The sequence below is a fragment of the Castor canadensis genome, chromosome 14 (genome assembly GCF_047511655.1).
Source record: "Castor canadensis chromosome 14, mCasCan1.hap1v2, whole genome shotgun sequence".
Classification (NCBI taxonomy): Eukaryota; Metazoa; Chordata; class Mammalia; order Rodentia; family Castoridae; genus Castor; species Castor canadensis.
Window position 1 is genome coordinate 102,509,874 of NC_133399.1, and position 71,236 is coordinate 102,581,109.

The 71,236-nt window shown below is 46.8% G+C and overlaps 1 protein-coding gene across 7 annotated transcripts; it reads left to right on the plus strand.

Moving 5' to 3' along the window:
• Positions 1 to 9,673: 9,673 nt before the first annotated feature.
• Slc25a37 (solute carrier family 25 member 37) lies at positions 9,674 to 48,579 on the plus strand. Of its 7 annotated transcripts, none has more exons than XM_020177893.2 (4): positions 9,674 to 10,012; positions 40,462 to 40,690; positions 42,774 to 42,830; positions 45,325 to 48,579. In XM_020177893.2, exons 1-4 carry the CDS (start codon positions 9,800 to 9,802, stop codon positions 45,843 to 45,845), a joined length of 1,020 nt encoding a protein of 339 aa, XP_020033482.2. In that variant the 5' UTR covers positions 9,674 to 9,799; the 3' UTR covers positions 45,846 to 48,579. The 7 variants fall into 7 exon arrangements, with proteins under 7 accessions (XP_020033482.2, XP_073911281.1, XP_073911282.1 ...); XM_074055180.1 differs by lacking the exon at positions 9,674 to 10,012 and adding an exon at positions 17,909 to 18,498; XM_074055181.1 differs by lacking the exon at positions 9,674 to 10,012 and adding an exon at positions 38,280 to 39,228.
• The last annotated feature ends 22,657 nt before the right edge of the window (positions 48,580 to 71,236 follow it).

Genomic DNA, 71,236 nt, shown 5'->3' on the forward strand with positions numbered 1-71,236 from the left:
GTAGTCTTCCTAGCAATGTGTCTTCTAAGAGGTTAAGTCTGCCTTCCATGACTTTTTAAATAGTTGATTAAACAAACAATAAAAAGGTTGAAGCTGGGCATGGTGTCACACATCTGTAATTCCAGCACTTGGGAGGTGGCAGAAGTATTGGTAGTTCAAGACTAGCTTAGGCTACATAGCAAAATCCTGTCTGAGAAAAACAAACAAACAAAAAATTGAATTGAGCCTGATCAAGTGCAGAGTCCTGTGTCACACTTTCCCTGCCTGTTGATAGTGTCACCATTAATCAACTTTCTTAGGGTACAGATATACACAGATCCAATCATCATATAGTACATGTACTGAATTTCTCCATCTTACTCCTTAATAACAGCCCTAAGGAGTAAATGAGATAAGATATGTAAAAGTGCTAGAGACTTATCAAGAGTTCACAAGTTGCCTCTATTTGTATGACCTGGTCACCAGCTTGTGGGAGTAGGGACTAAGTGAGTATGCTGCTGTCTTGGAATGGATGGTTGATTAAAGGAGAGGGGGACACCCAGCAAGGCAGAAAGAAGGCCCCCTGCATTTCCACCTGTCTAAATGGCTACACTGTAACATCTTCTGGCTTGGGCATGTTTTGTCTCTTGATTGAAACATGGTTATTTGTAGCAAAGTGATCAATTTTGAGACACTGCTATTACAATTGCAATGATATTCATGGATGTGACCAAATGGCTAATTGGTCTATATATTGAAATTAATTCTATTAAATTTGATTTTATATACTTGCAGTTATTAAAATATTTTGATTTTTGGAAGAGACACTTCAAAAACAGAATTAACTGCTGGTTAAGGAACAGATTTTAGGTGAACATAATCATGCTGTGAAAAATATCCATCCCTACAGTAACGGCTCATAAATATTTGCCAAATGCCGAGGGGGAAATTGGCAGTTTTTTGAATAGGCAACATATAGGTTCCTAAATGCACAGATGCATATTTCACAAACATGTTACATGTAATATATTGTATTAATATATAACATAACACATGGATAATGGCACTATGATATATGTCAGGTGACTTCTCTTTTAATTCTGTAATGTAAGAATTCCCCTGATCATTTTCTAATTGAGAAAGTAGGCTTAAATGAAAGTACTGTTTCCCAAGACCCAGAACTAAGTAGTAAGGTGTAAGTCAGGAGTGTTGACTTCGAAACTCTCCTTTTCTTCCCTGCTCTGCTTCCTCCTCAGTAGACTCAACAAATGTTGACTGTATTTTTTCCTCCAAAATATATAAATATTTCTAGGTCTACAGTTATATACTCACTTGTGTCATGTATGTTATTAAAAGTATAGAAGTCGTAGGAAAAAAGTATAAAACTCATAGGTGTCCACTCAATGAATCTCTACACAGTGAACACCTGGATAAACAACATCAGGTAAGAAATAGAACACCACTGGGATCCTGAAAGGTCCCTGGTGCTTGCCCACCACCACAAAGAAATCTTACGTATCTACTGATTCCTAACTCTAGCAGTTTACTTTGTCTGGTTGTGAACTTTATTTTAAAAGATTCACATGGAGTCTCCTGTTCTGCCTCTGGCTATCTTTGCTCAACATGGAGTTTGTGATATTTATTCACGTTGTTGTCTACAGATGGGTGCCATCATTTTTATTACTGCATAGTATTGAACTGTGTGAACATACTACAGATTTACTTCTCCATTTGGCTATTAATGGGCATTTGGATTGTTTCCAGTTTGGGACACTTGTGAATTGTGGTGCCATGAGCTGTTTTTGTCCACATCTTTGGTGCACAAAAGATTTGATTCTGTAAGGAGTTTATCAGGAGTAGAATTACTGGATCATAGGTTATGTGACTTCAGTTTTAGAAGACTTTCTTCCAAGTTGGCTGTATCAATAAAGATTACAAGTGCTGGTTATGTTCACCAAATGTCCTGATTTCTGATAAATACTCTTGTGTAGGCAGATTTCTTGGGGAAAACTGCTACATAGTATTTGGCTACCTGTACAAACTTTGTGGGTTACCATGTTTGGGCTAAATTGAGGAGGATGCATGTATTACATTAAGAGGGACTGGGGACTGACAAAGCTGAAATAGAACTTCACAGTTTGTAGGGGATGTGACTCAAGTGGTAGAGTGCGTGCCTAGCAAGTGTGAGGCCCTGGGTTCAATTCCCAGTACCATAAAAAAAGAATCTCACAGTTTGTGTGTGGTTGGTGCTTTTATTTCAGGGACAGTTATCACCCAGCCCATTCCACCACAGTCCAAGCAGGGGCCTCAGATTTGGGGTTCCATCCCCAACACAGGTCAGTCAGTCTGGATACCTCACAGGGCGGCACCCTCCATTTCTGAAGGGACTGTGGGGATGCACAACCAAGGGGTTATCCCGGTTTAACCCTTCTTTTCCCTCATCTGCAAGACTGCTGCTGCTAACTCAGACCTGTTTTTTCAGGAGGTGACAGGGCACCTTGCATGTCTTTCAACTTGTAAATGCAGAATTGCTCTGCAATTCTAACAGTAGCTCAAACTGAGGTCCAGATGTGACTGAAAGTCAGGAGAGGAATGCAACACATACCTGGATGCTATCGGCAGAGAAACAATCATGAAACCCACATGGAAAATCGTAGAGGCTGGTGTTCCAGCCCACCAATGAACTGAGTCTCACAAGGGCAGCTCTTAGAAGCAATAAGTATGCATTTGCTTAATCCTGGTCTGTCTACAAATCATTTGGGTTTTTTTTTTTCGGCTTTTATGCCACATCCTCTCCATTCTTCTGAAGAATCACTTCTTTGCCAGGTAGTCTATCTGAGGCACTGGAAGTAGGGTGCACATGGTGTCTGAGGATTGTGGTTAATTAACTCTAATTAATGATATGGAGATCTCTGTGTAAAACTACTTGGGGAACCTTGCCAATGCGGCCATGTGCTAATGTGCTGGGTCAAGGAAATTTGGCCATTGTGGGGAATTGAGAACTATTGATTTTTACAGAGCAGGCATCCAAGATATGACTAATGACAACAATAGAGGACTCTTATCAGCTTCAGAGTTTATATCAAAGGTGAGAGAGTAAAAGAGTTTGAATGACACACCCAAGGCTTTAACCCAGTTCCTTTTGTGTCCTTGGACATTAGTTACGATCTCTTTTGTTGGTCTGTAAGATTGGACTTGCTGAGTACGTCATGTTCTAGGTCTTTCCTAGTTCCCCAGTTTTGTAACTCCATGTTATTCTACGAAGTTAGTATCCTATTTCTTTGTCTTCTCCTCTCCTCCCCTCTCCTCTTCTTCCCTCTCCTCCCCTTTCTTCTCCTTCCCTCTCCTCCCTTCCCCTCTTCTGTCCTCCCCTCCCCTCCCCTCTCTTTCTTTCCACAGGTTCTCATTATACCCCAGGCTGGCCTCAAACCCATGATCCTCCTGTCTCAGCCTCCTGCAATTATAGGCATGCACCACCACATCCAGTTAGCATTTGTGATATATATTTTGGAAGAAAAGAATGTGTCACTTCTTTTTTGTTTCTCCACAAACTGTGTTCATAACCTCCAGATCTGAGTTGGAACATGTTTTTTCTTTAAATTTCTTGGAAATCATGAATGTCTGCAATACTTTAATGCTATTTATATGGGAATATGGAGTTCTTTTACAAAGAACCTCTTAAGCATTTAATAATACTTACTGAGTGCTTACTCTGGGTATGTCCTCAAGGCACTTGGTGTGCAGCAGGAGTGTAGGACATGATTACCAGAACTGGAATATGGAACAGAAGCTCATGGGAGCTGTGAGAGAGCGGGGCCGAGCCCCAGGTTTCGTCTCCGTTCTGAGACATCAGAGAAGGTTCTTGGAAGGTGAGCCACTGAATCATTGAATGACAAGTGCCATTTCAACAGGTGGAGACATGGCGTGCCTGCCCTCTGAAGAGGATGTAAGGAGAGCAAAGGGTGATAGATTTAGGGAGATGGTTTTGGTGATGGCTAGCAAGGGCTGGCTAGAATTAGAGTGATCCTATGTCTTGGCTTTCCCAGGACAGTCTCAGTTTATACCTTCTGTCTTGAAGTAATTATTACCCATGCCATTCTTCATTCTCAAAAAGTGTTCTGGTTTGGATGATCGATTCTATAGTCACTCTAGCTCTAAGGGATGCTGTAGCAGTGGGCAAGTCCATACATGGCTACTGAGATGGAGAGGCAGTAAAAGAGAGTCAGGAAGAACTAAGCTGGCTAGCTGGTTGGCTGGCCAACCATACAGGGGAAAATGGCATTAGAAGGATTTGGTGATTGTAAGGAAAGATTATATAGTCTTAGGTTAGAAAGAGCTGGAGGGAGCCTGACCATGTCTGAGTTCAACCCCAGATCACAGTCTCACAGATTAAGAGACGAGGGTAAGAAATACTAATCAGGAGAAGAACCCAGGCCTCTTGGAAACCCTTGCCTCCCCTTCACTGAACTGAGTTGAGTTGTGCCCCCTTAAAATTCATGTCCACCCAGAACCTGTGAGTGTGACCTTATTTGGAAACAGGGTCTTTGCAGATGTCATCAAGTTCAGATGAGATCTAATTGGATTAGGGTAGGCCCTAAATCCAGTATGGCAGGTGTCCTTATAAAAGAAGAGAGAAATTTGGACAGATGCAGAGACACACAGAGAGATTGCCACATAGGGAGGCAGGTGTTGGAGTGATGAGTCCACAAGCCAAAAAATGTCAAGGGTTGCTGGGAGCCACTGAGGAGTTGGAGGAAGCAAAGAAGTCCCCTCTGTGACAGTTTTCAGTGACAGCATGACCTTGCTGTCACCTTTAGATTTCTAGCCTCCAGAACTGTGAGACAATACATTTCTGTCATTCTGCACTATCCAATGTGTGGTATTTTGTGACAGTGGCCCCAGGACAGGTACACACTTTCTGAGTTCTAGGTGGAGCATAATACTCAGCTGGAGGTGTCTGGGAGGCTCATGAACCCATAGGACTGGAACACAGAGGAGAGAGCAAGATGCAAAACACAGCTGGGGTTAGTAACTGGGATATGGGGATGGGAGATAGGACTACAGGGAAGGGAGGAAAGGAGCTCCAAGGACAGAGGGTGGAGAGGAAGGAGAGGAAGAGACAGCAGGTCAGCAGGATAAAAGAGCAGAACTTTTCTGGAGGAATTCCAGAGGAGGTGAGGTCCTGTGTTTTGCACCGGGAGCTGCAGGGGCTGACTTGGCATTGAGGTAATTGGTGACCTTTGCAAGAATGCCTGAAGAGAATTGCAGGAGTGAGAAGTCATTGGGGAAAGAGGCAAGAAATAAAAGGCAGGAAGATGACTCTTCCATGGACTTCAAGGTAGAGGAGAGAAACCAGGCAATAGTTCAGGGGCAGAAGGGTTTTATTAGGTGAAGGAGGCACCAGGTATACTTGCGGAAATAGTCAAGGAGAAGGAAATCTTGCAGATGTCAGCTGATGTGATGGGTGGCCAATGGATGGCTCACAGCCCACCCATGCAAACGTGCGCACAGGGTATGCCCCAACCAGAATTGACCCAATGCTTTGCCTCTCCTGGGCCCCAGCTCTAAAGTGAGAAGGAGGGCCACAATAGTGCAGAGACAGTGTCCCCAACATGAGGAGAAGGAAACTGGTATCCTCAGGTCATGGAGTATGGGACAGGTGTCCCCAGGAGACGAGCAAGGAGACCATCTCACAGCAGTCGGACCCAGAGGACATCACATGGTACGATTACTAGTGGACTCAAGCAGTGGGGTAATGAGCAGGGACAGGCTCTTGGGAGGTAGAGCAGGTCAACACCCCTCTCTCTCAACCTGCTGATGGAACCCCAGCTTGGACCCCTGCTTTGTCACCACCTTATATAAAAGGAAGCCTGGGAAAGTGAGGCAGCTCTTTGTTCTTTGCCCTGATGGCTTTCTCCCACCTCTTCTTTATCCGACTTGGGGTTCTGGCTAGCTTTTGTCTCCATTTCCTTTGTCTGTTAGGGAGGTTACACCTGAGTATGAGTCACAGATAGTTTTAGAAACAGTACTGTCCTTGGGAAAAGGACTCAAATTACAGGGTCATGCATGTGCAGGAGTGAGGGACTGTGTGTGTGTCCAAAGGCCCTCAGGGTTGTCTCAGCAACTCAAATTTAACCAGCATTGTGGATGATGGTCCACTGTAAAAACAAAGACTGAAAGCACTGCCAATCACCCTGGGCCCACACTCTCTGGTGTCCTGGGAGACACAATATCAGTCATGCTTGTTCCACGGCAAGGGGCCTTCTCTCTGGTACATGGCAGAAGAGTGCAGGGGTAGGGTGGTAATGTGGTCTGTGCTATGTGGGCGGGCAGGCAGATAGCATGGCTAGACTAATCATTGTGATAAAAGATTCTGGAGAAAGCCTGGACCTCTTCCCTCTGCACCCTGACTTTGTCCTCTTTCCTCCTAACACCTCCACTTCACCATTGGTTTTCATTTACAGTCTATTTTTTTTCTATATTTCTTTCTGCATATTAAGTATCTGTGACCATGGTCTACAAAAGAAGAAGCATGCTAACCAAATGGACCAGAACCCCACAGTCAGTAAATGATGGAGCCAGCAGCCAGTAAGCCCAAGTCAGGTGCTCTACACCCTACAGGCTTGACAGCTTCCTCTTACTAAGCAGGGCTTGGCTTCCAGTTGGCCTAGAGCAGTGTGATGACACTGTCAGGACTTAACGTTCAGGAACTTTATGCAAGACTGGTGGAAGCAGCAAGTCATTCTGAGTCTCTTGGTCTGCCCCATGGGAGAGAGCAAAAGAGCCTCTCTTTTGCTCCTGGGTCCCTGGGCTCTTGCCTTTTAAAGAAAGAGCTGCTTCCTCTGTGCTGGGTGGGGCCAAAGTAGTGGGCAATGGTGTCTGGGATGCTGCTCTTCTCCCAATGGGCCTTCCACAGAGCTGGAAGCAGGACTGGCTGCTGACAGGAGTGATTCCTCCATCACCATTACTGTGCCCTTCTGCTGCTATGCACAGTGCTGTTGGGAGGGTGAGGATCAGAATCTAGGCTTGGCCTCCAAGGATTACTCTCAGATCCACAGGGCCAAGCCGGTTTCCTAAGGGAATAACTACCTCTCAGAAGGCCACCAGCTAAAGCTACAGGGCAGGGACCTGGGGGCTGGCACCCCATTGTCATCAAGGCCTCTCAAAAGCCATGAATCTGGTGGCCAGACACTGCAGTGCTGCTGCAAAAGGGAAGCCACTGTTGCTCCTGAGCAGAAAATGTTAGAGTAGCCTCTGTTTGCTTCTGCCTTCCAGTTCCTGTCAGTTCATTTATTGGCAGAATATCATTCACGTCTAGACCCCTCAAGAGAGTCTGAGAAATGTGGCTTTGAATACTCTGCAGTACAACAAGGAGTGTAAGATAAATGCTGAGTGCCCAATCTATCACATATAGGGAGACAGAAAAAATACTTAAGGCTGGGCACAATGGCTCACGCCTGTAATTCCAGCTACTCAGGAGGTGGAGATGGGAAGGATTGCACCTTGAGGCCAGCCCAGGTAAAAGTTAGTGAGATTCCATCTGAATAAGCAAGTTGGGCATGGTAGTGAGCACCTGTGATCCAGCTACTCAAGAGGCATAAGTAGGAGATCAGTCCAGTCCAACTGGGCAAAACCCAACTAAAATAACTAAATCAAAAAGGGCTGGGAGCAAGGCTAAAGTGGAAGAGCACCTCTTAGCAAGTGTGAGGCCCTGAGTTCAAACTCCAGCACTACTAAAAAGAAAAAAAAAAGTACTGAATACTTGTTTCAAAAATTTGCAGTTGGTTCTGACTTAACATTAAATGAAGTTAAAAGAAAACGACCTTATGTCTTTGAAGACTGTGAGGAACTTTGCTCAAAATTCTCTTAACCATCCAGAAGGAGAATTCTTTCCATCAGTATCACTGTTGCAAAGTTCAGAGGGTTACCTAACCATTAGGAGGTGGGGTATATAGCCTAAAAAGAATTATTTTTCTTTATAAATTGTAGAAATAATACAAGAATAAACCTCTGGCACCATCACAGACATCATTTTTCTTCCCATGCATATTTTTATTTTTTTGTGAAGTAACGGCTACAGGATTTTGTTTTGCCTTTTCACCTAAAATCACATGAAGCATTTCCTATGTTATTGTATAACCGAACAGCTGTCTTTCATGACTGCATACTATTTCTCTAATAAACGTCATCATTTACTTAGCTAGTCCCCTCTGGTTGAATATTTAGGTTGTTTCTAATTATTTACTACTATAAAAAATGCTTTGGAAACGGTTTCATGATTATTCAGACTTTTGTGGAGGACTCCCAGAAGCAGGATGAGCGGTTCATAGGCACCGGTTAAAGGGCTTCTATTTTTAAATGAGTATCGACAACTTCTGATCAACATTTCTTAAATATCCCCTTTGACAAAAGTAGAGTAATGTTTCTCTAGCCATCACTAAACACTGAGCTTGTTCCTATCACATCCCCTTAGCACTCATCTTGGGAGCTACTATGGGCAGCTACCAAAAATGGGAAAATGGTGCCCTTAGCCTTGGCGTCTCTGTTGACCTCTATTGATGAGCACTTGACTGTGTCTCAAATCCTTAAGAGCTGCGGGGAATATGGTGACCTGAACCTTGGCAAGCACAGCATCTCAGGGTCTCCTCCACCCTTGCATATCTCAGTGTCCAGCCTTCGTGCCCAAAAGCCCTGTCCAGATAAGGCAGGGAGGCCCCTGGGCTGTAAAAGTTGATTAACTCCACTCCTCCTCAGCCCTGGAACATGTAGATGGAGACTCCTATAAGCAGATCTCTCCCCTACTTTTTGATTTCTTCCATTTCCCCCAGATGGAGCAAGGCAATATTAACAAAGTGCGGGGTACAGTTTATCAAGGAGCCAGTAGGGATGACTTCACCAGTTGAGACCCGAGTTTTAAAAGACAGGCGGATGTAAGTTGCAAGATTTTACTCAATCTCTTGGTACTCCTGCTGAGCCTAGGTCTCTAAAGACCTTCCAAACTCAAAAAAAAAAAAAAAAAAAAAAAAAAAGTCTGGTGAAGGGGTACCTGTCTTGGGCCGTCCAGGGAACAGAGGAATACACTTAGCTCTTCACTGTATGTCTTCAGTAACAGCAACCACTTCGAATAATGGGGTTCTCCCCAGCAAGGCCCACTGGAACGGAACCCTGAGTTTTAACTCGCTCCCCTTCGTGGTACGTGCCCTTGTGACGCATGACAGGTGGACTTACTGATACCGAGGAGTGTCCTCAGTTCTAGAACTCCTCTCCCACGACCACTCCCCTGTCCAACAACGTTAACTGACATGCCCAGTAATTCCCCTGCTCCCCTTCTGCCTCAGGAATGCCAGAGCTTGCTGAGCAACACCATTTGCAAAACCACGGGGTCTGGGGGCGGATTTCCCCCGAGCCCCTGTTCCCGATGTCTCTCCAGCTCTGGGCACAACCTTCCTGCTGACCCTCCCCAGGGACCGTCCCCCTGCCCGCCCCTTGCTGACCAGCACCACCCTTGGCTAGTACAACTTCCCGGGACACCCCAACGTCTACTCTCGCCCCCGTCCGGTTGCTTGGAAATGTGCACAGGGCGGTGACGTCACACAGGGAGGCGGGTGCCCGCGGCCCCGCGCACCAATGGCGCGGCCGCGACCGGCCTCTTCTTTTCCAGCGATTGGTGCCTCGGGCCCCTAGGCTCCGCCCCAGCCCGCCATGGCGTCAGCCGCCGCGGCCCCCGGGAGGTGGTTCCCACTTTAAGAAGTGAAGTTTTCCGCCCCCTCCCCCTTCCTGCCCACCTCCTGCAGCCTCCCGCGCCCTGCGGGGCTGGCGCATGGAGCTACGCAGCGGCGGCGTGGGGAGCCGGGCTGTGGGGCGAAGGATGGATGGGGGGGACTGCCGAGATGGCGGCGGCGGCTGCAAGGACGCCGGGTCGGAGGACTACGAGAACCTGCCGCCCAGCGCCTCCGTATCCACCCACATGACAGCCGGAGCGATGGCAGGGATCCTGGAGCACTCGATCATGTACCCGGTGGACTCGGTGAAGGTGAGGCGCGGGGACACTTTGGGGAAGGAGCCAGCAGAGCAGGAGCTCGCGTGCGTGCGTGCGTGCGTTTGCATCCCGTGCACAGCACCTCAAAACCACGCTGTCCCCGGGCGCCCGTGGGCTGGCCGGGGTCTCTCCCCGGGCTCCAGGGAGCGCACTGCTCAGCTTCTTCCGCCGCGCGCGGGGTCCCCAGGGGCTCCCGCCGACCCCGCGAGGGAGCCGCAGCCGGCGCCCCGCAACGCGCGTGCCCGGTCCCGGAGGACAAGTGGCGAGCGCCTCTGGCCCCCGTGGTGGCGACGACGGGACTCCAGGAGAGGTGGTCGTTGTGGCTTTGCACAGCCGGGACCGCGCAGACGATGCGCGGTGGCCCAGGCCGCCCACACGTGCGCGGTTTCCGAGGGAGGTCGCGGCGGGGAAACACTAACCACTGGTGGAGAAGAAACGTGGTCCCCGCTGGGTCGCGCGCCCTCTGGCCCCAGCGTGTGCCTGTTGCTTCTTCGATTGTTTGGGGGACAAGCCGGTGACAGGGGTACTGGTTCGGGAACGTCCTCTCAGTGCCTCTGAGCAACTAAGAGACAGTGAGACCCACAATGACGTTTGACTTCTTTTGCTTGCTGGGAAGTGGGCAGACAGTCAGGGAGAGCTGGTTCTGTACCGCTCTGGATTGTGTAACAGGCAGCTAGTATGTCCTGGTCACTTCCCCAGGTATTTTACTTGCATTTTTGCAAAGAGGCAGTTTCAGCAGGTAGCATTTGCCCGTCAGACTGAGAGCTGCCTGTGCAGACACCTAATGGCTCCGGGATAGAGAGAAGCAGAAAGTAACACTACGACTGACTGTTACACATTGCACTTTCCTAGGCATAATTCACGCATGAAGCAATTCTGGGAGTTAACAGATGAAGAAACCAAGGTGCAGAGGTGAACTGATTACTTTGCCCTGACTAATGACCACTTGAGTCTTCTGGCTGCAGCTCTACGGTGCTTTGGGGGAACTTGGGAACACCTCAGGTGGCCTTGCAATGCAGGCCCCACCAGCAACTGCTGTGTCTTATTGCTGATGCACCCCACCTCCACCCCCCCACAGGAGCAGGTGTGAAGACCAGAATGTCTAACTTGCAGGGTTTTCTGAGAGCTAGCAATTGGCAGCTGGACAGGCCAAGTCCAGTGAGAACAGGCACAGGCGGGCATTCTTAGAAAGGCAAGGCCTGTCTTCCAATTTGCTGCAGGGCCTGAGTCATCGCTTTTCTATCCCTCCAGTGTCCCAGTGTGGAATTGGAAGAATGACCATTGTTTGTCACAGTCACTAAGGAGATGGGGAAGACCTTGTTTCTCAGGTTTTCAAAACTCTTCCAGGGAAGACATAGGACAGACCCCCAGGTGGCACTGGTACAGGAAAGAACCCTTTACATGCAGTAAAATTTTCCAGATTTGAAACTCAGCCTTGGGTTGAGTCTGGGGAAAGTTAGGAGTGGGAAGCTCCCAACCCATTGGTGTCACGGAGATGAACACTCCATCAAAGAAACCCTACCACCTCTGAGGCCTGTAGCCTCTGTGCCATGAGTTCTGAGCATCATCTTGGCTTATTTGTAGGGTTAGAAATAATTAGTGATGCCTTTAGAATTCCCTTTGACGCTTGAGGTTTTTATCTGCCATGTTTGTATGCTCTGGGTTTAGTTTTCCTTGCCCCTCCTTCTGCCCGACACGTTGGTATGTTTTGATTTCAGAACTCACATGTGTGCTTAGTATTTCTTTCCCTAACAGTTCTACCTATAGACTAGAGAGCATGGTATGTATGATGGAAGGAGCTGTTCTGACTGTCACAGAGAAATCATTCATGTTTTGGGGCTTGTTTGCAAAATGAGGGCTTGGGTTAGCTACTCAGTAAGTTCTTCCAGTTCTGGGAGTCTGACTCTAATCCCTAGGTACTCTGCTATTCTTAAGTGTGCAGGGTTGGTTGTATAACTCCTTTTGTTTCCCCTGCAGCTTTCTTGGGAGGAGATCAAGGATTTTTCTTTCTAGTTTTGAACAGAGACGGAAGGCATAGAGGGAGTTAAAGGGCACAAGCAAAGCTTGCATGAACCCACAGCTGACCTGGCAGCTAGTGCCAAGGTCAACCCAGATCAGCATTGATATCTGTGCCTAGCATGAGGTGGCAGGGATGCCTCTGTGCCTCAGTCATGGAAATGCTTCCCTCTTAAATATTTTGAATGATGATAACCGTGAGTAATTGAGTCAGGAGACCTGGGTTGGGTTGCCAGCCTTGCCCCTAACTTGCTTCCGGGCTTAGGCACTGTTCTATGCCTTAGTTTTGTCACTGGTCAAATGGGCTCTGTGCACCAGTTTAGTCTTTCTCCACATCTTTAACCCTCCTTCCCTTTCTATGAACACATAACTCCTTTGTCCTTTTATGTTACTTGAAATTTCAAAATAATTATTACAACTGAGATCAAATCCATGTAAATCGTAGTTTGGAAGGAGAAAAAGTTTTCTTTGATTTTTAAAAGGCATGCATTTTTCACTTTGATGTTGTACTTGTTAATGAGTGTTGAGTCAGCCTGCTTTTTCCAGTTTTTCTATCCTAGGAGGTGTGGACTGGGAAACCCAGGGCTGGTACCTTTCAACCCTGAGCCAGCTGGACTCCTTGGTTTTTATGTACAGAAAGGCAGCCTCACTGATGCTTAAAGTTAAAATAGTGAAGTTGCTTTTTCACGGGGTCCCTGTCACCTCCCAGTGTTGCTTTAATGGCTGGAACTTTTCAAACTGTGGGTCATGACCGCATTAGTGGGCACAGATTGGTCAGAGTACAAAATATGAGCAGGCATGGCCTGCAGTGTGGAGTGAAGCTGTTTGTTGAAATTCTGTTTGGGTCGTACGTGTGTTCCACAGGTGGCAGTGTGAAATTTCCCTCTGGCTGGAGGTTATGGTCAAAGGCACATGAATACCATTGAATCTGAGGATCCATAATGTTTGGTGTCCCAGCAGGCAAACATTGAGATGATTAAATGGCTATTTGGAAGACTTGAGGCAAGTTTTTGGCTCCTTCCTGTGTCTTCCTCTTTCCCTTGGCTCTCCACGAGATGAGTGCTCATTCATCTGTGCAGGACCAGGTTACTGGGACCTTTGGCCATCCCCAGGGCTACAGTGAACAGCAAAGGGAAACCAAGGCAGGGAGCACAGGGTCTGTCTTTGCAGGGCTCTTGTCCAGCAGTGGCCATGACCTGCTCCTCTCCAGCCTGGGCTTGTCAGGAGCCTCTAACTGGTGTTCCAAAGTGGCAAATAGTGTAGTGGCCTAGACCAGCACTTGGGGTGGAAGCGAGAACCCCACGTCTGGTCAGGAGTGCTCAAGACTGTGGGGAGCATGCCAGGTGGGTGGAGGAGGAAATTCCAACCAGATTAGGCACAGCATCTTAGACCACACGGAGTCTGCAGTGGTGAGAGCAGGAGCAAGAGGAAACAGGAAAGATTTGAAGTGCGGGAACTTCCGGTGACCCTTTCACAGCCCTTCTTCAGCGTGGCTTGTCCGGGAAGCCCTGCCCTAGCTTTCCCAGGCCAGACCCTCTTACCAGCTGGTGCAGAAGGAGCACGTGTGCTGCAAGTTCACAGCATTTGCTGTGGGTGAACCTCCTGGACGCCCATGGGGGCAGACCTTGTGTACATCCAGAGCTTGCCCTGCTGAACCCCATGCAGCCCTGGGCGAGTTTGCTCCTGGGGCTTTGGCCTTGGACATGGCTGACTAATTGGAAGGGTGCTGGGGTGCAGGCAGCTGCCAGAGTCCCCGCCTTCCACCTCAGTGCTTGGGAACAAAGTACAGTACAGGTGCCACCATTCAGCTTCAAGAGGGCATGGAATCCCAGATGTTCTCCATTCCCTGTCTTCTCTCCTTCGAGTCTCAATCTTCCCTTCTTTTCTCTTCCTCTTCACTGGGTGCTTTTTTTTTTGGAAGGTGGGAATGAGGAAAAAGGGGACATTCTTAGCCCACAGTCCTCACTTCCTCATGATGATGTCTGTATCTGCACCCCATCTCAGAGTTGTCACTTGGCCCACACAGGTCCTTTCTCCTGTCCAGAAATGGGGGAGGGACAGGTTGGGGCACAAGGGCTAGAGGGTGATGCCCAGGACTACAGTAGCAGAGGGAGCCCCATCTTTTAAAAAAAATTAAATTAATTTTTCTAATTGACACATAAACCTTAGCTTTTTAACAGGGAGCCACATTTAGGGTTTACTCGAGGGATTTAATTAACTGCACTGCTTAGATCACACAGGTATGTGAATGCACACAGGAGCTGGAGACATACTGTGTGTTGGGGGTGGGGGTGTGCTCCCAAACCTTTTCCTGCCTTGATTTGGGCATGTCTTCACCATCTGTAAGCACCTTGTTGAAGAGGGCTTTTGTCCCATTTGCTCTTTGGAGCAGAACCTTGTGGACCTGAGCACCCTAGTGGTCCCGACTCATGTCCAGTCTTTCTCTCTCCCCGTCCCTCCCCCTCCCTCCCTCTCCCTCCTGCCCTCCCAGGGCCTTGTTCATGCTAGGCCGTTGTACTATACTTAGTTACATCCCAGTCCCCAATCTCTTCATTCTTCACACCCTCGAGATCAGTGGCGTTTATGTTCATGGTGCCTCATCCTACACCAGAGCCCTCCTGCCTCTGAAGTCTTCAATTCAGATGTTTCATTATCTGAATCCATTTACATCTCTGTAGGCAGCTTCTCTGCCTTAGCTTGTTCCGACACTGGGCTTGTGTTGACCTTGATCTATCCACCGGGGGACAGCTAGTCCTCAAGGAGCAGTTAGCATCCCGCAGGCCCTCAGCTCTGCTGACCATCCTCACTAGGGTCTCATGAGCATTTGTCTGCCACACTGTCTGCTTCAGGCTGCCTTCTTGCTCCTCAGCCCTCCTGCCCTCCATGGATCCAGCCTCAGTATGGCATCTCGCTTCCTAGTTCATAGAGAAACCAGGATGGGAAACTCATCTTATGGTCACCGTCCTTCCAAGCTCTTGCCTTCTACCCCCATTGTAAGAGAACAGTTGTCCCTAAGGTGAGTCAGTGATGGTGGGGAAGGAAGACACACCTGGATTTGAGTCCTGGCTCTATATCTGGGCCACTCAGGTCTCTTCTCTGCAAAGTGGAAACATTAACACCAGGGCCTACCTTGCAGGGTTGTTGAGAGAATTAAATGAGGCAATGTATGTAAAGCTCTTGCTGCACTACTTGGTGAGGAAGTTCTCAATAAACAGTGGTGGCTCAGAAGGGTATCATTTTTGTCACCTCTCTCTTGGGTGACCTAGTTCCAGTGTTGTTAGTCTCCCCCCATTGTCTCCTTCACAGAAGCATTTCTATAGGTTCAAGCCTGTCTCTTCATCTTAAATACATGAGCTCACCCCAGATGGCTCACCTGGACCCCCCATCCCCTGAGCTCTGCCCTCACATTTCTTCCTGAAGGCAGACAAATTCTTGTTGCTCCTTTTATCAAGGGACTGTTGACACAAGGCCTCTGCTTCCTTACCTGTCGTCTACTACCCCTGACTTTTGCACCCACTACTCCTAAAACCTGGAGAACACTGTTACTGATCTCCTTGTTAATCCTCCAGAGGAGCTGGTCCCTCTCCTTGCCACCCTCCATTTCCTGTTGTGGGTCTGGCTTCTCCACAGCTCCCTGGGCCACCTGGGCCTCAGAATTCTCCCCTCCATCTTCTTGTCTCCCCAGCACATGGCTCAGTTTCCATCTGTGTCCTGATAACTCTCAGATCCATATCTCCAGTCCAGGCTCTCAGGAGCTGAATCTCCAGTTGCCTGGACACATGTCACCTTGGCCACTTCACAGCCTGGACTTAGCATGGACATCCTGCCTTTCTGCCTAGGCCCTTGCCCTTGCACCTTGGTCTCACCTTCCACTTTTCCCCAGCCACTGTCCCGGATCCATGGAAGACCTGTCCACTTCTGAGTCTGTAGCATCTCTTGAACTTGTTTCCTTCACCCTTCCTACTACCTTGGTTCAGGGGTCTTGGATTTGTCCTTTTCCTTGGGCTACCCTGCCACCCCCCCACTCACCCCCCTGCCCTGCCGCCCCATATACACACAAGTGAGTATGTCCTGCTTTGTTTTTCTCTGCAGGTTTATTCTCTTCAAAAGCACACCACTGTAGGCTTATATATATTCACTTGTTTTTAAATAGTTGCAGCGTTATTTCTATTGCTAATGGCATCTCTTTCTTCATTAGAATGTCACCTCTCAGTGGTCAGGGTGTTTGCTGTTTTGTTCCATGCAATCCCATTGCCAGGAACAGTATCCAGCACATAGTGGGTGCTCACTAAGCATTTGGTGTGTAAACCCTGCAGTTCATTCTGCAAGTCATTCGTCACTGCTCCTGTTCTCCCGGCCTCAAAGCCCCTCCAGCTTGCTTGTAGCCTTCACTTTCCCTATCTGAAATCAGGAAGAGTAGCAGCGTCCTGTTTTACAGCCTGCCTGGGGCCTTGGGTTAGACCACAGTGCCAGGTTTGCAGGGATCATGTTTAACATAGGAAGCTTCCTGCAGGGGCCTGGATCTTGGAATTTATTATCCAACTGGAGTCCTGCCATGGAGGTATGGAAAATCTAGCCCACCCCCCAGCAGAGCCTGCTGGGATTGGGTGTGGAGGGGGTAGGGGGTGGGAAGGGTAGAAGGGGAGGCAGGGTGAGGAGCAGCCCCATCTTTCTGCAGTTCACTTCTGGTGGTCTCTGTCTTCCACATTCAGCTTGACCTGCTTGTGCCTGGTTTGCATGGAGCCTGAGACACTTTCCCCTTCCAGAATTCTTCTGACTCTCCCTTCCCCAAGTGTGGGGCATAAAGTATTCTGGGAATGTTGATTAAATGAGTGAAAACATGGCTGTTATGAAGAAAACCCAACTAAATTAAAAAAAAAAAAACAGAGCCAAAAAACCCCTAAATATTAAAACCCGCTCTCAAATAAATGCTAGTTTTTCTTTTGTCTTGTTTTGCATTGTTTTTAATCTGTAATGTATCTTGGCCACAAAAAAGACCACCTCAGCTCTTTGTCTGTTTTTTTTTTTTTTTTTTTCTTTTTTGTGGTAGGACTCAGTGGGCCACAGCTCTGCTCTGATGAGGCTGTTCCCTACCAAGCCACTTGTTTCACTGCATATTTACCTAGCACCCTCTTTGCCAGGCTCTAGGATAAGAATACCAGGCTACAAAAATAAGAATTCCTAGCCCCCATTTCCAAAGCAAGCACGATCCCTGTAGTTAGACCCTGAGTTGAGGCAAGAGCGTTGGCTTCCATTGAGGAAATGTGCGATAGCCCGCTCTTATCCTTGGGGCTACGTTGGTTCCGAGGCGTCGTGTGGATGCCTGGAAGCATAGATGGTGGTGAAGTCCATACACAAACTGTCTTCTTCTGATGCATAATACCTATGATAAAATGTAATTTGTAAATTAGGCACAGTAAGAGAGGAACAGTAATAACCAATAGTAAAATAGAGCAATTGTAACAATACACTGTAATAAAACTTATGACTTACTTCTGGCATTTTCCGTGTGATGTTTTCTGTTCACATTGACTCCATGTCACTGAAGCCACAGAAAGCCACATTGTGAATGAGGGGGGGACCATACTTGTTCTTGGGCTAAACCAACAAGATCGGGGTGTCTAGATGCTGGAGTGGGCTGCTGTCCTAAAGGCTGGAGCTTTCAGGGTAGGGTCGCATGGCTTCTTTGCCAGGTCTCTTGAATGGGTTCCTTCTGCTGCAGGAGACGGTGATCCCCAGTTGCCGTCTCCCCTTCCTGCCCATCCTCCCCTCTGCTCCTTTTATGGTTGTTAGTCCTTCTGGAGGCTCACCTTGGCTCACAGAGGAGCCTTTGGAAATGTCCTCCTCCCTTCTCATACCAGACGGGCCACAAGGGCTGTCGTCTAGTCACTGAGGTGTCATGGCTTCACATTCATGCTTTCTCTCTGCAGAGAAAACAAAATGTGTTGAAATAGGGAGAAATCCCAGCCAGGGTCTGGTTGAAGCAAGAGTTACATAACAGGTTTAGGAAATGGCTGGACTCTTTGGGTCAAGCCGAGGATGGCAGCCTGTGTCACTGAGAGAACGTCTGTGTGTGCTGAGGCCTGGATCCATCAGGCACGGTTAGCCAGAGACTCAGAGGCTCTAGGACCCTGAGATCTGGCTGGCCACACAGTCTGTGGCACCCACTGCTGCTAGTGGAAGCCCTGACCCCATGTTTTATAACAGCCTTTTTGTTCCTTGGGTGTGACCAGGAAGGGCACATTTGAGATGTTGCTGAGGGCAGTGGCTTAGAAGGGGTGTGTGTATTTGCTGGTGTCGAGGCCACCAAACCAGGGGACAGCTTTGTGTATTTAAATCTTGGTCTTGCCATCAGCCAGCTTGGGAACTTTGGGCAAGACTTTTCTCTGAACTGGTTTTCTCCACACGAAACTACATGAATTTCATGCCTTACAGATGATATGGACAGGTGTTGGGAAGCCTAGGTGAGATCACTTTTGTGAATGGCTTTTGTTAAACTTAACATGTTCAACTAATGACAGGTTGTGTTGGAGGCAGTATGTTTAATAATGGTAGCTGTTCGGTTTGACAGCACGGGCTCTGGAGCCAGACTGCTAGGAGTGGTGCCTGAAACCTCCCTGTGCCTTATTTTTCTCATCTATGAAATGGGGCTGGCAGTTCCCACCTCAGCAGGAAAGTGAGAATAGTTGAGAATGATGCACCTGACGGGCAGACACATGGTGAATACTCATTTAATACCAGCTTCTGTATTATTTCTAAAAGTATTATTACTATGATGCCTGGATGTGTTTGTCTGTTGCTGCTGTGATTATACATTGCTGTATTTTTGTGATGTTTTAACCTCTACTCTGTCATTTGACTCCCTCCTTTGAAGGCAAGAAAAAAGCACATATTATTTCTAATTACAAAACTGAGCTTTTCTGAAAGCCCTGAATTTAGGCCTTTTTTCTGCTATACTGGAGCTGGGGTGGGAGCAATGAGGAAGGGCAGAAGGCAAGAGCAGGCAGGTGGAGTATGGGGCACAGGCACAGCTGTTAATGATGGGGCACCCTGGGTTCTGGGACATGCACAAAAGGACTGAGATTTTTGATGGAGCCCAACTGTGTTCCCAGGAAGGAGGAACTAGAGGCCCAGGAAAACAAGCAGGAAATCATAGCACCCTGAAAGCACAGCCCTATATGTAGGAGTTCTTCAGTCAAAGCCTCCAGTAAGGAGGGCCGAGGGAATGATAACAAATGGTGTGGCCATAGCTCCGGCCACATTGGTTTTGGGCTCCAGCTGACTTCTTTCTCTGGAACAGATTGCAGCTTCTGTGGCTCCTTCTCATTTCAACAGGGAGTTGAAGTTGCATTCCATGTGGAGACTTGAATTCTGGCTGGACTGAGATTCCTCTCCAGGTCACAGTGTAAGAGTGACATCTGAGGAAGACCACTGGGACGTGATGAGTTCCTTGCACCCCTGAGGACTGCAGTTGTCTCATCTGAGATAGGGAAGAGTAGTAGTGTCTGTCCTGCCTACCTGCAGGTCCCTGAACCGCACCTGGAAAGATAATGTGTCCAGGTTTGCAGGGAGCTGCGCCTTAAAAGGTGCAAACTGTATGCAGATACTCGGTCCCCATATTTACTATCAGGGTGAGATCCCGTTAAAGAGATCCCGTTAAAGGTCAGCTCATCGTAATGGAAAATCCAGGCTCCCCTTCCTGCAGAGCTAAGGATTCCCTGCAGCAGTGGCCATGGGTGCTTGACCTCTCTTAACTCAGTGTCTCCCATCTGTTGGCTGAAGACACAGGTAGCCATCTGTTGCAGCTGCCTCTGCACCTGGGGACCAAGTAAGAGCACTAAGGAGAGCAGCAGTGTGTCCAGGGCTGAAGTGGGGGTACCTTGAGGGATTATCATCTTACATGCTCACTCTTATTTTTTGAGATCTGTCCCCTTTGCGTGTGGGGACATCATGGGGAGGGGCCCAAGGAGAATAGAGACATTGGCCTGCTCTTTCCCACTGTGCTCCCCTGCCTCTGTTTCCTGAGCCTGCTTGCTTTTCTCTGTGGATGCAGGTGCCTCTGTCTTGGGGTCTCCCTGTTCCCCTTTTCCCATGGTGCTCTGAGATATTTGCTGACGCTTTAACCTTGCCCAGGACCTGGTGTTGGAGTAGAAGGTAGAGGGTGCCTGCCAGTTGACCAGGCCACAAGACTTGCCTAAACAGCCTCTGATTCACGCCTCTTCCTGGGTACGTGGTGCTCCCTGCCCTAACTTGGGCAAAAGGATCATGGGTGTTCCCATGCAGTTGGGAGCCTGGATTAAAGTTGCTGGGTGACTGATTAGCTCCAAGGACTTATACCCAAGAGGCAGCAGGGCCTCTTCAAAGGAGAGGAGACACTGCCCATGCATGTGTACAGGCCTGAATGTGGAGGTTGGACCAGGTGTGTCCTTAGTCACCAGCCGTGTGGTTTGATGGTTGATGGCTGGCTGGCCTGTGCTGCCTTGCTGATTTCTACTCATGCCCCCATCCGGGGAGATTCCAGAGGCATTTGTGAAGATATTATTCGGCCATCACTGAGTGGCTGTGCTTATTATGCAGTGAGGACCCAGGGGCTGTGGGGAGGCAAGAGGCTGGACGCAGCCCAGGTCTCCCCTCATGTGGTCCTGTGGCTGGGAGGACAGACTTATCAATGAATCATTCCTCTAAGAGTGACAAACTGTTCTCAGACCTGGAACCTGTGGGGAGGGCAGGAAAGGCAGTAATAATCTCAGGTTGGTCTAGGCCCATTGGAGACAGGGGTCTAGAACAAAAGCTGTACAATTCTCTGTCCCTGAGGATGTCACAGGGACAGAGTGGATGTATCTACAAGATGCCTGGTCATCTTTAGGACTCCTTGATGTTTTGCTTTGGGAGACTTGCCCTGAGCCCTGCTAAGGAATCTGTCTTGGTTGGGCCCCTCTCTTCTTCCTCCCCCTCCTCCTCCCCCCTCCTCCTCCCTCTCTCCCTCCTCCTTCCCCTCCTTCTCCTCCCTGTTTTGTATCTTTCATTCTCTTTTAGGATCGCCTAGTGGCTTGTGGGCCAGCCAGCCTGCTTCTTGGTGGGGACTTTCACTGCAGTGAAGAGCAGAGGAGGGCGGACACAAAGGGAGGATGGGCTGTCATATCAAAGGCATTTCGGCTCATAATTGGTCCGTAATTAATGGTGGCATGAATGGCACATGTCAGCTGGAGCAGCAGTCAGATTAGCGGCTGAAAATTCAGCACGGTCATATGTGCAGGTATAGGGTTTGCCTGGTGACCTTTACTCACTCAGGTCATGACTTACAGAGTGAAGAAACACTTGAGGGAAACAGTGTAGGTGACAAAGGGTGCCTTCCAAAGGACAGAGACTATTCTGAAGCCACATAGCCTGGGGCCCGTTCTTGGAGTTTAGATTTGTGTGTGGTTCCTTGTCATTTGGAAGGTAACAGTGTCACTGGACACATTTGCCTGTCCTCTCTTTCCTGTTAGCCTTCTCTGAGAGCATGGTGCCTCAGAGAAGTAAGTGCTGAGGGCAGCATCACTGGACTCCATCAAGGGCCTGAGCGGAGCGCATGAAGCCTTTCCTCCTCAGGTGACATCAGCCCAGGATTACACAGAAGTTCCTGGATCACACTGCTTCTGGAAACAGTCCTGTTTCTCCAAAAGGACAGCCTAGTGTCATGGGCACAGATCTGCGGCCCTAACTCCCCACGGCTTGGGTATTCCTGTGCTCTTGGAGCCTCCTGGCACAGAAGCCTTTGTTCCTTGGTCTGGGTTTGCTGGGTGCTTGGAATGGAGAACATTGCCTGTGTTTAGGCACTGAGCAGTTAGTTACCCAGAAGAAATGAGAGCAGCAAAGATTTGGTGTGGTGAAGAGGAGCTGAAGAAAGGGCCTTGTGCAAGGGGAGGTTTGTCTGAAAGCATTGAAACCTAAAGTATCTGCAAGACTAGAGATCTTTTAATGAAATGGTGCTTCCAACATTCCTTGCTTTCCAACCTTGATTTCTCAGACAACACCTAAGTCTTTGTGCACATGTGTTTACACAGGCCAGGATGGATGAAGTGTTTGGTTAACTTGCTTCCAGAATGCTGTTAGAGCTTTAAGAATATGGGCTCAGATATTCTTATAGATGTGTTGTAGAAATGACATAATAATCAAGAATGTGCTTGCAAGCTGGAACGACACTTAGTTACTTCTTTGCGTCCAACAGCATCTATTGATTTTTGGAAGGAGGTGGAGAAACTGAAACTGCAATCTGAGGTGTGTATCACTATGACTAGCTGCTGTGGTCCGTTCCTTTTATCCTTGGAGTCCGTACTCTTCCCTCACGGGCTTCGGAGATGGGCCCTGGTGACGCTGTGCTTGACCTTAAATGAGAATCCTTGTTTTCAGCCTCTCTTCAAGGATCTTTGTATTTTCTGTCAAAGCAATCGTAAGAAAGTTCCTGAAATTCTCTTTCAGTTCTGTAAACCGAAAGTCACCACAAAGCAGGGCTTTCACTAGAAGCTGCTGTAAATTGAAAACAGATTTCTGATCTCGGAGCAGCCACAATTAAGGGACCAGGAAGCTCTTGGAAGCCTTTTTCCCTGAACCATTGACCTGCATTTGCGTTGTGGTGGAGTGTAGGGGACAAAAGGTAGAGAAACCAGGCCAAATAGCATAGACACACATATACTTGAATTTTAGAGTGAATTGTAATTAACTTGAGTTAACTAGGGGCTCCCTGACCCTGTGGTCTGAGCTTGTCTGAGTCTCGGGACTTACCTGTGACAGTATTGGCAGTATTGGACTAAAAACTCAGTTATCTCATGGGAAGTTTCCAGTTCTAAAATTGCCACTCCTTATTCCACAGGACAGTATCACTTTGGGTGCTGTTTGGACTTTGGGTGTAAAGTATTCATTGACACACACGCATGGCACTTGTGCTTTGAGAAGGAACCCTTACAATGGGTTCTAGAGAGGAGCCAGCTGCCCATGTCCTCTTGGGGACCCTGCTTGTCCCTGAATTCCAGACTGCCTGCCTAGAAATGATAGTTTATGTAATCTACTTGAAGTCACCAGCAATAATGCTTTCAGGCTGCAGCCCTTTCATTCGGGCAATTCCAGAAATGCTGCATGGCTACAGCCCCACCCTGAACCAAGGGGAGAGTGTGGCAGATGCTTCTGGAAGGCTCTGTTTATAGCTCTCTGACTCCTTCCTGCTGGGACCTTTCATAAGTTCGCCACCAGGAAGCTGAGTCATCTAGGGGTCAGCCGGCATGGCCAAAGGTCACCCAGTGCTGCCAGCAGCCCTGGTTGGGTTGGCCTGGCATTTCAGTGGACAGTGTGGGAGCAGTGGATTGGGAAACCTGGGAGGGTCCCTACAGCGTCTTCTCACAATGGGGGTTGTGCTCCCTGGAGATTTCACAGTGAGATACTATTTCCTGCTTCACTCACTTCATTTCTTACCTCCCTTCCTGAATCTAAAGGCCAAGGTCAGGACCAAACAGAAGCACAGCATGAGGGCTAAATGACTCCTTGTACCCTGTGTTGGAGGCTCTGCCTGGACTCCTCATCCTAGGCTCATCTTCTCCTACCCAGCAGGTCCAGGGACACCAGTCCACTCAGGACCTCGTCCACATCCCCCTTCCACCCCTGTGCCCAAGCCCAGGTCTTTCTCCCACGATTTGCCCTCGCCTGTCCCAGCCTCACGTCTCCACTTTGATGTCACTTCCAGAACTCCTCCCAAGTCTAAATTAGGTCCCCTTCGTCTGCCCTCATATAGCACTTCCTACTTCTGCTTGGTGACCACCAGAGTTTGGAATTTTTTTGTTTTATTTTATTTGTTTTTGCGGTACTGGGGTTTGAACTCGGAGTTTTGCACTTGTTAGGCACTCTACCACTTGAACCATGCCTCCATCCCTTTTTTTGCTCTGGTTATTTTAGTGATAGGATCTCGATTTCTCCCAGGCTGGCCTGGACCTCAACTTTCCTCCTGTTTTAGGCTTCCTGCTGTCATTAGGATGACAGGTGCATGCCACCATGCTCAGCTCATTTCCGTTGGGATAGGGTCTCACAAGGCCCTGGCTGGCCTGGCAATGTGATCCTCCCGATCTCAGCCTCCCATGTAGCTTGGGATGACAGACATGCACCTTGCTCCCAGCTATTGGTTGAGATAAGGGTCTCTTTAACTTCTTTTAAGAAGTGGCTGGGTTTGAGCCACAGTACTTCCAATCTCAGCCTCCCAAGTAGTTGAATTATTGGTGTGAGCTGTCAGCACTGGACTTGGGAAATTTTATTTGCATGATTTTTGTGTTCTTTTTTCACCCATACTAGATTATAAACACATCACCTGCCTTCCTCATCCAGCCCAGAGCATAGACATAGGTTGTGGGGGAGGAGCTTGCCATTTTACCTGTCCAGGTACTTCCTCTCACCCCCTCCCCATCTCCTTTCCTCACTTCTGGGAATCCTTCTATCAGGTTAGGGAGAGAGCTTTGTTGAGTTCTTTGTTTCTGGGAAAGGCTTTAGCCATTCCCTTTACCATCTAGGAAAACTTAAAAATGACTTCCCCAAAAGCTTAGGAAACAATTTGTACAATGTTATCTAGCTTAAATTTAGCAGATGGGTCCCGGATGTTGAGTTGTCTTCTCCCTTTGGTGTCTTTGAACACAGAGCCTGGGGGTTCTGATGTGTCCTCACCTTTCTTTGTCATTGTCTAACATGAAAGATGGAAGTTTTGTGAAGAAGGCAGGAGACCTGGTCCCCTGGAGCTGAGACCAGCCCAACTACACATACATCATGATTCTGTATCATGGAGATAATTTGATAGTAGTGTTTGTGGGGAATCTGTGAAATTTACCCTGGAAACAGGCTTGTGGCACCCCCTGACTCTGGGGCCCAGCTTTGATGGGGCTTACACCTGCCGCAGCTTCCCTGTGGGCTGGGCCCCAGGTGGTGGCCAGGTACTTTTTACCTGGGGACCAGATCCCCAACAAGCAAATAAAATTGGAGAGGGCTTAGGCTCCTGCTCTGTGCTTGCCTGGGAGTGAACCCTAGCTCGCCTCTGGCTGTGTTTTAGCGAAGCACAGCTGATGATGGAGAATCGTGACACTGCCCTTCACGGGTCTCTCCAACGCTCAGGGGAGACAGACACACAGGCGCATCACCTGATGTAATTATACCTAGAGGAATGATTAAGCGGAGGCTGGCGACAGGGCTGCTTTGAAACTCCTTTTTTCTGTGGATAATAGGCTAACCACCGGGCAGCTTTCGAAGGTGTGGCCTCCGTGAAGGGTTTGGAAGCTGGTCTTGTGGAAGCTGGCAGGGCCACGCCTGACTCGGAGACATGCTCAGGGTGCTGTCTGGTGCCCTGCTCCCAGTCTAGCTCAGCTTCCAGGCGAGCTGCACCCACAGCATGGCAGGTCCCCTTCCTTCCTGCTGCTGAGCCCAGGGGCAGTGTCTTGGCACCACTAGCCCCATCACCACCTGGCCTCTCACACACGGACAGCTGGTTCCTCCATGCCTGAGCAGCTGGGGTGCTGATTCCTGGGGAGGGTCTCTTTTGGGGTGACACAGGCAGGCGTGTGCTAAGGAGGGAAGTACCCAGTCGTCAGGGCCAGGTCTGTGCCTGGGAAGGAGGAGGACTGGAGCCATGTGTCTTCAGCATTTTGCCTTCTGCCCTGAGCTGACATTCCACATTTTCCTTCCATGGCAGGCTCCAGATCAGGGGTGTTGCTATGTCCATGGGACCATGCTGTGCATTTGAGACCCCTGGCTGCCTTACAGGCAGGCGTTAGGATAAACCTCAGGGGAATATTTGATTGCACCAGGACCAGGATTTCAGAGACTGAATTGCCTCTTAGTGCAAACTGCTGATTAGATTCGGGATTTAAAAAAATTGTGGTAAAATGTACAAAAAATATGTGTCACCTCAACCTTTTGTAGCGTGTGGTTCAATTAAATACCTTCCACTGGTACGCAGTCAACCTCAGAAGTCTTTTCATCTTGCAAAACTACAACTCTGCTTCTGAAGTAAGTCCCCATTTCCCCCAGGCTCTAGCAGCCCTCATTTTTACTTTCTGTCGCTTTAAATTGACTCCACTAGGTACCTCATGTAACTGGAATCACACAGTGTTTGTCCTTCTGTGACTGGCTTATTTCGCTTGGCAGTTCACCCATGTTTTGACATGCGTCAGAATTTCCACCCTTTTTAAGGTTAGATAGTATTCCACTGTATGGATAGACCCCATTTTCTTTCTTTGGCATCGGGCACCCATTCAGATATCTCTGAGACCCTGCTTCCAGTTCTTCTGGGTGTATGCCCACTGGTGGAACTGCTGGATCCTGAGGTAATCCTACTGTTGGTTTTTTAGGAATGCCTTGCCGTTTTCGACAGCAACTGCACATTCCCCGCAACGTTGCACAAAGGTTCCAGTTTCTCCTGAAACTTTTTTTTTTTTTTTTTTGTTGATGATGTTGTTTTGAGGTGGTCTCGCTGTGTAGCCCAGGCTGCCTGTGTCTCCCAAGTGCTGGGATTACAGGCGTGTACCACCGTGCACAGCCATTTTCTTGTTAATAATAAGGTGTTTTTAAAACTGCACGTAAGTCTGGTGAATATTCCTGTAGACGTCCCCAAATAAAACACATCCGCACCCTCACACACATTCATTTCTCAGTTTCATAGACTTGGAATGTTAGAGGCTAGAAAGGACCTTGTTAGAGAGAGCTGGGTTTTGAACTCAGGGGGTTATGTTTGTTAGACAAGCACTCTACTTGAGCCACACCTCCAGCCCTCTTTGCTTCTTTAGTTACTTACCACATAGGGTCTCATACTTTTTCTCTGGGCCAGCCTTGGACTGCAATCTTCCTACCTATGCTTCCGAGTAACTGGAATTACAGGTGTGTACCACCATGCCCCCCCATTTATTCTTTTCAGCAAATATTTACAGTTGTAATAGATGGTGAACAAAGCACAACAGATGAATTCCTGTTACCTGCGTGGAAGTTGGTACCCAGAATGGTTGAGTCCCTCAGGGGTTTGGTGGTAGAGCTGCACAGGAATTTGTCTTCTGCCTCCTGGAACAGGGCTCCCTCCTTGTGGTCATGCTCACACATTTTGGAGGACCGGCTGTTTGGTAAAGTGAGACACTTGGAAACGTGCACCTGTAGTGTTTCTTCCTAAATCTGGGGGACCAGAGCACCTGCAGCCCACCCCTCGGCTGGCGAGAACCAAGCCTTCCAGGGCCACTGTGTCACATGGGCAAGGGGGGTGCACTACACAAAGAGGGCTCCTCAGTGCCCAGTCCTGCAGCTGACCTTGGCCTTCACCTGTCTGTTGCCCTCACGCTGTTTCCTCACAGTTCAGAAAGTTCACAGTTCAGAAGTGAACCCTGAGTAGGGGTGAGGTTCATCTGTGGCAGGGAGCTTGGCTACAGCAGGCCAAGCGGCAACATCAGGGAGCCTTGGTACTCAAGGCCCCTGTCCAGCCCTGGCCCCTGTCTAAGGTCCCCAGAATGGCCCTTGGCCAGAGCTGAGAGGCCAGGTGAGTGAGCTTCCCAGAGCACTTTTGTTTGGGACTTTCTGTGCCTGTGTAAACTGATACTACTGACCCCCTCCCCCAACCACACACACACTAGTTAGCTGTCCAAGTTTCCTTTGTTATATAATCAGGATTAATTTAAGCAGGCCTGGCCATTCATTTAGAAATGACAAAGGAAGAGAAGTGAACATTGGCGTGTCAGTCCCTTGTGGAGCAGGCAGGGCCAGGTCCCCTCCCTCCCTCATCTTTACTTTTCCTTCTGTTAAGTGGGACAGCAGCATGGAAGGGCAGCTCAGGTGTGCTGGTGTCTCAGGTGGTGTGCCGACGTCAGTATGTGGTGTGCCGACGTCAGTATGTGGTGTCTGCAGTGTTTATGGATGGGTTGCCTTCCACCCCGGGCAGATCCCGGGGACATCCTTCTCAGTGAGTGTTAGGAAGAAATCAGTAAAATGACATCTTTCTAGGAATTTGCTGTTTATCCAGAAAAGCAAAAGTAGCAGGAGTAGGCAGCTGCGTGACAGACCCAAGCAAAGGCCTTTCATCTTGAGGAGACTGTTTAGAAGGTAGGTGGTTTTATAAGCTCCACCACAGATAAGGGAGGACACAGGCTCAGGAGATAAGTCACTTGCCTGAGGTCACACTTGGAGGAGGAAGAGCAGGAGGCGCAGAGCTAGGCTTCAGGTGCAGGTGTGATTCCAGAGCCTGTTCCGCTGGCCGGAGGCCTCCTGGGTCTGTGTCCATGAGAATCTAAAGGTCACCTCGCCTTGTCAAGCTGTGTTGGTCAGAGGGGATGGGGTAGGATTTCTTTCCTGTGAAATTCATACTGTGGCCAGGAGTTCCAAACCAGTGCCCTGTGGCTAGTAGCTTGACTTTGGGACCCAGGAGTCTTTGTGTGGCTTATTGTCCTCCTCTTCCTATTCTGTATTCTGTAGTCTAATGGGATTCAGTTCAAACTTTCTGTGGCATCCTTTGTGCCAAACAGCCCTTTATGAGCCAGTGCAGAGAAACACCCACTCCTTCGGGCAAGGTGAAACTGGCCTTGGTGGTGGATCCTGAAGAGAGTCCAGACCATCCCTCCCAGGGGGGAGAACACACTGGAGCCATTCTAAAAATATTTGTAAAGAAGATAAACACTCATTGAGCACCTCCTGCCCTAGACTAGCTGATTGATGCACTTATGTTTTCTCATTCATTCATCTCAGGAACTCAGGGGATAGGATTTTCTACAGGCGAGGGAAGGCAAGGTCAGAGAGTTGAGATAACTTACCTAAGTTCATACAGCTACCAAATAGAAAAGGACTTCTATTTTGAGGTGGTTGAGAACTGGGACCATGCTTATGTCCTTGGGTCTTGATCATAGCATAGGGCCTGGAGGCCATGCCTGCTGTGGAACTGATTAGTGAATGGATGGACTTCCTACCCATTTTCTGATGCCCTGCTGCCATGTGACATGTGACATGTGAGGTCTCCCCTGTCTACCGCAGCCCCACCTAATTCTACACCAGTCCTCATGGCTCTTAGACACCTGCTAGTCTAGTCTCCCCAACCAAAGTAGAAGTTCCTTAAATACAGTTTGTCTCCATTTGGGATTTTCAGCAAAATACAGTTGGAGGATTGTCAGTCAAGGTCCCTTGGGGAGCCTGGGTCAGTCACTAGCAAAACCAGAGGGAAAGGCAGATGAGTGGCAGAACTGGAATTCAGTGCAAGTTCACAGGCTCCACCATGCAAAACAGGATGGCAGAGCTGAAGGGCCGCTGTGTGCCTGGGTTCTCTTCAGACCCACATAGGCAACCTGGTGAGGGTGGGTGTATATGCATCCTTAGTGTTTCAGTGTGGCCTCTTGTGTTAAATTTGTTCTTCATGATGGCAATATGAAGCTTCAGTGGGTTTACCTGAAAAAAATCACACAGTTCTGAGGGCAAGGCATTATCCAGTTCATATCGGCATCCTGTCCTTACTTGTAAGTGGGGTGTTTACCAGCCAGTGATATCCACAAGGCTGCTGACTCAGTGGAAGCCGTCACAAGTCCACCTTGCTAGCAATGAGTTAAACTCTTTCTTGGAAGCAGCCTGGCCTTGGCATATCTTAGTTTTAGCCTGTGAATACTGCTGTGTCTTGAACGTCCCCTCTGAACACATGTTGAAATTAACTACTGCTGCAGCAGAGTTGACAGGCAGGACTTTAAGAGGTAAGGCAGAGATAAGGCCTGAATGCATTACTACTGCCCCTGTCCATGGGCGTGGTGTAGGCATCTTGGGACTGGGTTCCTGATAAAAGGATGGATTTGGCTTGATTTTCTTTGCCTTGCACATGTTTAATGCCTTCCACACTGTGGAGGTCTCTGCTAGATGTCTGTGCTGTGCTCTTGGACTTCCCAGCCTGCAGACTTGACCCAAATAAATTGCTATTGTTATACCCAGTCGGTGGTATTCAGTTGGAGCAGCAGAAAACGGGCTAGGACGAATAATGACAGAGTGCCACGCTTTCATCTGTTCAGATCCCCTTCCTGCTCTTGACCTTGGTGGGCAAATAGCTCTCAAAGACAGAATGGGTTTGTATCGAACCAGCACTATTGGCCATTCCTGGTGAGACCAGTGGCCAAGCTGATGACCAGGGTTGGGGAACAGGGAAACTTTGTGATTTCTGTTGGGTGGGTTTGGGACTTGTCCTGTAAGCACACTACTGCAGGCTGGGTACAAACAGAGCCCACCCAAGGGCTCCATGGATACTGAAGACTTAGGCGACTGACACAGTCAGAGCTGCTCCCCAAGCCTAGGTACAAAGGAAGAGTCGTGCATGTGACTTTGTGTAGTCATAGAAGCAAGAGTACACTGGGGACAGAAAAGAATTTGGAGATCGCCCCTTTGTGAGAGGCTGATGATTCTGGAGCCAGAACCACCTGGCTTCCAATCTGATGCCTGTGCATTGTGTCCTTGGGGCAAGTTACTTAGCAACTTTGTGCCTTGTTTTCCCCATTTGTGGAACGGTCACATGCTAATATTACTGTTTTAATTATAATTATTTTGTAAATAGAGGTGCTGGGGGCTTAGAGAAACAGGTTGATTTGCCTGAGGCCACACAGTCTTTAGTGCCAGGTGCAAGTCTAGCACTTGTGACTTGGTCCCTGCTCCTCTTACCAGCAGGGGAGGTGGGTAGGAGTGACTGGTGGCTCAGGTTTCCCTCTAGCCCAGTGTTCGGCCTCCCTTTCTGTCTCTCAGTTGGGTCACCAATTGCACCCGTAAAATCCCAGCCCTGTTACCTGGAATCCTGGGAATTTGCCTCCCCTTAAAGTACAGAGATCATTTAATCCTTGGGGCGGGTCACAGATGGATTGTTCTGAGTGTGTGCTGGATATCTTGGGCTTCAGGCAGGTATAGATTCTTTCTCCCTCTTGCTTCTGCTGTAGGATCTTCTGGAGAGGGGGAAGAACCAGGGCCTGGCTCCTGGGATCAGGAATATGGGAATGGCATCCTTGGCGCTACAGGCAAAGCAAAGCCATGAACTGCTGCCGTGGGTGGAAGGGAAGCCTAAGTGGTGTGTGATGCTGTGGTGGCCTTGGGAATGGCTACAGCTTGAAAGAGAGCAAGCTGCACAGGGAGGGGTTCTATTGCGTGGGGCCCTTGCCTTCTTCCAGATGCTGGGGAGTCCATCTACGTTGTTTACCGTGTGGCTTTGCTCCCACCCCATTGCTGTTGTGAACAGTTCCTACGTAGCCATAGGAACACCTGATTATGATCCTAAAGTCCCCAGCAAGGAATTCAGGGCCTTTCTCCCCTGGTCTGGTCACAACCTGCCTTCCTTTCAGCAGTCGTTCATTGCCTGTCAAATGTTGCAGCCACTGTCCCAGACTTTGCTGGAGCTCCTCTACCCCCAACCCTTGTGGCTTTGTGGGCATCCCCTGCCCACTACCCATAGCTACATGGTCCTGTTTCCCTGATCCTCCCGCATGTCTACGTGCCCTGTGTACAGAATTGTTCTCTTCCTCCTCATGCCTCTGAAGTAACAGTCTAAAAAACCAAGTGGTATAGAAGGGACTGTCGTGACAGCTCTGCTTCTTGCACCTTCTTGCACCATCCCTCTCTAGGCACAGCTTAAGTGGGCCATCCTCTACCTTGGATACCATCTTACTCTGAATCTCCCATAGTGCGCCCCCATGTGGCCCATGTGAGAAGCGGGCTTCCACCGTGGCTCTCTGGGAGCCTGAGGAAAATGGTTGTTGCTGTCATGGTGGGACTGATGTTTTCCACCAAATGAATGATGAAACTGTTCATTAAAGAAACCTTTTTTCCTAGAAGCAGCAGTGCTCCCCAAAACGTGCCCCAAGGGACCATGACGGTTTCGGGATTGTGTTTGAAGAGGGTGAATGACAAGTGGTTCATACCCCACACTTTACAGACAGTGAGTGACCGGAAAGGATGCACTGTGGAATGATGAATGTATCTCTTCTGAAAATCGGGACCTCAGTGGGATGTGAATGAAAAGGCAGGAGTGCCTTTGTGGTTTGTCCCCATGTATGAACCCACTTCCTCCTTCTCCCCCCTAACATGGGGCTCCTGATCCCTGAGGGAACTGTGGGGGCTTCTGTAGGCAAGCGGGGTCGTACATGGAGTGGAACTGATTCAGCTGGATGGTGTTTTCCTTCAGGCCTCCTCTCTTTGTTTTATTTTGCCTTTTCCAGCTGGTTTTCCAGAGAGCTAGCCCTTCAGCTTGCTCCAAAGTAATGGTTTTCAGTAGGGGCTTTTCAGAGTGAACTGGGGTCCCCCACACTCTCACAATGTATGTGCCTGGAACTTCCCTTGGCACTACCATGCCCCCCACTTTTCTGAGGAGGGGGCCATAATCACTCTTGGGGGAGTCATTTTCTCTTGCTGTTTTCTAAACATTAAAAAGATTCAATTTTCCCAAAGGAAAATTAAATATATACACATGTATACCATATAGGAGAACATATTGTCTTGGTATATATATTTTTGCCAAGTTGGAAGATGTGAAAAAAAAGTGATTTGGAATTTTGAGCTTGTGCATAAACTGTGATGTGCTTCAGAAGGCCGTGGATGTCACATTTGCCCCTAAAGAATTATTTGCATGGCTTCACTCTTAGTGCATGTGTGGGAATGACATGGTATCATGTCTTCTTATTCATTGTGAGTGATTTTTACACAGGATTTCTAGGGACCAGGGTGTGACCATTGAAAGCCCTAACAGGAGCATGATAAGGGAGCAGGCTCCAAGTCAAGGATGCTGGTGATTAGGGAATGCTGGTGGGTTTAGGGATGTCTGGTGAGTCAGGGATGCAGATGAGTCAGGGATGCAGGTGAGTGGATGGCAGTGTGTTAGGGATGCTGGTGAGTTTAGGGATGTAAGTGACTCAGGGATGCAGGTGAATTAGAGATGCTGGGGAATTAAGCAATGTAGGTGAGTTAGGGATGCTGGTGAATCAGGGATTCAGGTGAGTAAGGGATACAGGTGAGTTAGGGATGCTGGTGAGTTCAGGAATGCTGGTAGTTTTGAACTAGGAGCATTGACGGCTTCGCTGTGTCTGGTGCTCTTTGATGTGGTTTGTGTACCTCCTAAGGATTCTAGATGTGGGACAGGGCTTTTCAAAGCCTGGATAAGGTTGTGGCTTTACTGTAGAAGAGACTGCTTCCCACAAGCACTGTGCCAGAGGAGTATCTTCTTGCTGGTCTTGGCTCCTTGCCCCCATCCTTTCTGTTGTGGGGAGCCAGCCTCATGTGTCTGGAAAAAGGCATCAGCAGTCACCTGTGTGTCAGGAACATGGTGCTGGGAAAGACTACTGGCCAGAACTTGCACAGTAGGGTGGGGCTGGGGCCTTTTACAGTGGTCAGGTTTAGTACCTGTTGGTGCTGCTTGGGAACAACTGACAGACAGGCTAGAATGAAACTTACCAGTGTGACTTTGGATTCCCATGCAGACCCTGGCAGTGGAATTACCACTGTTTGGTTGTTTTCCGCTGCTTCCTAGGCACTTTCCCTTACCTGCTTTCTTTGCGAGAAAGTCTGAAACAGAGCTAGCCGGGCAGCTTAGCTCAGTCCTCCTGGGAGCTGTGCTTGCTTACTGTGCCGTGTGCGTGGTTTTTCATACAGGACCTGGGAGCCAAATGCCAGCTTCTCTCTACTCTGTATCCCCTTTCGACCTGGCTCCCAAGGAGTAGATTTCACGTTGTCTTTTGATCCTAGAAGTGTACTATGTACTTTGAACCTGGGAAGTTTTGTAGAGTTGGGAATTGCCAGTCATTCTGAGCCAGGCAGGGAGTCAGAGGCTGTGTGATGACACAGCAGGTCTTGGGCTGGGCCTTGAGGCCTGGGCAGGATCTTCTGGGACATCTGAGACTCTGTGCCAGACCCATCTTGTCCCCTTCTGTTCCTTGGGCCCAGGTCCAGCTCCCAGGCCCCTCATCCATCAGATCTTGGGCAAGTCACTTTTCTTCTTGAGGGTCCCAGTTTGTTGTCTGAAAAGGCGAGGACTGGGCTACAGCACAACCTCCTCAGGGCCCTGTGCAGCTCCTGTTACACGATCCTCCATCTCACCTGGAACAGAACACACATTTTCCACTCTCAGAGAGTGGACAGACCAAGGCAGCAGGCCTCCCCCGTCTTGTCATCACAAGATGACAAGAGTTTGAGGAAGGGGCTGGTCCCTTGTGCTTCCAGCCTTGCTAGGTGTTTATGGAGCCTGGTCAAAACAGGTGCAGAGTTTGGGATTTTGTGTCATTGCCCTAGAACTGTAGATTCATGGTTCTGGGACTCTAAGGACTTGTACAGGCCACATAGTGAGTGGCAGAGGCAGACCTCTTGACTTCTGGCCCAGTGCATGCCCCTCCTTCCTAAAGCTTTGAGAGTGAGCTGCAGTTGTGCAGGCAGCATGGAGGATGGCTGGAGAACACCAGCCCCAGAGGGCTCACCTGCCCCTTCACTGCTCCCTGCCCCTGCCAGGCACCAGGGTCCTTCAACTCCTGCCTCCTGTCTCCAGGCTGCTCCCTGCTGACCAGCCTCTGCAGGGGCTGCCAGAGGGTCTTTCTGACACCTGCATGCTCTCTTTGCATTTCCTTCCTCAAGGGAGCCAATTGTCGTTGGCTCCAGTCGTGTTTTCACAAGTGTGCTCAACAAAGTGTAACTGGTTATAAATGAAAAGAGACTTGGTGTTGCCGCACACTCAGGAAGTGCCTTGTTAAACCTAGTTAAACAGGTTTCTTTTCAGAGGACTTCCAGGGCCTTCAGTATGCTAATTGTGTTATGACTTTCCAAGAGGTGAGAATTACAGTGCAAACATGGAAACTGATGGGAAGAAAAGGGAGAGTCATGCGGCTAGGTGGTGAGCAGGAACCGAAACCCAGACAGGGAAAGTGATTCTGTCTCTGGCTGTGATGTGCACGTGCATGCATATATGGTGATGTCATTTTAAATCTCTGGCTCTTTGCATATCCTTATTCATTCATTTCCCTTTCCCTCCTCTCCATCTTCACTTCCTTTTCTCATATTTTGAAATTTGTAGTAAAATATACATAACAAAATGCTTGCTTCCTTAACCATTTTTAAGTGCATGTGTATCTCAGCAGCATCGAGTCCATTTTTTTGTGCAACCATCACCACCATCCATGCACAGAACTCTTCATCTTGCAGGAACCAAACCCTGCACCCATTATCACTGACTCACCATTACCTGCTACCTCCAACCTCTGGAAATGGCTGTTCTCCTTTGGCCTCTGTGACTCTGACAAGTCTGGAAATCTGCCCCACCTCTCTGTGGAATTGTGCAATTTCTGTGTGTTCGTTACCGGCTTATTTCACTTAGCACTGTCTTCAGAGTTCAGTCCTGAGTAAGACATGGCGGAATCCCCTCCTTGCCATAGTTGAGTGGTGTCCCACTGAGGAGATGACCCCTATTTGCTTTCACCCCTCACCCCTCGATGGATGCTTGCTTCCATTCACTCCCTTTTCCTCTGGTCTGCAAGGTAGCCTTCTTTGTCTCCATTTCACAGACAGAGTCACTGCAAAACTTAAGAAAGAGACTACCTTGGTTATCTTCTCTCTGGCTAATACCAGCTTGCTCACTCCTGAGTTCTTTTCTCCGCTCCTTTTTGGCACACTGGGTGGTCTGCTGCATTCCTTGCTTGTCACACACTTTCCTTGTTTTTCCCATCTCTTTTCCCTCTCTGTATCTCAGTGCCCAACCCTGAGGGGTGCTCACGCGAGCAGGTGGAAGACATGGAGGTGCTGCAAGATAGGGAAGCTGTGGACAAACCTTCGCCAGTGTGGGTTGACTGGGCCCTGTTCTGTGCTCACAGCCACTTGCATCTGTACCAAGTGTCCTTAACTGTGGCTGCTCTTAAGCAGCCCTGAGGACAGAGAAGCCCAGTGAGGTGAGTGATAAGCAGTTGGCCTTTCATACGAGTTTGGTCCATTTGGTCCATTTGGGTTCCGTTTATGCCTCACCCCTGATTTTAAAAGGGGATGGGGGTGCAAAATCAACCCCAAAGTTCTCCTGTACTCCTTGGTGCAATGCCAGTGTCCAGTGAGCTGGTGTGTAAAGGACAGACCCTCCTGTTGACCCCATGTGTATAAAGGGGTTAGGACGGTAACTGTTGACTGCCACCCAGGCCAAGGTTTTCTAGCAGCTTTCTGGGGGACCATCATAGATGGTGACGGCCACACCCAAGGTGAATAAACTCCTCTACCTTAGTTTGGCTCTAAAGCACACACTATGGACTGCTTCCTGCCTTGCCCTACTCTGTGCCCACTGCCCTCCCTCAACCACCCCCTCCTCATAGGAACCGAGGCAAGTCCTACACTGCTGATGTGGGGCAGAGTGTGGTTGGAGGACATTATTAGAAAGTATAGGGGCTGAACAGGGCTTAAATGGTCAGTTAGTGTGTCTTCAAACTTAGCAATAATTAGAATTATCTGGGGAACTGAGAAAGTTTTGAGTCAGTGTGTGTGAGGGTGGTGCCCATGGATGGGTATATCTCCCATAGTCCATATGACTGATAATCAGCCTCTGATATCAGCTATTCATGACTGATAATGAGGGGTCCATCCCTTCATTTTCCTGTTGAGAACACTGGGGACCAGAGAGATGAGGTGCCACAGCTGAGCCTACTTGGGCCTGCCAGAATCAGTGTCAGGTCCTAAGTGCGAACTCTCAGCAGCTACTTTCTTGGGCCTCTTGCCCTGGGCTCTTTGGTTTCTGTCTGCTAGAGTCCAAGGAAGGCCCCAGCCTTAACTGGTTGTACAAACCTGGGCAGGATGCTGCCGCATGACAGAGACCCCAGAGGAGGTGATCTGACAGGGCCTCATTCCCTAAGAAGATACGCCATGGTGTAGGGGTCCCTGCCCCAGACCAGGCCTGGCCAGAGCCATCCTTGTCCACAGGCCCGGTTAGTCCCCAGGGACAGGCTGCTATTTTGCTCTGCTTGTGAGTGGTGGGTCATGCCTAACTTGAGAGATTTAGTGAAATGTGGACTTCGCTTCAATAGGGAAAGTTCTAGATCAATGGTGATGGTGAGGACAGGCTTACTCCACAAAATTGTAGCTCATATTTAGGGGAAGTGGGCTAGGTGACATGCCCTGCACTCCAGTTGGTATTCTAAGTTGCTTTTGTTTGTTGCATTCATTCATTGATTCAGCACTTATTTATTAGGCACCCAGGATTCGTACATCTCACTAGGATTGGGGGTCTGCTGTGAGCAAGAGGTACGACCTCTAGCTCCATGGGGCTCAGACTGGAAGATGATATCCTAGAACCATCTTAGCTTCCATGAGTCATCATACAGCCCCTTGAAGACTCCTTCATTATCACTAACAGTAATGATGGAAATAGGCATGTATTATCTCATTAAGTTTTCTCAATGAAGAGACTCAAGCCGAGATTGATTAATGTGCCCTGGGTCATACCAGAAGCAATCGGATCTGTATTTATCCCAGTTCTCTCTGACACCAAAGCCTGGGTGTGTGTGTGTGTGTGTGTGTGTGTGTGCGCGCCTGGGGTGTGTGTGTGTGTGTGTGTGTGTGTGTGTGTGTGTGGCCTGGGACTGACAGGTGCTGGAGATGGAACCCAGGGCCTTGCCCATGCTAGGCAAGTGCTCTTCCACTGAGCAACACCCTCATCCCAAAGCCCAGGTGTGTTGCCTGCTGTGTGAGGTTCTTGTTTCTTATCAGGAATAGTTACAAGACACAGCCGGATGAAATATGAAATCTCATTTGTTATAAACTTTGAGTGATTTCCAAAGAGCCTCTATGGTCCCAAGGGGTGCCAGCCTCCTGCTCCCTGCAGTGACCGAGTGCCTTATCACTTCCTCTCTAGGTCCAACCCACAGCCCATTCCACCCCTAAGTGGAGATGTCCTGGCCACGATTCCCACCCTCTTGGCTGGCACACTTACTTTTCCCTTTCCTTGGGTCTTGTTTGCTTTTAATGGATTCCCTAATTAAACCACATCAAATCCTTTTTTGAAAGAGTTAGATTAGAAATCTATTTGTAAACATAAAGGACGTGGTCCTTCCAGTCCAGGGGGCACCCCAGCACCCTGGGCCTCGGTGTTACATGGCTGCCTTTGGCTGGGCAGGGAAATGTTTCTCGTAGCCTAAGATGTGGGACAAAGGAGAGGGTGGAGAGTTCCTATGAGGCTAAATGTAAGTCAGCAGTTTTAATAATGGGAAACAGCCTTCCTTTTTTTTTTTTTTTTTTAGCATTAAAAATGCCCTTTCTTTGAGGAACTGAAGATCAGGGGCAGTGGTGACTGTTGCTTGTGTTGTTGTTGCTTTATGTCCTTTCTTGGGGGAATAGAAAGTTGGCAAGAGTGTGCCCCGTGTTCTTTGTGACTTTAATAGCTGGTGAAACCTGAAATCTGAAAATAACTGCTAATTTAGGTCACTGGTTTTTCACACCGTTCTCCAGCCCTAGGATTCCTGGGGGATTCTGTCTTGGGGAGTGGGAGGGAGCCCCATGGAGAAACCCAAAGCCCTTCACCCTGTGTGGTTTTGTTTGGAGATTAAAGAGTTACCCCAACAAAAGCTGGAGAGTCCCTTCTCTAGGCTGGAAGGGTAGAGGGAGGGATGCTGTCATTTTGGTAGGGCTGAGCCAACTCTGTCCTCATTTGACAAGTGTCTCTTACCTAGGTACTACTCACGGTTCTCCAGAGCAACAAGCCAGTAAGGAATGGGGGAGGAGGGGATCTACATCTAAATCTCCCCCATATTCTCTCTCTCTCCTGATTGAGAAATTTATTTTAAGGAATTGACTCATCGCTGTGGGGACTTCGAGTTCAAAACTACAGGGCAGGCTGACAAGCTGATGTTGCATCTTGGGTGTGAAGACAGTGTGGAGGAAGATTTGCTTCCTTGGGACCCCTCAGGTTTTTCCCTCCAAGCTTCAGTTGAATAGATCAGGTCTAAACCATGTTATGGAGGGGAACTGTTTTTCTCAAAGTGATCTGCTTATATAGTCACCTTGCCTAAAAATGTACCTTCACAGGATCATCTAGGCTGATGGTTGAGTACGCATCCAGCTACTGTGTCCTAGCCACCTTGAAACATGAAATTAACCCTTCCTGCCTTTCACACCTGGGTGGCATGATAGGGTGACAGCCAGGGAAAACCAGGCCTGCTTCAAACCAGCCAGACTATGCATAGTAAGAATGGAGAACAAGACTTCTACATGTAAGTGTTGTCTCATAAAAACAAAATGTCAGAAGTATTTAGCGGTGATGATGGAGTGAGGCCTAGGAGATTTGGGAGATTTCCTGGTAGAGACTGAACAAGAGTTTTCAGAACTCGTAGGTGCAGAGACAGGAAGATGTGGAAGACCTCAAAACCAGAGTGGAAACTCAGAGGGTAGAAACAGCCGGCTGTCCAAACCGTGCATCAGAAATATTTGGGAAAAATCGAGTCTGAACTGAGCATGTACAGAGTTCTATTTTTTGGCCATTATTCCCTAAATAATACAGTATAACTGTTCATATGGCACTTCATCGTATTAGGTATTGTAAGTGATCCAGAAATGACTTAGAGTACATGCGAGCATGCGTGTAGGTTGCGGGCAGACACCATGCCACTTTATAGAAGGTGCAGGAACATTCTTGGTTGGATGTTGGTATCCCTGGGTGTCCTGGAATCAGTCCCCCAGATACGGAGGGACACCTGTACTTCTCTTTATCCAGGACTTTGAATCTGTGAAGGGTTTTCACATGTGTTGTTTAATTGCTGCTTGCAACAAATGTGGTATTTTCTTTCCTTTTTTTTTTTGGGCAGTACTGAGGTTTGAACTCAGGGCCTCGTTCTTGCTAGGCAGGTGCTCTACTGTGTGAGCCATTTCACTAGTCCTTTTTTTTTGTGTAGAGTAGTTTCAAGATAGGGTCTCTCAGACTATTTGCCTGGGCTGGCTTTGAACAATGGATCCTCCTGATCTCACTCTCCTGAGTAGCTAGGATTACAGGTGTGAGCTACCGACACCTGGCCAAATGTGTGTTTTAATTGAGGTCCAGAGGGGTTAAGAGATATATCAGAAACCACACAGCTTGCTACTGGCAAGGTCTTCCTACTCCACTCTTGTTCCCCACTCCTCCTGTGCTTCCCTCCTTTCTGGGTATAATGAAGTCTGTGTGAATGTGGGGTGTGGAATAGGCTTATGAGGAGCACTTTATCTTTTTTTTTTTTGATGGTACTGAAGTTTGAACTTAGGACCTCATACTTGCTAGGCAGGTGCTCTATCACTTGAGCCACGGGGAACACTTTAAAAGGGAGAGAATAAATGTTTTCTTCACTGAGAATTCCTGTGAAATTGGGAATCAACTTGTCTCCTTTTGTGCCTTTCTCTCTGGGGTCCTCTTTTCCCTCTTCCCTACTCATTAACTCCTATTTTTTGTTTTGTGTTGTTTTCTTGTCCTGCCACAGACACGAATGCAGAGTTTGAACCCAGATCCCAAAGCCCAGTACACAAGTATCTACGGAGCCCTCAAGAAAATCATGCGGACCGAAGGCTTCTGGAGGCCCTTGCGGGGCCTGAACGTGATGGTGATGGGTGCGGGGCCAGCCCATGCCATGTATTTTGCCTGCTATGAGAACATGAAAAGGACTTTAAATGACGTTTTCAGCCACCAAGGAAACAGCCACCTAGCCAATGGTATTTTGAAAACCTTTGTCTGGAGTTAGACAGTTCTCCTCTTCAGCACAGTCTTCCCCGGGGCCTTCCTCCCCGTGACCCAGCAGCTTTCGTCTTCGGCAGCTTGCTCACGAACAAAGAACTCTAGGGTCGTGTGCACACACACCCACCCTGACACTCGCGCGTGCACACACATGCACACATGCTTTTTCTGTTCTCTTCCTTCGCTCTCCGAAGCCTGGGGGAAGTTGGTGGCAGAGGTGTTTCAGTTTTTATTGTCATGTGGGCTGATTTTTATTTGTTTTTTGCTTTTTTTTAAAACATTCAAAAGCAATTACTGATCAGATCTAGGAAAAAACCCGAATAGAAACAAACTTTTGAATGCTGGATTCAAAAAAACAAAAAATTATCTGGACAGCTTCTTTGAGACTATTTAAAAACTGGTACAGCAGGTCTCCACAGCGCCAAGATCTAACTAAGCTTTAAAAGGTCAAGACGTGTTATGGCTGACGAAGGAGTTGGGCCACTGCGGAAGGCCTTTTCCCACTTTGAGCTTCAGGAGATTCGGGGATCTTACCCCATCCTCCTCCGGGGGTCCGATTGCATCTCTCTGCAAGCAAGGGCTGAAATAGTTCTGTGTGGTTGACTCAGGGCGAGGGGTGGGGCTTGCACACCGGGGCCGGGTGGGGGGCAGCTCTTACATAAGGCACACTATACTGGGTTGATTCCTCCTGTCCTGTGGAGTTGACTTTCTAAATTTTTGTTTGGGAGTGGGATGGGAATATGTTTGTGTTTTTGTTTTTTGGTTTTTCTTTTTTTTTGCTATGCGGGGTTTTGAACTCAGGGCTTCGTGCTTGCTAGGCAGGTCTTCTGCTGCTTGAGCCATACCCTTAGTGCTTGGGATGGTAGTATGGATAGCAACATAAAGCATCCTTCTTGTGATAAAATTCATTTTTCAACAGTGGGGCCGTAGATGTGATGTGTAATAACTTCCCCCACCCTTTTCTTTTTTTATTCTAATCAGAGAACTAAAAAGCATCCCTCCCATCAGCAAGCCTTGGAAATAAATGCACCTGCCTGGTTTGTAGACATTTCTGTGGCTTTTAAACTGTTGACCATTATTAGTTGCATTTATTGAGCCAGGTCACCAAGAGCCATGCTCTGATGCTTCCCTGAGCCTGTGACATTAGGCCCTCCTTTTGCCAAAGCTGCTTTTTAGAATGGTTTGGCCCCTTGAAGGAGGTTTGACAAACCCCGTTTATACCAAGGTCTGCCCAGTGCTGCCTCTGCACCTATGTGCTGTGTGCTATGGTTGCGTTTTGACCTTTCTGGGGATTACATCTGTGCGTGCAGGGCAGAGGGAGCTGTTACGTGCCTTTCTGAAGAGTTAGTGTGCTGTCTGTCCCTCCTCTTTCCCTCCTTCCACTGGTAGTTTTATTTACTGGGCAGTGCCACTACAAAGGGAGGAAATGCAAGGCCAAAGCAAAATTCCAGAACTTATTCACCCTTTGAAGTTCCTGGTTCTTGAAGCCAGGCCAGAGGAGACCCTGAGATGGGGCTGGTCTTGTACCAAACCAGTCATGGCATTGCAAAATTACCCTGGAAATCTATTAGATGCCAGGCTGCGTAACTTCCTCTTCTCTTACGCATTTTCTTAAAATTACCTGGATTTTAACTAAGGAATTACCTTTAAGATTCCACCCTCCCCAACTGCATACATATTATCCGTTTTGCTTACCTTGAGAGCATAGTGAGCTAATCTATGAACAGAAAATTACAATCTAGACAGTGGGAAATGCTACAAAGGGTGGTTTTGGGTACCACCCATTATCAGCGGGACTAGTTTTTGCCCAGGGTTGACAACAAGAATGGGAAGTTTCTATAAGGTTCACTTGAGGATACTGTGCTTATGTCACCCTCCCTGTTTCTATTTATTGTTTCCACTGTCACTTTAGGATCTTAAGCATTTGTGCTCACCTGGGCAGAGCTGCTAGTCAGCTTTGATCCTTAGAAAGCCAAGTGCAGACTTCTTCTGACTTTAGGTTCCAGGAACTTCCCAGAACACCCAGCTCCACAGGGTAATTTTCTGGAGTTTGTTTTGCAGGGATAGCTGGGAGTATGGCCACCCTGCTCCACGATGCGGTAATGAATCCGGCAGAAGGTAATGTCCTATGGTTCCAGGGAGGGGCAGTAGGGGACATGCAGAGGGGCAGGAGAGAAGGTGGGTGGGAGTTGGGGGGCAGAAGGTGGGCAGGAGGAGTGGATTCTTGACTGCATTACTATTGGTATCAAGGAGCACAGGAAGAGTGGAGCCTTATGGTCTTTTTGCTGTGGAAAGGGAAATTAAACCGCTACTCAAAGTGTGGTCCCCATCCCTGCAGCCTCCAGAAGATGTCAAGAAGGGTGATCCCCAGGCCCTGCCCCAGGCCCACCAAGCAGAATCCCTGGGGTTAAGGGCTGGGACTGCATGAAGCTCTCTGGTGACACTTTGGCATTCTTTTCACTCCTAAAACCTGTGCACACACATGTGTGTCTACACACAAGCCTGGTCCTTGTTAACCTTTTGTCAACCCTAGGCCAATATAGGGAGAACCCATGAGAGGTCCTTTTTAGGGCTTGTACCTAATTTGCAATTTTTCTTAATTCCAAGTGATTACGGAAAGTTTCAAGCTCAGGCAAATGTAGGCAGAATAGAATTTTGAACCCCCATGTACTCCTTACTCAGCTCCAAAAATGAACATGTGGCCATTTTGGGGGCTATCTTCTCTTTTTCTTTTTGAATTTTGAGAGTATTCTAAAGTAAATCTTAGCTGTGCAGACTTGAGTACTGTTGTTAAGCTTCTTCTGTATCCTGGCATCCTCAGCCAGCTCAGATCTGCATAGAGAGGAAGTTTTAGGCCTGGTACTGGACATATCTTCATCTTGGTTATTCTCTACATGGCGTTGGCTGTATGTGACAGGTGGACTTCTCTCCACTTGTATCCCCTCACCAGAAAATGGTAACTTACCAGAACAGAGAACTGGAGAGCAAAATTTGAGCAGTTTAAGTCTCAGGTTATAAGTTTATCTGTTTTTTGTCTAAAGTTGAAATGTCTTACTTATTCTCTGCCATCTTCCATGTGTTAGCAGAGAGGAGACTTGTTCTGGTCTGCAGGGCCAAGCTGGGTCACCTTGGGAGATGGAGGGGAGGGGACTCTTTATCTCCCAGGTGCTAAGGTTTACAGGTGGACAGGTGAGGGAAAGCACTTAGCTCCTTTTATTCTGGTCCCCTCATTGTGCACAGCAGGACCTGCTGGAGCCAACCACACCTTTCTCTCTTTTATGTGTAAAGCAGAGAGCTCAGAAAGGCATCTTGCACACACTGTATCTCAAGAGATGCAAAGCCCTTAAGTAAACTTACCTGTCCCATGACTGTCCTGTAACGAATGCATTCAAGATGGTGCTTTGAGGCCAGGCAAGAGGTGTTCTTAGGTAGGCAGGATGTAGTTCACTGGAAGATTGATAAATTCCCCATAGGACATATTACAGTCATCCCTCAGTATTCACAGGGGATTGGTTCCAGGACCCCATGGGTACCCAAATTCATGGATTCCAGAATTCCCTATAGAGGATGGTGTAGCATCTCACATAAACTACACAATTCCCCTGTATTCTTACCTGTACAATGTACATGCTGTATAAATAGTCTCTTTACTATATTGTTTAGGGAGTAATAACAAGAAAAAGGTCCATACATGTTCAGTACAGACACATCTGTTCTGAGTATTTTTGATGCACAGGTGGTTGAATCTGTATGTGCAGAACCTGTGGCTTTGGAGGGCTGGCTGTATATCTTTTTTTTTTTTTTTTAAGGTGATTCCTGCAAGGACTTGGTCAGTGACCAGTTAGTCCATGTTAACTAAGTAAGGATTTTGTTTATTTTTTTAAAGAATCTGTATGAGGCTCAGCTCCCTTGCCCTCTTCTTGTCATTTCTATTGAGTTAAGGTCTTTATTTCTTTAAAAATGCAGCATAACATGCGTGTTCATTTAACAGTATGTGACACCATTAAAACTCTTAGTCTAGGGAACACAGCCTCATTTCCTTTTCTGTGAACCACCAGTTACTTTTATATTAACAAAACCAGGGTCTGCACTGGGGATTCTCTCTGAGCTTGACAATTCTAATGTCCCAAGCGTACTGTGACACAGAAGCTAAAATCACCGTCAGAGACACAGACCCCTGAGAATAAGCAAGGGACACTCTTCTACTAGATAGGCAGAGGTCAGGGTGGAGGAGGGCAGAAGGGCCGGGGGCAGGGCTCAGATGCTGGAGATCAGTGGCAGCCAGAATCTGGGAGATCAGGTCAGCTGATGTAGGCAAAAGTGGCTCCACCTTACTGGAGATTCTGGTAGGAGACATTTGTGGACGTCACCACAAATGTCTCTAAGTCCCGGAGACAAAAGTTGACTTGGGGCTGCCTTGGAGCATGGCGTCCTAAGCTGGGGCTGTGTGTGCTCGCTCCGTGTACCCATTACCAGTGTGTCTAACATGCTTGTTTCTCTTTATTGGCTTGGCTTCATTTCACTCCGACCCGGGGTGGGGCCAAACCAACCACCTGCCTGCTGGCTCCTGCCTGGCCTGGCCTGGCCTACCTATCCTGTGGCCCTGACACAGTGGTGAAGCAACGCTTGCAGATGTTCAACTCTCAGCACCGGTCAGCCCTCAGCTGCATCCGGACGGTGTGGAGGACCGAGGGGTTGGGGGCGTTCTACCGAAGTTACACCACGCAGTTGACCATGAATATTCCCTTCCAGTCCATCCACTTCATCACCTACGAATTCCTGCAGGAGCAGGTCAACCCTCACCGGGACTACAACCCACAGTCTCACATCATCTCAGGTGGGCTGGCCGGGGCCCTGGCTGCGGCTGCCACCACCCCCTTGGACGTCTGTAAGACCCTCCTCAACACGCAGGAGAACATGGCACTCAGCCTGGCCAACATCAGTGGCCGGCTGACAGGCATGGCCAATGCCTTCCGGACAGTATACCAGCTCAACGGGCTGATGGGCTACTTCAAAGGCATCCAGGCACGGGTCATCTACCAGATGCCCTCTACCGCCATCTCCTGGTCCGTCTATGAATTCTTCAAGTACTTCCTCACCAAACGCCAGCTGGAGAGTCGAACGCCATACTAAAGGAACAGGCTGTGGGAAGTTGCTTCCGGCATCTTTTGTTTGCAACAGGCTTCCCCTGCCTGGCTGTCCAGTGTCCTCACTCCTAGGTCCTTCCTGCAGGGTGCTTGTGCCAGGCCCTCTGCTCCCTGGTGCCTTAGAAAGAAGGGAGGACTGGATGACCACTGACCCAAAGGCTGTCTGTGGGGACATCCAAGGTGGTGGTGGACAGGAGGACTTGGGAAGGGGAGCGAGAAGTGGCTTAGTCTCCTTCCCCGAGAGGAATGTAGCTTTTCTGCTTTGCTGTGGCAGTCAACTCCCTAGGTCCTTAGATTACACCACAGGGAAGAAGAAATACAGTGAGGGAACACGTTAAAGGAAGAGAGTTTATGTATATAAAAGATCCATTACACAGTCTAAAATAGGTGGATAATGTTTATCCTTTATTTTTCTACATAGAAGTTTTTGAATTTGTGTGTGTGCTTGCGCGTGTCCATAAATACTTTGATCGCCAGAATAATCAAGCTTTTTTAAAAAAAAATAAGAGGGCTGAATCTTTCCATCAGGCTCAGTAAAAAGGCACCAAAGTAATAAATGGCTGAATATGGCCTAAAGTTGTGTGTAGCACCCCCCCAGGTGGAAGTTTCACTTGAATGTAAAACAATAAATATTAAGCTTATCTTTTGAATTTCTCTTTTAATGGGGGGAAGAGGTACGTTGAAAAAAATCAAAATGATATCTATTACTTGCAGCTACTTTTTTTTTTTTTTTTAATTTAATCACCTTCATGTGCCTTTTCCCTTTCTTTCTTAAAAGTTTCAGGACCAAAGAGAGGGTCCTGGCACATTTTCTCCCACTGTGTACACACAGTGCTGGGCAGCAGGGTCACCCACCCTGTAGGGTGCTGGCCCCAGCAGAATTAAGATGGCTGGCCTTAAGCCTGTGTGTTTCCTTCCTTGTGAGTGATGTGTCTGTCTCCCTGGTCAGCACTTAGAAGCTGGCTGTGCCAACACTTGGCTGCTTGCTGAGCAGATCACGGGAATAAATCTGCCTCTATTGTAGGACTTACTTCTTTATCAACCTTTTTCTCAGGCACTTAGGTAACTTGGTCTATGTGTTTTGACCAAGTCGCCTCCTAATCCATTTCCCCCTATAGTCTAGAGATTTTTAGAAACATGGCCAGTGTATCTGTGGCACGTCTCTAGCCTCCTACCCTGCCTGTCTCAATCATTAATTCCCTTATCACAGCCTCTCACTGCATTTTGACAAGGCCAGACCCTCCATCTGGAGCCCCACAACCAAAGCCTAACCTGGACCTTCATGTCCAAGGCAGAGGCTGCCCTTCCTGCTCTTTCCTCAGCCTTCTCTGCTCCATGTCATCAAAGAACATGAGGCCTCACTGCTTTTGTTTTCTGAAATGGACTCATTGTCACTAAGAGAAAATATAAGCCTGTGTCCTCTAGCTATACCACTCCGTGTGTTTCCAGACTGATGTCTACCATTCCCTCTTTCAGCCTCAGTTTCATTTTTTGAGCCTTTCTCACCAGAATCTGATATAAATGAGCAGGAAGCACACGTGTGTTTTTGTTTTGGCAGGCCTGGTCTCTACCTGCTACCTGAGACATGGCCCAAGTGGTTCCTGGGGGCTCTGGCCTGGGCTCCTGTGGATGGTGCAGCACCCGAGAAGCATCTAGCTTGCACTTGGAGAGTTTTTATCTCCTGGCCATGTCCATAGTGCCTAGGGTGTAGCTTTCATTTTTGTTCTAAGAGCTTTGAGCAGTTCTATAATAAAACAGTTGACTTCCTTTTTCAGATCATGGGTAGGAGAGAGCTACCTTGGGACCTCCCATGTGTGTGCCCCAGGGCCTTGCTGCTGGACTGGGGGTTGGATGCTGGCCTGTCCTGCTTGGGGAAACACCTGCCACTGCATGGAAATCAGTAGGCTTCTGTGCATACAGATAGGGCGTGGCGGCCATGAAAATGTTTACATCTACTCTTACCTGGCCTTGGGCTAATGTTAAGTAGTGCTAAGTTCTGCAAATGAAAGGGAAAGTGTAGAGGCTAAAGTAGAATTTAAATTATATCCTAAAAAATTATTCCCATCACCTCTTTTTTTTATCCACTTCATGTTCCCTGCTGCAAAGTGTCTCCTGTAGGATTTGTTCTCAGTGACAGTTACAACAGAACTTGACTTCTTTGGTTAGGGAGCTATGACATGGAGAGGGAGGACTCTTGACTTCAGAGCTCTGCAGGCTCAGTCTGAGGGTCTAGCCCTGGTTTTCCCTCACTATGATGATCAATGAATGAGCTGGGGACAGCCACCTGTCCTCCGACCTACCCCACCTGCTAGCCCAGCCCACTGATGGTCCTGAGGTTGAGTGAGTGATGTATCTGAAAAAACTTTAGAAAGTTGTGAAGCAGTAAGCAAGGTATAAATTTTTTTTTTTGAGAATGAATTCTCTTACCTTTAGCTCCGAAGTTGATTATAGCCCATGTGTTGATTTGTGATTTTGACATTGCAAAATGCTACAGAGGTAAAAGCTCTGCCTCCACCCAGCAATCAGTGCCACGCAGTCATGGCATCCTCTGTGTTAGCATCTTGGAGTGGAATCTGCAGCCTGGCAATGCCACCTGATTGTAATACTCACATCCACTCACTAGCTGCCCTGCTTACACCCATGACTTGGGGTTAAACCATTTGTAGATTGGTTTTATTTTAAAACAAAACATTGATTTTTTTTTTTCCAAATGGGATAAATCCATCCAGGACTTTTTTTTTTAACTTTGAATAGAGCTATTTACAGGCCTACTTCTATGTGTGTTTGTTTCTCTCTCTTTTTTTTAATGCTGAGGCTCTTAATCCAAGACCCATCCTCCTATGGTCCCCTAAGGCTGTATCTCCAACATGTTGTTATATCAATAAGGTTTTATTTAACTTTATTTAAGAGCGACTGTGTCTGTGAACTACCAATGTACTGCTGCTTCCTACCTGTAAGACACACTGTGTGTGAAAAGGGTGAGCAAGTGTTATTCCCTCAATGTCTTAGATGCTTGTAGTCAAGATTGTTTCTGCCTTGTGCCATTTCTGCCAGCTCTCTGAACAGGGGGAGCAGTATGTGTTCACATGTGGGGATGTTTCTGAAATGCTGCTACAGTTGTAACACTGGAGCTGGAGAGAATAAAGCATTGATCTTAAAAACGTCCTGGGCTTTGTGGGGAATACAGAAATGATGGGGGGGTGTGTAGCACAAGAAGCCCACTGGTGGGGGCCCATCTGTTGTGTGAGGGACCACTGGGAACAACTTGGCTGGGAACTGCCCTTTCCCCATATAACAGACCACTGCCTTGCCATCAGGAGGCGCTCCAGTGGTCACCAGGACAGGCTGGGGGCCTCCTATTGGCTTTGTTCACTGTCCTGGGCTGGTGGTAGCTTTTTTTCGGTGCAGTAGACTATGTGGTACCCTGGAAAATGCTGTGTTTGTATCTGTTTTCTCTCACACACATTCCTCGTCTGGGAAGGTCAGTCAGGACCCTCTGTTTGGAGAGGGGCCTGAGAGGAACCAGAATCCAGGCTCCCTAAATGTTCCAATTAAGCCAGAGAACATAATCTTTCCTAGAGGTGAGAATCAGGGAGCCTCTTTGGAAGCTGGGGAACTCTTGATTCTTTTTCCACAGAGTCATGAGTCAAGGTCAGAGACCTTAGCATGGCCAAGGAAGCCCTTAGCAAAGGTACAAAGTTGGAATGGAGGGCAGACCTGAGAGCCAGCCATGAGCACTGGTGCCAGAGGTGGACAGGGATGCTAGGCAGAGGGTATTAAGACATACCAGCTTCCTGCCTTGTCATTTTATCAACAGCCAGCCCTGAGTGACTTAAAATTCACTTGTGGCTTAAGGTTGCTTCTCAGCTGGAGTGGGACTCAGGTATGCCTTTGAAGCCACTCACCATATTCTTCCTGTCCCTGCCCCCAGGATCTCAGCCAGCAGATATGCAGTGCCTCAGGTGAGTTGAGCTTCACCTGGAGCTATGGGGCAGGGAGGTATAAGATTTGACCCCTCCCTTGGCTGTGCAGCCTAATAGAAGAGTACGAGGTGAGACTTGGACTGTCTTAATAGACTTGATCACTTCCCTCCAAGATGGCAGTGACGGTTGCCATGGAAACCACATAGCATCATGCCTGTTGAACCAAGCTCCAGGGAACAGCTGACTTGTTCATCAGCTTCCCTGCTTAATCCCAGCCCGTGGTGGCTGGAACTAGCCCTGCCCCAGCTTCCTGGTGCTGATTGTGTGACTTCTAGCTTCACATTGTCCTATTGGTAACTTGAGGTCAGCCACAATGGGGTCATTTACACCACTGAAATTGGCAGGCACTACAAATTCAAGCTTTTGTGTTTTTAAGAACTGTCAGCAAGGCTGGGCACCAATGGCTCACGCCTGTAATCCTAGCAGATTACTCAGGAGGCAGAGATCAAGAGGATCACGGTTCGAAGCCAGCCCGGGCAAATAGTTCACGACGTAGCACAGTGCTCGATGTGTGCTGTGTTCAGGTTTTTGGAGAGAAAGACGGTAGGTAGAACTGTTCACCCTGGTATCCCAGTTTGTGCTACTTCTCAGCTCCCAGTCTACCTCCTCTCACTCAGGAGCCATCTCCAGAATGTCCACACACAAATTGGAGCCCTAGAAAGTTCTTAAAAGGAAGGCATTGTCTTCTGGATTAGGATCTTTTTACTGTCTTGAGTTCCCACGAGCTTCACTAGGTTAGTCACCACTCCCAGGAAATTTCTCCACTCCAACCCATGGGAGGGGCCTTAATGGGACAAACATTTCATCGACTAACCCCAATGTACTGGAGACAGGCGGACACCAGTGGGAGTTGAGTGGAGGTGGCTTGCTATCGCTTACAGGGGAAAGCTTCGTCTCTGGTCTCAGGCTGGATACAGGGAGTGGCCTCATCAGAGTAATGAATGCAGTTTGGAAGAACAAAGTGGTCTGAGCCAAAAGAGCTTTGTGGGAGATGTTTTCACAGGAAGCTGCTGTAAGAGCTTAGACTGGCCTTGTAAGAAGTGTGACCCTCAGGCACCAGGCTATGGGAGACTTGTCCAGGGTCTTTGGAGAGGGGATACCATGACAGAAAAAGCCATCCAGCAGAAGTGTATAGGACTGAGTGTGGGGAAGGAATACTTAGGGGTGGGGTAAGGCAGTCAGTTTGGTGTCACTGAGATTTTTCCAGAAGAGGGATGACTAAGAGGCAAAGGAGAGTGGACTAGAATGTGAGGGCCTTGAAGGAGCATGAGGTTGGGGATGCCCGCCTGTAGGGCCAGCTGAAAATTGCTGCTGAGAGAGGAAGACCTGGCTGGCAGGACCAGCAGGTGGTGGCAGAGCAGTTGCAGGGTTTCTCAGTCCGCATCTTCTTGCCCACACATGAGGACTCCCACTCTAGCTCCCCTCCTTCAGGTCACACACCCTTGGGACTACCTTTTGTGGTCCCCCACTGGCTTATCTCCTTCTTGGCCACCTAAGTGTTGACTACTTGCCTGTGGCTGGACTTCTCATCTCTCCATAGCCTCTCAGGGGTGATCTGGCTTTGAATCCAAATCCACCTGATCTCTGCCTCCTGAGGAGCAAGGATTATAGATATGAGCCACTGGTGCCTGGCTGGCTTTTGCATTCTTTGTCCCTGGCTTATTTTCCCCTCCCCTTGCTCTTGCCTTGTTGGGTTCTCTTAAATCCCATCTTCACCAAGTCCCATCACCATTCCTAATGTAACTAATGGGATAGTCCGATGGTTACCTAAAGGCAATAATTGGAGAAGACCTCACAAAGGGCACGTATCAGGCTTGTTTATGAAAGTGAAAGGCTGGAAAACAAACTTTTAAGTCTGTTTCTCTTAAGAAGTTAAATGAAATTGGGTGCAGTGAGTCACATCTGTAATCCCAGCTACTCAGGAGTCAGAGATCAAGAGGATCATGGTTTGAGGCCAGTCCAGGCAAAAAGTTAGCAAGACTTCCATATCAGTAAGCTGGGTGTGCTGGTGCACATCTGGAATTGTAGCTACACAGGAGGCTTAGGTAGGAGGATCTCAGTCTAGACCCGCCCTGGAAAAACAAGACCCTGCCTGAAAAATAATGAAAGCAATGAAAAGGTTAGGAGTGTGATTCACGCCTCAAGGTGCCTGCCTAGCAAGCATGAGCCCAGAGTTCAAATCTCATTCCAACCAGATGGCAGTTTAAGTTTATAATCCCAGCCACTCAGGAGGCAGAAATCAGGAGGATTTTTGTTCAATGATAGCCTAGGCCAAAAAAAAAAAAGTTCATGAGATTCCATCTCAAGTGACTGGGGACAGGGGGTGGCATATGCCTGTCATCTCAGCTACATAGGAAAGCACAAAACACAAACAGGAGGATGGGGTACAGGCTAGTCCCTGCATAAAGCGAGACCTTATCTCAAAAATAACCAACTCAAAAAGGGCTGGTGGAGTGGCTCAAATGGTAGAGTGCGTGCCTAGCAAGTGTGAGGCACTGAGTTCAAATCCCAGCACTGCCAAAAAGAGTTAAGTGATTTATATAAGGTCCAGGTGGGCTTGGTGTTTTCAAAGGAAAGAAGGAAATCTCATCCAGGGCCCTCATCCAGCTCTCATAGTTAGAATCTCGATGTACTTACACATTTGTCAAATTTGAGAATACACCCAAACTTCCCCATCTCTCGATGCCTGGGGAAACTCCTGACCTGTGACAGAGTGAATATTAGCTATGATTTTAGAATCCCCGGTTCCTGTTGACATGGCTTCTGGATGTGCTCTTTGCTCTGTTCTGAGAACATGGAGACTTACTTTCCACGGTAAGTGGGATCCTATACCCGCGCTACTTCCGAGAGACCCCTGAGCTCCTTAGCAGGGAGACAGCCACTTGTGTCCACTGCCATTGGATACTCCTCTGTGAGAAGAGAAAAATATAATTCAAGGTCATGCCGGCAAAGCTTCAGTCTTCAACCCAAGGCCCTTGAAGTGTAAGTGTGGGCACGGCCTTGGGGTCCCTGTTCATTTCTGTTGTCTAAAAGCTTCTGGGAAACAACAGCCAACCGAAACCTTGAGAAGCAATGACCTTCACTGTGGACATCTGGGTTCTTTTTGTGACATACTGGCCGCTGGGTGGCTGTCTTTAGGGGAAGTGGTTTAGAAAGAAGTCGGGGGAACTGTGGCTAGGGGCATTTGTTTTCAACAGTGTGACTTCCTCCTAAAGACGGAAGGTAGTCTCGGTGGATGCCTTTACTTTGGGTTGACAAGTGACAAACACACATCTCAAGATTGGTATTTTGAGCCTGATGAAACCAGCTGAGTGAACTGTTGCCACACGTCCTCTACCATCCCCGCTATATCTGGGTAAAGTTTGGAATAAAACCAAGCACATCTCAATGGAGAAACTCCCTAAATAGCTATATACAAAAAAAAAAAAATGACTTTTTTCAAAAATGGAGAACAGGAAGGTAAAACAGGTCCTATCTGGGAGTTGGCACCAGTGGGAGGGGTGGATGCAGGGAAAGGGTGAAGGAGGGTGAATGTGGTGGAGATCTTATGTACGGGAGTATGAAGATGGAAAAATGAGACCTGTTGAAACTGTTCAAGGAATGGGGGGAGAAAAAGGGGAATGATGGAGGGGGTGAGTTCACTATGATATATTCTAAGAACTTTTGTAAATGTCACAATGTACCCCAAGTACAACAATAATTTTAAAAAAGGTTAAAAAAATCTGAGTGGAAGTCATTATGGTTATCCATAAAACCTTTTGTCTGTAGTTCAGGGTTTCATGAGATTTTAATGAGTGTTGTTTTTTGTGCCACTTGGTTAATTTTGTTTTATAGGCCTAAGCTGGCCTCAAACTCGTAACCCTCCTGCCTCTTCCTCCTAAATGCTGGGATTACAGACATGTCCCACCACGTCTGATTTTCAACCTAAAAAATCCTTGACAACAGTAGAATACCCAAGGTTGACGGCAGTGCCCAGACTTCAACCACATTGGTCCAAGACTAAAAGCAGCACCAGCCTGGAAACTGGTGACACCTAAGTGCTCCACTTCCCTTTGATTCTCAGTGCTCTAGCACTTCCGGTGACCTTACCCATGACTTGGCACTATGGTCCTTTTGGGGTCTTCAAGGGGACCCAGGGTCTGAGAGCAAGCTGTGATGCACAATTCCTGCTCATGTTTCCCCTCAAGTTCGTGATGTGAGTGAAATCTGGACAAACTTCTCATTAAGAATGTCATGATTAATGGCATTAGGAAGGCACTCATACTGGGAAGAGCAGCTAGGAGAAAAGAATGTTTAGAAGGAAAAGGTGAACCAACCTGAGCCTATCACTCATCATGGTAGAAAAATGTCATTTGTGGCACCTGCGGTTCTGAGCCTCCTCCCGCTCCAGGGAGCGAGGGTTACCGGTAGCACTCATTCCAGAGGTGTTGCTCAGAGTCTTCCTGTCATGCTTCATCTGATCTGACACTTCCTGTTTTGAAGAATGGATTTTTGCTGATTTTTTTAATTTAGATCACAATCTTTGTTTATTGACACTATCTTCAACTTCCACCTTGGCCTCAGTAACTTTTGTTTTTAAGAATCAGCAACTTTCTAAAAGCCTAATTTTAAAAATACACAGTTACCTGATTGTAAATCCTGGTGCAAGGATAAATTTTTATTTGTTGGTGTAATGAAGGAATTTATTTGCCCTGGTCCATTTTACACCACTGAGCACTTAATGAGTGGGTCACTATGTCTGGAGGCCTGGGAGGTCACCAACTGGTTGGGCAGTCCTGGTTGATCTTGCGTATATCACTTAATCCCTCTGGCATACGGTTTCCTTATCTGTAAAATGAAAGGGTTGGGCCACATGACAGGTAACAGCTTCTCCCCAGCCTGTGTAATTAATGTCCTTATAACACAGGCTCCACCCAGTCCCTAAGTCTGTAATGAGACTTTGATTGCACACTTTTATATGAGATTAGAAGCAAAGTGGCCCGGGCTTTAGCCAGCCACAAAGAAACATTCACTATCGTTTTTACTACTTCTCACTTCTTAAACTAGTCTACCAATAAAATTTAAAAATCCATGAGCCTGGTACAGGAAAATGATGGATCTACTTCACATCCTTTTCTTTTTTTTTTTTTTTAACATGGTAATTGTACAAAATGAGGGGCTTCATGCTGATATTTCCTCACGTGCATACAATGCACTTTGACCAAATTCACCCTCTCTTAACCCCTCCCCCCAACCTGTGTTCTCCTTTTTAGCAATGGCTACATTTCCATTCCGTTTTAATTAGATAATTTGTCTGAACACGGTGAGGACCATTGTCTCCCGTGAGCCCCTGCACAACTCCTGAAGGAGAGCAGGCCATGTTGAGGGCGTGCTGCATGGGGAATGAAATGCTTTTATTTCCACATCGTCCATTAGTATAAAAAGACACAATTTTCATTTTTCCTTGGCATTTTTTATTGCACAAATCTGTGTCAACTTTTTAAAGAAACAAACTTAAAAAAAATATCAGTTTCAGGTTCACAGAAAAATTTAGAGGAAGGCATAGAGATTTTCCATATTCTCCCTCCCCACACATGCACATGGTCTCCCCCATCACCAGCACCCCTTCCCGAGCAGTGCACTCCTTAAGATAGAAAACCCCAGGGTCACGTCATTTTCACCCCAAGTCTGCAGCTTACGTATGGCTCTCTCTGCATGTACGTCCTATGGGTTTGTATAAAAGGTATGATGTCAGGGACGCAGTATTGTGCTATCCTACAGAATATTTTACCCTGTCCTAAAAAATCCTCCGTGCTCGTTCCATTCTTCCCTTCCTCTCTTTCTAGTCCTGAGCAACCACTGATCATTTTCTTGTCTCCATAGCTTTACTATTTGTAGACCATTATTTAGTTGGAATCATATAGTAACTAGCCTTTTCATGTTGGCTTCTTTCACTTAGTTATACACATTTAAGATCATCCTCCCCTGTCTTTTCATAGCTCAGTTCTTTTTTAGTGCTGTATAGTATTCCAGCATCTGGATATAACACATTTATCAATTTACCTACTGAAGGACATCTTGGTTGTTTCTAAGTCTCAGGGAATCTAAACAGAACTGCTAAAAAAAATCTGTACTCCAGTATTTGTATGGACATGAGTATTCAAATTCTGTGGCTAAATATTGAGGAGTGCAATCGATTGATCTTATGGTGAGAATATGTTTAGTTTTAGAAGAAACTGCTGATCTTCCAAAGTGACTATACCATTTTGCATTTTCACCAATACTGAATGACAGTTTCTTTTGCTCCACAGGCTCACAAGGATTTGAGATTGTCAGCCTTTTGGATTTTGGTCATTCTAGCAGATTTTAATTTGCGTTTCCTCAGTGACACGTGGTGTGGAGGATTTTTGCATATTCTTGTATGCTACTTATATTCTCCCAGTGAGATGTCTATGACGATCTTTGACCTGTTTCTAGACTGAGTTTTTTTTTTCATATTATTTAGCTTTAAGGGTTCTTTTTATAGTGTGGATGACAGTCCTCTATCAGGTATGCTTTTGCAAATATTTTCTCCCGGTCCGTGGTCTGTCTTTTTATTCTCTTGACAATGTCTTTTGCAGAGTGGAAATTGCTGACGTGAAAGAATTCTGGCTTATTCTGTCTTTTTTTCCCCTGGATCATATCTTTGGTGTCATACATAAAATGTCATTTTCAAATCCAAGGTCATCTGGTTTTTTTCCTATGTCATCTTCTAGGTGTTTCATGGTTTGTGTATAACACTTAGCCTGTCATCCATCTTGAGTTTGTTTTTTCCTGCATGTTGATGTACATGTGATCCAGCACCATTTGTTGGAAAGATGACCTTTTCTCCATTGTATTACCTTTGCCCCTCTGTCAAAAATCAGTTGCTGATTGCTGGACTCTGTTCTATGACTTGTTACTGATGCTTTATCCTTTATCATGTCCTTTTTTTTTTTTTTTTTGACAGCACCGGGGTTTGAACTCATGCCCTCATGCTGGCTAGGCAGATGCTCCTACTGCTTGCGCCATTCCACCAGCCCTCTTTTGTGATTAATTTTTTCTAGATGGGGGTCTTGGAAATGAATTGCCTGGATTAGTAATCTTTGATCTCTGCCTCCTGATGACCTTATCCATCCTAATTACTTTTCAACAGTCCCCCTTCCAAATACCATTAACACATGTGTGTTAGTGAGAATTTTTTTTGTTGCTGTGACAAAATACCTGAGAGAAATCAAGTTAAAGGAGAACAGATTTATTTTGGATCACGGTTTCCAGTCTATATCCATGTCCATGGCTTTGAACCCATGGTTGGCTGGTTCTGTTGCTTTTATGGCTGTGGCTAGGCAGAAACATCATGGCAGAAGGGTATGGTGGAGGAAAGCTGCTCTCTCATAGCAGCCAGGAAGGAGGGGGCCCAGGAGAAGATATTCCCTCGATGGCAGGCCCCAGGGACTCACTTCCTCCAACCAGGCCTCATCTCCTCTAATAGGCCACCACACCATGGTCAATCTGTTGATGAAGTTAGCACCCTTGTGATTCAGTCACTTCTCAAAAATGCTACTACCTGGGACACCAAGCCCAAGGGCCATTTCACAACTAACTCACCACAACCTGAATCTGGGGCTTAAGTTTCCAACACATGAAACTTGGGAGACACCTTCAAACTGCAGCAGGCTGGATGTGGCAGGGATGAAGACTGCTGAGAAGAACCCCTCTGAGGGGGGTGTGCTAAAACCCTGGTGTGACCCAAGGGAATCCTGGAGTGCCAGCAGATGGGGAATAGTCCCAGTTCTAACAGGAGTGGTCACTCCTGGCCCCATGCCAGCCTGCCAGGCATTTATGTAGCCAGACTAATCCTTACGATATGGTGCAGATGTTATTATCTCCCACTTTGCAAGTTTTAAAACAAAAGCTCGATGAAATAACTTGCTCTGCTACTGAGTGATTCTGAAGTCCATGTTCATCCTGTCACCCTGAGGGTGTGCTGGCATGGCCAGGGTACACCTGAGGATGCCTGAACACTGACCACCCATGGCCCATGGCACAGCCAGGGGCCCCAAAAGATTAGCTATGCCTGTCTTTCTATTTAAAGTGGGTTTCTTATAGAAAACAGAATTTGGTCCTGCTTTTTATTCTACCTTACGATCTCTGTTTTTGGATTGGTGCACATATCAACTTTTTAAATAAGCATCCAAATAGAGAATATATGCAGTAAGGTACAATGATGTTTATAACTTTTTTGAGACAGGGTCTCACTATGTAACTGAGACTGGCCTCAATTCCCTGTGTAGTCCAGGTTCACCTCAAACTCACAATCCTCCTGCCTCAGCCTCCTGAATGTTGGGATTACAGGTGTGTGTCACCACACCCAGCTGAGTAGCTCTCAAATCTCGAACTTTCCAGTATTACCCAAATCGGCTTCACTGGAATCATAGTAACTACGTATGACTATAGAAAAGTGGTTTAAAATTACTTCACACAGTCAACTTTTTGCAGGATAACCATTGCCTTGTCATTGAGACTTTGTTGGCGTATAAAACGAAATTGTGTCTCACAAGATTTTCTTGAAAATGTCTGTGATATCATTCTCTCTTTCAGAGATGAAGATTTCTCTGAGAGTTTGTCAGGGATAAATCAACATTGGGTTTAAGTGCAAGTGACAGCCAGTCTTATAGATTAGAGCAGGGTGTTTAGGAGGCCTATAAGTGTCATGTGTGTGTAAATGAAGAGTGGAGGCTGTAAGGAGGTCATGAATTGTAGTGGAGATATTTGAGGGTTAGTGTAGTCTCACTGTCCTCACTTAATTGTGGAATACAATTAAGTGATTCCCACAGCAATCTGCATCTTGCCCAGTTGCATCCCTGCATTTCTATTTCTGGCCACAAGGTGGCATCTGATTTTCATGAATACTTATTCATACACCTTGCCCCTCAACCTGGAAACCCACGGGTTTCAGATGGAAGCTCTTCTAAAAAATGCCTCCACTTATGTTTGTCTGAGAGCCTTGTATCTTGCCAAGCCACATCTGTACTGAGGTATGCCCATGCATTTTCAATGTCTTTATTTTTATTTTATTTTTTGGCGGTACTGGGGTTTGAACTAAGGGCTTATGCTTGCAAAGCAGGGGCTCTATCACTTGAGTCACACTTCCAGTTCATTTTACTCTGGTCATTTTATTTATTTTTTTGGAAATGGGGGGGTCTCGAGAACTACTTACCCAAGCTGGCCTCAAACCGTGATCCTCGAAAGGGATCTGTTTCCCTAGTAGCTAGGGAACCACTGGCACCCTGCTAATGTTTTAAAGTCCATCCTGTGTGGAACAGCTGTCATAGCTTATCTGTGTATTTCTTTGTCTTACAGCCCAGACTGAAGGCATCACTATTTTTACAAATGCCTATCATAGGCAATACATCATTTTGCTCGAGTGGAAATGTACAAAGGAATCTGCTCAAAGGTCTAGCATTCCAGCGGGGTACACCAAGGTACCTACATGAAACAGCCATTAAAGGAAGCTCCCAAGTTCAGTTGTCTAACTTCTAGACTAGTGTTATGAGTCAGGTGAGAGAAGGGATGACGATGGATAGTTCACCATTGCACTCCAGCATGGTACTGGCATAAAATAGTTTCTCAAATACTTGAGCCAAGGTGCCAGAGCAGGATTTCTTAGGGGACAAGTGAAGCTGACTCTACAGTGATGGATGCGAGTTAGATGGAGAAGGTCAAGGAGAGAGCAGTGAAAGGAAGCCCGAGGGTGCGAAAAGGACAGTGGTCAGGCCTGGTCTGGCACAGCCAAGTCTTGCCTGTGCAGGATCTGAGGTCACATTCTCTCTTGGACCTGTCTTGAGGAGAAAGCTAAGAGTCATTCTAACAGACTGTGAAACAGCGAAGTGCAAAGTAATGTGGGCAGCTGAGGGACACCATAAAGATGAACAGTGCAGTGTACAGTATGGGAACATCTGTCCTTAGGTGGTATCCACCCAAGCTGGATTTTTCGGGAATGAAAGTGATCTATCTGTCTGACTGGGCACACCAGGGCTAGCTGCTGGGCGAGGCAGCCCCTGAGCATGACCTGCTACAATAATGGCTGATAGCTGAGTGCCTTTTATGGTTTACAAAGTGTCTTTTTCAAACACTAGCTTCTTTAATGTCAGGAGGTCTCTGTGGTGTCAGCAAAGTCACTATCTCTGTTTACAATTGGGGAAGCCTGAAGCTGTAGAGGTTAAATGACTTCACTTGCCCAAGGTCGGTCTGGGCCTCTGGCCTGACCCTGCTTACTGAGGTCAGGCAGAATGGGGATCGCCAAAGGATCCAATGGACAAAGGCGAGATCTCCTCTACTCTTTCTGGATATTATTACAGCTCAAACTCAGTGCTAGACACAACTGCCATTCGATCAATAAGGGCACTGTTTTTCTTGTATTATGCCCTTATAGATGGTGTGAGAGTCTTATTTTTCAATGAGAGCCTAAGGATTGATAAAATGCCATCAAGTCACAGTGATAAAGAGCAAACTTTTGCAAGGTTTCATCCCAAATCATGTTAACCTGAAGTTGAAACCATGTGCACATGGCTCTCTTTCTCCTCTGAAGTCTTTGCACTCTGAGTGCTTACAGGAATTGCAAGGAGACCAGACGCTCGTGCTCACTGCGGCAGAACTGGCTGTGGCTGGTGGCACATCAGGTCAGTCCTCTTAGCTTTGCTGCCTCACGGCTTTCTCTGAAGCTGAAGGTGTGTCACATCAAAGAGGTGACACACTCCCATGTATTAGGTGTGACCTGAAAGCACAAAAGAAGGGACAGGTTAAAAATTCCAAGGCCACCCTAAAGATGGGGTCAGGACTCCAGGGCTAAATACCCCGCCTCCCTGTCTAGCTGGGAAAACTTCCAGGAACGCGCCTCAAAGGATCCCAGTGGACTTGAGGTCCCACTACTCAAGATAGGACTGGCTTAGATGCATCCTCCATCAGTATTTCTCCTTTCCTTTCCTTCTGCTCTCTGGCAGCATCTTCCAAACGAACTGCCTGATTTCACGTTCTATTGGACTCAGGCTCTGCTCTTTGGGAGTTCCAACAAAAAGTATGTGCACACCTGCTCACTCATGCTTCTAGAAAAGCCGGCTCTGTGCATCAAGTCCTCAGTGACCTCACAGGAGGGGGGGTGTTTCTAGGTATTCCCAGGACATGCTTGCTTTGAAGGGGACAGCCATTCTAGCCATTCTAGCCATTCTAGCCATTCTAGCCATTCTAGGAGAGGTGGACTATTGTGAGTAAAAGCTGGGGTTTGGAAAAGAACTGAAGTAGTGAGGAGGCTGCCTGGCTAGCATGGATGTCATAAAACAGAGAGACAGGCCCTGTGTTAGGAGGGGTAGTTGAAGCTCGGTGGGCTGGATCCCATGTGTCCCAGTCTCTCTTTGCTTGGGATTCTGTTACAGGTGGTAACTTTGCTTCTGAGTCATGTTGTGGTGGGAATTCCTTTTCTATAGCAAGCATTTCTTCAGCAAATTGCTAAGGTCAAATGTACTAATTAAAGTATCTGGTTTTTTTCCCTTCCTGCCCCTTGAACTTGGAGCCTCCTACCCTGACAATTTCTTCATTCTGACAATTGGGGCTTTAAGGAGAGGGTTTGGCAAAGTGACTTCTCTGAGGATAGACGTATGTGTCTACACCTGTGATGTTTTCTTAAGGAAGTGCTGAAGTAGGGTGTGTGTGTGTGTGTGTGTGTGTGTGTGTGTGTGTGTTTTGTGGTATTGGGAATCAAACCCAGTGCCTTGCATATGAGAGGCAATCACTCTACCAATGGGTTACAGCTGCAGCCCTTGGTTTTTGAGACAGTCTTACTTTGTAGTTTGTGTTGGCCTTGAACTAGCTGTGTAGTCCAGGTTGGTCTTGAACTCTCAATTTTTCTTCCTCTGCCTCTAGAGTGTTAAGGCCAGACCATACTGCTAACAGATAGCAAAAACCATAAGACCCAGTCTTGGCCTGGAGGATCCCAGTATAGTTACGGGAGATCAGGTAAACAGGAGTAAAAAAATGTGATGAGTTCTAATTGCCAAGTGGATTCTGCAGGTAACATATGACCCAGGCTTACAGAGGAGATACCACTTGTGGTGGAGAAGGTTGAGAGGGAGCAATCTAGCTCCTCAAAAAACAAAACTAAACAGGTAAAACAAACCACACTTATATTGGGACTGCCTTTTCTTTTTAGCTCAAACAGAGCCCTTTTGAAGGTAAAGACCAAAAAGAATGGATAGATTATGATATAGACAGATCTATGAATGACAGAGCATTAAGTAATAGTCAGAGCTGGCCAAGGAAGGACAGCCATGACCTTCGGCTGCACCCATGGGATTCACAACTTAGTTGAAGACTAGATTTTGGAGTCGTGAGACTTGGGTTCAACAATTCACTTTCAAGTGGCGGAGCTGTCAGCAAGTCACTAAGACCTTCTGTGCTCTCTTTGCCTTCTCTGATACACCAGAATAATCATTGCAAACCCAAAAGGTTGTTGTGAAGGTGGAGTGAGAGATAGAAGTGAAACTGACTTGGCAGTGTGTGTTAGAACTCTGAATCCCAACTCAATCCAAACATTTGGCCATTGTTGATAAAAGTGTGAGTTGAATGCCTGTTCCTGGGTTCCTTTGTGCAGGGTCAGTATTCCTAATGTGCTCTAGGGATGCAGTGCCTCAGCTGAAGAAGCTTTGAGTCTACAGTGGGAATGTCTGAAAGCCATAAAGAAAGAGATTGGTTTCAAACTGTGAAGACAAAACGAACAAACAAAAATCCAAAGTCATGAATGCTTATTTAAATGTCTCTGAAGCATTATATAAATTTGATAATGCCTCTAGTTCTTTTGCAGCTACATAGAAATTCTATTTCATGTAGGATGTAGGTAAATTAAAAAGGTTTGATTTGATGTGAGATAAGGACTCTAAAAGTAGGAGCGCCTCAGGCCTGTAATGTTCCTAAGACAGCTCCACTCCTATGGCTGATCATCATGGAGCCTTTAAGGAATGAGTGACGTTTGTCATGCCAGAGGAGGCAGGGTCAGAGGGCTATTTATTATTGGTCCTCCTGTCCTAGTTCTCTCCTTGAACCAGTAGAAAATTGGATAGTATAGGGTGATTGTCTTGGTCCATTCTGCCTGCCATCATAAAATACCATAAACTGGATGACTTAAAAAGAGCAGAAATTTATTTCACTTCATTCTGGAGGCTAGGAAGTTCAAAATAAAAATTCTGGCAGATCGGATGTCTGGTGGGCACTGACATAAAAGGTGCTTTCTCCCTTTGCCTTCACATGATAGAAGAGGCAATGGTTCTTTCTCTCTCAGGCCTTTTTTATAAGGCCACCAATCCCGTTTGTGAGGCTCCACCCTCATGAGATCATCACCTCCTAACACTGTCATCTTGTGGGTTAGGTGCCAACATATGAATTTGAGGGACACAAACATTCAGACCATCGCAGAGAGCCTGGCAGACACAGGAAAGGATCAGACCAGCTGTCCGTGGCTACTCTATTCATTCATATTTCTTGGCTTCTCAACAGTAAGGCCATTAACAATTTAAATTTGACTTAATTCATAGATCCCTTCCAGTTGCAGTGAGAGCCCTAGAAAGAGAAAATAAACTAGTAATAGTCTAGCCCTATGACAGAATGTTCGTTGTCTCACCCACCAATCTTATTTACTAAAATGCATACTTTACTTTGATTGTCCTGTTGAATCATGATGCCATTCTCCTTCAGTGAAAGGTGCATCCTGTTACTGGGGACTATTGGATGGAGCTGCAGGGGTGCTGGGTGGAAGAGGGCTAAGTTCAGAGGCAGCAGCAGGTAGTTTATTTTTTTTTAATTTTTTTTATATATATATTTTTTTATTATTCATATGTGCATACAAGGCTTGGGTCATTTCTCCCCCCTGCCCCCACCCCCTCCCTTACCACCCACTCCACCTCCTCCCTCTCCCCCCCCCTCAATACCCAGCAGAAACTATTTTGCCCTTATTTCTAATTTTGTTGTAGAGAGAGTATAAGCAATAATAGGAAGGAACAAGGGTTTTTGCTGGTTGAGATAAGGATAGCTATACAGGGCATTGACTCACATTAATTTCCTGTGCATGGGTGTTACCTTCTAGGTTAATTCTTTTTGATCTAACCTTTTCTCTAGTTCCTGGTCCCCTTTTCCTATTGGCCTCAGTTGCTTTTAAGGTATCTGCTTTAGTTTCTCTGCGTTAAGGGCAACAAATGCTAGCTAGTTTTTTAGGTGTCTTACCTATCACCCCTCCCTTGTGTGCTCTCGCTTTTATCATGTGCTCAAAGTCCAATCCCCTTGTTGTGTTTGCCCTTGATCTAATGTCCACATATGAAGGAGAACATACGATTTTTGGTCTTTTGGGCCAGGCTAACCTCACTCAGAATGATGTTCTCCAATTCCATCCATTTACCAGCGAATGATAACATTTCATTCTTTTTCATGGCTGCATAAAATTCCATTGTGTATAGATACCACATTTTCTTAATCCATTCGTCAGTGGTGGGGCATCTTGGCTGTTTCCATAACTTGGCTATTGTGAATAGTGCCACAATAAACATGGGTGTGCAGCTGCCTCTGGAGTAACCAGCAGGTAGTTTAGAAAGAAGAAGAGATGCCTGTCAGGAGCTTGGGTCTCCCAGAGGTGGTTCTGTATCCAGCAATGAAAGCATAGATAATTTTAAGGAACTCAGTGGTTACCAGATACCCATCAGACCCAAAACACTATGTACCTCCATGGATTTGGAAGCTAGAGAAATTGGCAAGTGTGTGCCTGCAGATGTGCATGTGGCTTGGGAGGTTTGCCCTTTTATAAAAGGAGACTTTGATTTGTAGAAGGAACCACACTGGGCTTGCTTTATAAGGAACTCCCTTTGGCATTTATTATGCTCCGTGATTGGTAACAATGAGATTTGCATCCACTGTTTTTTCAGGAAGTTACTGAGCAAAGTGAGGAACACCCTCCTAGGAGGGGCCAAGGCAGAGCTGTCTGTGAGTGTTTGAAAGACTAATGACCCTGAAACACAGCTTGGGAAAGCAAGGCCTGAGGAAATGTGACCAGGATGTGCCACTGGCTGAGTGGAGCACCTGAACTAACTGTAGGGCTAGAAAGAAGCCAAGAACAGGAGTGTAAAGTTTACCTGGCGTGTTGAATAGGTGTCATCTCTGACATTCATCACTAAGCATGAAGCTGAGACAAAGATGACTTCCTCCTTTTCATGGAGTTTCTGTTTGCACTTGACATTGGGGTGTTCTGGGGCTGGCAGGGTGTGAGGTGGGATGTGGTTGTGATCTGGCTCCTTGGGGGCTCAGGCCCCTGTGACCTTTGGTGGTGAGCACAGTCTACAAGAAGACAAGTCACTGCATACCCGGACTCCCAAGGCCACCTCTGTTTCCTTTCAGTGAGTCAGAGCACATTGGGTTTCTCGAGTGGCAATTCCTGGGAACTGAACCTACCCCAGCTGGGTTCCATCTCTTCCTCGTCATGGCATTTCATTTTAAATAGATGGTGAAATCCAAAATTCCTGTTTACACAGATATTAGAAGTATCAAATGCACTAACCAAGTTTACTTTGCAAAAGAGTCCACACTAAAATTATTTTAAAAAGTAAGCTCCTTTGGTGAACATTTAAATACTTAAATTTATAAGGTCAACTTTTTTTCAAATATTTTTCAAATTTTTAAAAATATTGTATATATTTGATTTAAGAGAGGGACACCTGAAATTGAAAATTCAACAGGCTACTAAATTTTTTAAAATTTAAATTTACATGGAGAATAATTCACTTCTTTGTTCTTTAGCTCTGAGTTTTTGAAATTGCATACAATTATGTAACCAGAGATCAACCTCCCAGATTCTCTTGTGCTGCCAGTTTTTGGTCTACTACTCCATTTACCCCAAACCCTTGAAAAACTCTTCTCCAGAAAGCCATATAAACTGTAGGCTGTTGTCTCTTGTATGAATATGCTAGCTTATCCACTCACCAAAGGACGGTTAGATTGGTTTTAGTTCGGGCTGATGTGCATACACGTTTTTGTGTCAGCGTAAGTGCTCATATCTCTCCATTAAATGCCTGGGAGTGGGATTGCTGGATATGTGGGAAGTGCATGTTTACCTCTACAAGAAACCACAGAAGAATTTTCTGGAATGCCCGCCATTTTGCATTCCCCAAAACTCCACCAAACAATAGAAAATAATTCTTGTTTTCAATAACCACATATATTTTAAAGGCCTTAAGGCAATAAAACTAATCTATTATTTTTATACATTTTTATTTTATCATTTTTTGTTTTCAATTTTTTTGAAGAAGGGTTTCACTATGTAGCCCCGGCTGGCCGTAAGCTTGTGAGTCTCTTTTTTTTTCTTTATTCATATATTCACATGTGCATACGTTGTTTGGGTCATTTCTCTCCCTGTCCCCCGCCCCCTCCCTCTCCTCCATATCCCCCTCGCTTCCAGGCAGAACCTGTTCTGGCTTATGATCCTCTTGCCTCTGCTTTCCAAGTATTGGGATTATAAGCATGTGATACCATCCCTGGCTGACTGTATTTTAAAAATATGATCACTGCTGCTTTTTATGTTTTTTTAAATTCCCAAAGTTCTAGGTTTCCTTTTGGTATCCTTTCCCTTCAACCTGAAGAACTTTCTTTAGCATTTCCTTTTAGATCAGATCATTTGGTGACAAATTCTTAATTTTCCATCATCTGAAATGTCTTTTATTTTGCCTTCATTCTTGAGTATATTCAATGAACACAGAAGTTGGCAATTTGTCTCTTCCAGCAGGAGATCCTTTCCATTGTCTTCTGGTCACCATGGTAACTGATGAGAAATCTGCAGCCATTTGAATTGATGTCTTATACCTATCATGTCATTTTTCTCTGGTTGGTTCAAGATTTTCACATTCATATTTGGTTTCCATCAATTTGATTGTGATTTATTAGTTTTCATTGAATTTGTCTTGTTTGGAATTCACAGAGATTTTTAAATTAATAAAAGTATATCTGGAAAGTTTTCACCCTTATTTCTTCAAATATTATTTCTGCCCTATTCTCTCTCCTTGTGTTCTGGGACTCCAGACAATATTCCACAAGTCCCTTGGGCTTAACTTTTTTGTTTTAAATCTGTTTTGTCTTCTTAGGTTGGAAAATTAATATTGATCTGTGTTTAGGTTCATTCACTCATTCCTTTGTCATTCTATCATCCCGCTTTGTAAGTTATTTCAAATATTATTTCTTTTAGTTATAAACTTTCCAATTATTTTTAAAAATTGTTTTGTTTTGTTTTGTTTTTTACTCTGCTGAGAAGGTCTAGCTGGGCATGGTGACACACACTGGTAATATCAGCACTTGAGAAGTGGAGGCAGGAAGGTCGTAAGTTCAAATCTAGCTTGGCTGGCCCTGCCACCAGCACACACACACACACACACACACACACACACACACACACTTGCGTGCACAGGGTGGGCAGCGGGCGGGGTGGGGGGGGGAAGAGAGAGAAAGCGAGAGAGAGAGAGAGAGAGAGAGAGACTATTTTTGCATTCTTGTCAAAAGTGTATACCTGAGGGCTGGCAGAGTGGCTTGAGTGTTCAGCTCTGAGTTCAAATCTCAGTACTGCAAAAAAAAAAAGATGTATACCTGTATTTCATAGAGTATGGTTATAATTCTGCTTTAAAATCTTTGTATGATATTCCAACATCTAAGCCATCTTAGAGTTGGCATCTTTTAGTTGTCTTTGAGAATTGGTGATATTTTCCTGATTGTTATGTTTAGTAATTTTAGATGGTATCCCAAACAATTTGAATACTATATTGTGATAGTCTGAGTTCCCTGGTGAATGTTTTTTTGTTTTTGCAGGCAATCAATCTAATTATGTTCAGATTTCAAGTTCTGTTCACCCTCTGTGGGTGATGGGTCCAATGTCAGTTGACTTTTCAAATCTTTTGTTATGCTCTGTGAACCTACTTCATGCATGTGCCCCTGAGAGTTTAGTCTTGGGTGTGGTCAGTGGTTTATATCATAGTTTGGTTCTCAAAGCTGTTACTTTCTCTTTCTTTAGGTCTCCTCCATACATGTGAAATTCAGTGATGACCAACATCTTTGATGATTTACACACAGAATTGTGGCATCTACTTCTCCACTCTCTATTCTAGAAAATTCATTCCCTCCACTCACCAGGACTTCTTTTCCTGGTTCCTATGGCCAGAAATAAGGGTTCTTCTAAGAGTTTAAGCCTCTTTCTCCTACTGTGATGTCACAAAGTTCCATGTGATTGGCTCACCCTAGAGACACAGCTGAGATTGTGTCCACTACACTCTTAGGACACGAGTGTCTCTGCAGTGGTGGTGTAACTCTGTAACTGGCTTTGCCTCAGGACAGGGCTATGTGGAAAGAAGAGAAAGCAAGGAGAACATCTTCGCTATTTTCTGGCTCATAAGAACTCTTTTTTCCATACCTCACATCTGAAATGGGAGGTGTCTCTTGGTTTATGCTAACTATGTCCACTGTGCAGTTTGAGTATCTTGGTTCACACTAAGGTCAAGGCTAGAAGATAAAAGAGACAAAAAACAAAAAAAACCCATACAAATAAATGAACAAAAAAACCCTAAGAAACTCACCATCATACCCGTTGTTCTTCAAATTTGGTCTTTCCTTCCTAGCCCACTGCTGAAGAGAAATAATACCAAAAGAAAACCTACAACTTTGGGAATTAAAAAAAAAGATAAAGAGCAACAGAGATTATATTTGTAAAATGCAGCCAGCCAGAGATGGTGTTACATGCAGGTAATCCCAGCACCTGGGAAGCAGAGGCAAGAGGGTCACCAGTTTACAGATCACCATCTCAGGGCCCTCTCTGTGGCCCTGGCTTCATCAGTAGCTCCCATTCTCTCTGCAACAATAACCTCCCCAGAGTCCTGTGATTGCAAGAAACTTCTGGGAGACGCTGCATGCTGGTGGGCTTGCTACAGTTCTATTCTGTGTTCCAAATGGGGAGTGCCAAAGTGTGGAAATTGCCTTCAGTGTGATGGGACTGCAAAGCTTCCTGCTCCGTGTGAGTGGTGAGACTCTGAGCATATTCCCAGACCTTTGGTAGCAGTCACAGGAGAATGGTGGAGGGAACAGCATGACCCCACTCCTCAATTCTAATAAGTTCCCTTGACAGTGTTGTACTCCTAAGTCTCACCATGTCCCTAACCCTGATGAGTCCTGGTGTGTTTTTTTTTTCTCTTCCTTCCAGATGAGTAAGAGGAGGCTCTTGCTATGGAAGAGCTGAGAGTCCTGGTCCCAGGAGCCCGGAACCAGACTCAAGGGGTCATTGAGCAGCTTCCCATGGATGTCTGAACACCACTCAATTTACAGAGAACATCATGTAGGCCTTCAGTACACACACACACACACACACACACACACACACACACGCATGCCTGCAAGGGTTGTATTCTGTGGAATGTGCAAAAAATGCAAGGAATTTCCAGTAGTTTCAGTTACATTAACAGGGTGACCTATTGCCAACATCTAGAATACCTTTCTCATTTTCCTCTTAACTATTTCTCCTATTGCTTGGTACTCTCTCTACATGAAGAACTGATAGTTTTAGGCCTCCATTGGCACATGGCTTCTGCTGGTACTGCATCTCCCTCTCTCCCTCTGCCCAATCGTGCTTCCATCATGCAGAATTGAGCCTGTCAGAACAGGCTGACAAACTGACATCTTTTAAACCAATATCCTTTCAAAGCTTTTTTTTTGCAACATTTATTTAGGAGAGTGACTGATGGCTGCATGGGGGAGAATCCAGAAGCAGAGAATGGCAGTGGCAGTCTCCAGTCTCTTTACCATTCTTAAGCATCCAGCTCTTACCACAACCTGCATTTACCCAGTCCTCCCCGTTCAGAGAAGTGGCCTTACGCTGCTATTTGATTTACACCGATGGGGAGCTCCCTTAGCCTAATAGTTTTGTCAGAGTCTTACTTCCAATCACATTTAAGCCATCCTTAAGGGAAACATGGATGCACTTCCGCCATTAGCCATTTTGTTACATTTCTGTTACAAACATTTCTGGCATTCTTACTACTCTGTTCTTGATTATTTGGATCTTTCTCCTATATATCAGATTCTCTCTCTCTCTCTCTCTCCACCCCACTGTCTGATGTAGATAAATATCATACTCCACAGTGACCTTGTGTTCCTCTGAGCTCTGATAGCCCTTCTTATGTGTGATGGTTACGTCATTCATTTGCCATCTGTTACCCATTCCACTGTTATTAGAACAAGGATTGCAGCTAGGCTCGAAATATATTCAAATGAGGTGGCATGTCAACCTTCATTTATTTCTGTGAGTACATTTGACCTTTCTAGCTAAGTCGAGCCTTGAAATTATGGATCTTGTCTTCTGTTTCTTTGACCACTGTTGCCAATGAGGTTTCCTGGAAGCAAACACAGCAATGGCTGATGTGCAGGAGGTTTAAGGGAGGATGCACACATGGACAGAAGGGGACATTGAGCTGAGATGCAGTCCCAAGGATCTTCTGGGTAGTTTTGAAACTGATATGACCCTTCAGAGCCATTCTAAATTGGATAAAACTGGTTTGAGATATTTTCCCATGGAACTCTGCAGACATACTGGATGGATATCTGGTGCAGTGACACTCACTTCCTGTTGGATTAGAGGAGGTTGTTTAGTCTGAAAGTGCTGGTCACAGCCTCTGATTCATACCGAGTCCACTCAGATTCAACAGGAACACCTTTAGGTAATCCGTGTGCACTTCACTCAGCCGCCTTCCTGGGCTGTTCAGCAACTAGGAGCAGCCAGAGGCACACCCTGAATTCATAGCCAGACGCTCCTGGGTGCTCTGTGCTTAGCAGATTAGGAAATCTACTTGTTAAGCCTAGGATACTGGAATTACTTAATATTTTCTGTAATGGGATTTCTTAGAGTTATCTCCAATAATTAATGTTATAACTACTATTGCCTCTATTCTCTCTCTAATAATGTTCATCCACTGAGGACCAACTAATGGCACTTTAACCAAATCATATGAGCATCTACTATGTGTTGGGCCCTGGAGAAAGCAACCTCAAAAGAGATGCCATACCTGGCTTTCAACACAGGAACAGGGAAGGCAGGACAACTGGGCACCTAAGTAATTAGAATACATTCTTTAAGAATACAAACTACACATGGAGTGGCCATATAATTTGTTGTCATAATTTGGGTATTTTTGAGAGTGAATAGAGGGAAGAACTAATTATTAATAAATAAGAAGGGATATTAGTTTAAACTGGGGTCATCCAAATTGGCATGGAGGGTCAATCTACTCATTAACCAAGTGCCACAGCAAATCAGAAACAGAAGGATGAATTCCAATGGAGAGAT

Coding starts and splice junctions, on each gene's coding strand:
- Slc25a37 (XM_020177893.2), top strand. CDS start 9,800: ATGGAGCTACGCAGCGGCGGCGTGGGGAGCCGGGCTGTGGGGCGAAGG. Junction 10,013..40,461: donor ACCCGGTGGACTCGGTGAAG/GTGAGGCGCGGG, acceptor GTCCTGCCACAG/ACACGAATGCAGAGTTTGAA. Junction 40,691..42,773: donor AAACAGCCACCTAGCCAATG/GTATTTTGAAAA, acceptor TTTGTTTTGCAG/GGATAGCTGGGAGTATGGCC.